Source organism: Ziziphus jujuba, chromosome 6 (genome assembly GCF_031755915.1).
Source record: "Ziziphus jujuba cultivar Dongzao chromosome 6, ASM3175591v1".
Classification (NCBI taxonomy): Eukaryota; Viridiplantae; Streptophyta; class Magnoliopsida; order Rosales; family Rhamnaceae; genus Ziziphus; species Ziziphus jujuba.
Genome location: NC_083384.1, coordinates 18,651,171 through 18,723,259, shown reverse-complemented (window position 1 = coordinate 18,723,259; position 72,089 = coordinate 18,651,171). Strand labels below are relative to the sequence as shown.

General features: G+C 32.0%; 2 protein-coding genes across 2 annotated transcripts in view; one reads left to right on the top strand and one right to left on the bottom strand.

Moving 5' to 3' along the window:
- The first annotated feature begins 30,110 nt into the window (after positions 1–30,110).
- LOC107430324 (phosphatidylglycerophosphate phosphatase PTPMT1) lies at positions 30,111–34,024 on the top strand. Its single transcript, XM_016041162.4, has 6 exons — positions 30,111–30,927; positions 31,432–31,554; positions 31,995–32,088; positions 32,721–32,803; positions 32,951–33,040; positions 33,468–34,024. The coding sequence occupies exons 1-6, from the start codon at positions 30,703–30,705 to the stop codon at positions 33,855–33,857; spliced, it is 1,005 nt and encodes a 334-aa protein (XP_015896648.3). The 5' UTR covers positions 30,111–30,702; the 3' UTR covers positions 33,858–34,024.
- Positions 34,025–67,204: 33,180 nt separating this feature from the next.
- LOC107430325 (uncharacterized) overlaps positions 67,205–72,089 on the bottom strand; it is a 6,628-nt gene continuing 1,743 nt past the window's right edge. Inside the window, exons 2-12 of the mRNA XM_048464230.2 lie at positions 71,958–72,042; positions 71,418–71,469; positions 71,314–71,334; positions 71,168–71,221; positions 70,267–70,317; positions 69,657–69,719; positions 68,977–69,042; positions 68,763–68,801; positions 68,271–68,393; positions 68,083–68,175; positions 67,205–67,738 (exon numbers count right to left, since the gene is read on the bottom strand). Of these exons, the coding sequence (XP_048320187.2) occupies positions 67,430–67,738; positions 68,083–68,175; positions 68,271–68,393; positions 68,763–68,801; positions 68,977–69,042; positions 69,657–69,719; positions 70,267–70,317; positions 71,168–71,221; positions 71,314–71,334; positions 71,418–71,469; positions 71,958–72,042 (956 nt within the window). The 3' untranslated portion in view covers positions 67,205–67,429. The remainder of the gene's footprint in view (positions 67,739–68,082; positions 68,176–68,270; positions 68,394–68,762; positions 68,802–68,976; positions 69,043–69,656; positions 69,720–70,266; positions 70,318–71,167; positions 71,222–71,313; positions 71,335–71,417; positions 71,470–71,957; positions 72,043–72,089) is intronic.

Below are 72,089 nucleotides of genomic sequence, written 5' to 3'. Positions count from 1 at the left end.
TTCAAAGAGAATAAGAGAGATCTTTATCACAATAATTTTTGAATCAGTAATTTTAGCCTTGCTTTGTTGCATTTCAAGTTCTTCTCACTCTTGGGTTTAGAAAACTTACTTGAGTGATGATATTCATCCTTGCTTTCTTGAATAATTGCTGAAGCTGTGGGTGGCATAATGGACTTCTCCCTTTGCCGTTCGGCCTCTCTCCTTTATTGCATTTGCAATTGATCCCTAAATACCTCCTTTGGTGTCAACGACTCAAGCTTAATTTTCTTACCTTTAAATCAGAATACAATGGCATTTTCTTAACAAATTGATATGGCCTTCCCAGCAAAATATGTCCAGCATGCATAGGTACAACATCACACAAAACCACATCCACATAATTATCAATACTAAACTTTACCCTGACTTGTTTATTACCTTTACCTCTCTACTATCATTAAGCCATTGAAGTCTATATGGTTATGGATGCTTAATTATTTGTTAAACCTAATTTCTCCACCACAACATTACTAATAACATTGGCACAACTTCCACTATCAATAATTATACTACAAATAGTACCTTGAATATCACATCTAGTATGGAAGATGTTTTCCCTTTGCGCTTGATTTTCATCTTTGTTCTTCATCTTTTGATTCTAACTCTTCGTGCTTAATTTCAGTTTCAGCTTCATCACTATCGGACGCCAACTCTCCATTGTCCTTCAGCACCATAGTTCTTCAGTTTGGACATTGGTTGGTAATATTTCCATGGCCTTGACATTTAAAACACACAATATTATGAGTTCTAGATGGTTTAGGATCAGATTTACCACTCGGTCTTGGTGTTTATGTGGATTCGGTTTGGTAGTCTCTCCTTGGCTGTATGGAGCTTCCTTCCTCCAACTTGGGTTTTGGCTTTGATTTGAATGCAGTATTGCTTCTCCAGCCACTTGAACTTGTCCTCCTGCTATTTGAGACTCCTCCAAACCATGAGCTACTATCCCTCCTCTTCAGTTGGTTCTCAATTTTGATGGCGACAGGCAGCATCTCTTCTAACTCCACATATTGTTGTAGTTCCATTTGGTTAGTAATCTCTCAATTTAGACCTCTAAGAAACCTAGCCATAGTTGCCTCTCGGTCTTCATTCAAGCTTAACCTCATCATAAGCATCTCCATCTCCTTGTAATAGTCCTCCATGGTCCTACTTCCCTGGGATAAAGATTGTAATCTTTGATGTAACATCCTATGATAATGGCTTGGTACAAACCTTTCACATGGCTCCTTTCATTTGTCTCCAAGTGGTTATTAACTTATCACCAACTCTCCTTCGGGTATTTTGCTCATCACTCCACCATTGTAATGCATAATGTTCAAATTCCAAAGCGACCAACTTAACCTTTTTAGCCTCCAAATAGTTATGATAATTAAAGATCATCTCCATTCATTCTTCTCATTCTAAGTAAGCCTTCGAATCACTTTTTCCTAAAAACTGTAGTATGTTGACTTTAACATTTTCAAGATCATCATCTTCATCTCGTGCGTGCCTTCCATGGTTTTGTCTTCCTTGGATTACAAATATGTCTTCGTACTACTCCTCAAGGTTATCTCCAAAGTCACCTCCTTCAAATTCTTCCATAAAGCATCCACAGCCTCCTCGACCTCAACCACGACCTCCATGTGGTTCCATCTTTGGGTTTGGTCTTCCTTGTGAATTCTCAAACTTGTCCGATATTTTATCAAATTGATCAAAGCGAGCATTCATCCATTGCAATTGTTCCAAAATTGAAAACATGTTAGCAGGTTCTCCTCCACTTCCTATTGCTCTAGATTCTCCTTTGAATCCCACGGATTCGTCTCCAAGATCTCTTAAAGAGTCACCTCCTCTTCATAATATTGAATTTGTCATGTTAGTAAAAATAATGCAAGAAACCTTACCAAATTAACTCCCTCACATGTATCACTCAAACAAGATCTCATTCACTCATGTCAGGACCCATCCAAGATCCCTCACAGGAATCCTAGACAAGCCCTGATCCTAAGGAAATACCATCGAACATTCCAATGGAAAATCCGGCAGCATCTCTCCTAAAGGTAGGATTTATTACAAAATTTCCTGCACAGAAACACACTTCTAACAGTATCTCCTTATTCCTCCCACCTTACTACAATAACTTCCATAATTTATAGCATTTCAATATCAAGTTATCGATAGGTACATGTATTAGAAATAATTTTAAAATCATGAAATACATTTAATTATGCACATCCACCCACACCACCCACTCAGTGTCGTACATTTCAATTATCGTTTTATAGACATACAAATGCATAATGTAGAAAGAAAGGTAACACAACCATCACATCAACAATAATAATAATAGCAGTCATTTTAGTGACAAAAGTAGTATTAATATCATCTGTCATATTTATCCGAAGGTAATCAAGTGATAAAAGTAGTATTAATATCATCTGTCATATTTATCCAAAGGTAATTATCTGTCTAAAGGCTATTATATAATCATAGCTGCCCAAGGACTAACTCACCTGTCCAAAGCCTACCACTTGTCCAAGGACTATTATAATTGCCCAATGGCTATCTTCCTTACCCATAGGTTATGATACTTGTCCGAAGATTCTGTATGATGATGATAATAATAATAAAAAAAATAATAGTAATAAAAGTAAAAATAAAATAAATGATGGTAACAATAAAAATAATGATAATCATAGTAATCATAATGATAATGATAATAATAATAATAATAATGGAAATAATTGTAAACGTAAATATGATAAATAATGATAATAATATTAATAACAAGAATAATATTAATAATAGTAATGACAATAAAAGCAATTAAGTATAATGATAGAAAAATCAGATTATAATAGTTAAAATAGTATAAGCAAAATAATATTTTAAAATTAAAATCATATTATAAAATATACACCCACATCGGAAGTACGAACGATACTCTTTAATATGTTGCGTGATCCATGAATCCAGTTGTCGCTGGTACATTGCTACTAATACAGTCCAGGATGGTTGCCTAGATTGGCCATCCGATTCCCTAGACTCGTAGGCAACATAGTTACAAGGATAGCTCTTCATGGACCACATCGGATCGTTGCTCCGTGCGGAGTAATACATACAAACATAACATACATATATGTATATATATATATATATATAAAGATATTTGATGCACATACTATATACCAATGGCGCCCGACGGTGTCCAGCGTCCCAAAGCATCGCCTGACGCGGAGGTTAAAGAGAGAAACTGGCATACGGTCACGTGGCATCCCATAGCATCGCTGCTATAAGTCATCCTGGTCATAGAGGGGGGCGGCTATGCCCAATATCAAACTTGCCTACCCTCAGTCCGATGGCAACCATAAGACAACCCTATAAATAAACCTATGTGCTAATCATATCCACATGCGCGCTAATATATAGAACACCATACGTGTATGGTGCATTAAGAAAAACTCTAAATTTTTATAGTACTATTAAAATAATGAGTTTTGATAAAATTAGATAAAAATTAAGTTTATGAATAATAAATGAATGAATAAATTAATTAATTAATGCATAAATATATTTTTTTTTGGAAATACTAAAATTTAAATAAATATTTTTCTTCAAATTCATGAAATCAATTTACACCAAAACAATATAAAGAAAAATATATAAAAGTCATACATAATTAAAATCATATAAATGCATTATTTATGCATAAAAATTTCAACATTTAAATCAACAATAAACTTAATAAAATTTAAATTATAATTTCATAAAATTAATCCCTTCTACAATAATCCAATTCCATAAATAAGAGAATAATCAAACACATAAACATATTTTCGTTTATCATGGTAATTTAATACAATTAATTTCTCAACCTTCAAATCAATTTATACCAAATATCATTAGAACCACATATAATTTCTCATAATTAGGTATATAAAAATACATTCTAATAGATGCCATAACCTTACAGGAAAATTAACAATAATCTAATAATAATTTAACAGCGGCTTAAAACTACAGTTTCCTAAATTTTCGAAAATACTATTTCAAGGCCATACTTATTCAATTCAACATAAATTTGACATCTCTAATATAAATAATAATTATTTAGATATTAAACCGATACATTTTCCTGATTATCACATTAAAATAATAATATTTTATTCAAAAATGACATCTTTCAAAATACTCTACCATAATTCGCAAATGAGGTACCTATAGAAAGCTAATGAGACAAGAAACACATTTCTAACCTTCATTGGCCACAACCTCGCCGACGGTGACCGGAATTTGACCGAAAAATTTTGGCCGAGCTCTCTCTCCACATATCTCACAAATGGCTTAGAATTTGAGCAATTGGAGGTCATTTTTGGAACCAGGGGGTTGAAATCTAGAGGGGAGGACCAACCATGTGACCGGTGGACATCGGAAAACTGGCCAACCCACGTTATGTCGGCCATCAGCTTTGGGCACCGATCCAGGCTTGTTTGTGGGCCAACCGGCCTGGCGATTCGGTGCCTGGGCTCACCCAGCTGTGGGCCACCACACCGTCCGATGGTAGAGCCTTATTTACTGGATCATAAGCTGGTAACCAGTGAAAGAGCAAGAACTTTCAGGTGAAAGACCCTCACTCGAACTTAGTAGGAAGCCAAGCACACAAGAAAGAAGCTTCCTGAGCTACTGCCTTTACCTTCTTCCACCAACCGGCTGATGGAAATAGATTGACTACCAGAGATATTCGTGTTACTTCATCTACACTAGTTTGTACACGAATGCATGAGTCATACCGAGTATTTAGTAAATTATAGACCACTTCATATATTCATGTGGCCATGCGACGACCAGGAAAGGTATTGTCAGGGGGAGGGCCGACGAGAGAGAGAGAGAAGAAGAAGAAGAAGCAGAAGGAAGAAGAAGGAAGAAGAGGGAGAGAGGGTCTTTTCCCACATGGGGAGAAGAAAAGAAAAAGGAAAGAAAAAAAAAGAAAAAGAAAATAAATAAATAAAATAATATAATAATATACTAATATAAAATAATAACAAAATAATGTAATATTTAATTATGGCCGACATGTGGCATTTTCTTGTCGTGACACATGACACTTTTTATAATATTACACATGGTGCAAATCAAATACTCTTTGAGTATTGCACTATCTGGTAAAATCAATCTTGGGAAAAATAGGTGTAACTTTACAAACTCGTAACTTTTTGATCGTAGGTCCGATTTAAGAGTGTCACCAGTCTATGAACTCATACCGACAAGTACTTTACAACCATATAGGAGTAAAATCCAAATTAAGCAAGAATAAAAAGTCAACTCCGACAACCTCGAACAGTTCGGACCTCAATTTGTTTTATTCATGACTTTCAAACCGTAGTTCCATTTTTGACGTGCTACTAGTCTATGGACTTGGGTCGACGCTTACTTAGCAATAGTGCCTCGATCAACCTAGAGTTATATCTGAATCAAAAAGTTAAAGTTTAGCCCCTCTTGGTCAATGGCGATCAAATCGGTCAACCTCGACCAACATGAGAAAATTATGGCGTACTTCGGGACAGGGTGTTACAACTTGTGCTTGCACATTAGTTTTGGCTTTTGATCCTCTTTTAAGCTCACACCCTCTTGTCTTTTTCCACTCAAAAGAATATCTCAAAATTCTATTAAAACACTCAAAAAAAAAATTAGATCACAAGTATGTTCTAATTAAACCTTTTAATAAAACAAAAACAAGTAGCAAATAATTTCCGAGAGCATTGATAAAACCTAGTCTCAGCTTTACTAACCAAAAACAAGGAAAATTAACAAGCCAATTTTTGGATTTAGCAATGAAATAAACCAAAATATTAAGTGACCAAAATTCAACAATCAAATTTAGAAAAGGACTCAAACAATTAATAAGAACAAAATTTGAATAAATTATGAGATAGTTGTTGGTTGTAGTTCTCGTAATTAAGCCTTTGTATCAAATCCTTAAACCAATTTTAATCCAATCAATTAGCACCAATATTCAAATGTCCAGAAACTAATATGGAATGAACAAACAGTAGCTTCATCAAACACAGTTGAATTTCCAAATCCAAATTTTCAACTTCTCCAAAACCAATCTCTTACAATTTTTTTTTAACTTCGGCTTTGCTTTTTTTTTTTTTCTTGATCTCACACAATCTCCAGCAGCACAATCACCATAAAAAAGGCAACTCCAAAGCCAAACAGATTGTCAAACCTGATTCTACCTTCCAAGCAAAAACAAATTACACAATCTTAGAGTTTATGCAATATGTTTCCAAATTCCTCCTCCTTTTTATTTTTTTTAATGTATGATTGCAACTAATTAAAATTAAAACAGCAAAGAAAAATCAATAATAAAACAAATTACTAAAAACTAATATGCAAAACCAACCAACAAATTAGAAACCAAAAATTCGGCTAACAAAAGGAAACCTAATTCGGCTATGAATTTTTTTAAAAAAAAAAATATGCAGAACATGTATGGATAGAAGCAACCTTAACTTAATGTCAACAGTGTAGAATAACATAAAAATAAAAGAAATCAAATAAGATAGATCAAACCTGAACAGAATTCAACTCTGATACCAAATGATATGAACCTAGGCCGACTTGCTCCTAAAACTGTATTAAACTAATCCGAATCAAAATTAAGTTCAAATTCTAATGGTTACCTTGACCCCTAATCAATGTGTGACTAGAAATCTTGGTATATCGAAGATGCCACAATAGGTTATGGAAGTCCTATTGATAAGTCAAACTAAAACACTTGATCTTTATTAAGTATTTTAGGTGTTCAAAGAGAACAAAAAGAAATTTTTATCACAATAATTTTTGAATCAATAATGTAAGCTCTGTTCATTGAAAAATAACCCCTTTTAATAGGTTAGAGCTACAAGAAATCAAACCCTAAAGCAATTAGATCAAATTCAGCCAACATAGCAAAAGAATAGGTAATGGCCAAATTTTCCAAATCTTTTTCTAAACAAATTTGTATTGATTAATTTCTTAATTTTGAAATAGTAATTAATTAATTTACAATCAAAATATTGAAATATCAACCTTCCTAAATTAATTTTTCTAGCAAACAATTAAATAAACACAAAAAATAAAAGACTATTTCCTAAAATAAAAGTCAAATTTCAGATTAGGAAAGTAGTTGACTAGCTTTCCAAATATGCTGTCTTTATCCAATCACCAGCTAATTTAAGCTCCAAATCAGATCCAATATTCCATGTAGGGTTCCAAATAGGATTAGAACTGGTTCCCATATATTTCCATTGATTGGAATAAACAAAGCTTGCTTGAAATGCAAGTAAAGTCCTTCTTAGTGCCAAAATAAGCAAATCCGACCATATTGAAGCTTGTGCACCTTCATATGTGGTTGAATGTCCTTGCCTCTATCTAGACATGATTTTGTGACTTCTTAGAAAGCTCAAGAACATTCATAAACTTAAACCCTCATTTGCTTCCCGGTGTCCTCAAATGTACTAAAACAGGTTCCTGGGTCCATTTTAGCCTTCACAACTTAGATGCTCAGTACGGGCTTTGAATCTTCTAATATTAATACATCTTCTTGAGATTTAATTACTTTTTGAATAAAGCTAACCAGATTGTCCTTAAACCTTTTAGCTTATGCTCCAGTAATTGGCTTTATCTTCAGCTGTACAGGATAAGCACCCCAGAAAGTTGTAGGTTATACGGGTGTAGGTTGGTTCTCATCATAAGATACACAAATTAGGTATTGAGATAACTGTGTATACCTAGATATTATTAAAACCTTAGGAGAGCAGTGTTTTGATTAAGTAAATTGCTGTTGTCACTTTGTTATTTTTTTTTTTCAAAATAAAGAATTTTATGTTGATTCAATGGCTGCGTGAACATCTTGGTAGTATAGTTTAACATACTAATTATCAATATGGAGTAAAAATTGATGAATTTTTTTAATTATTATTTGAAGATTAATAGGAGACGCTTTTAGCAATGAAAGCTTTGCCTAATTGTGTTCCTTTTTTTTTTTTTTTGCCAACGTAGATTTTTTTTTTTTTTTTTTTTGGTTTGCAATTTTAACATAATGAAATTTTGCAAATTAAGGAGCGTTAATCTTTTTTTTTTTTTTTTGGAAATATCAAGCCAATAGGTGATGATTTTATCATTAGAAGCATCGCCTTATTCCTCCTTTTTTTCTTCAATTTAATTTTTGTCAAGTTTTATTAATATGCATATAATTAAGTAAATATATATAGATAAATTAGGAAATAAGTTGTTGGCGAATTAGCGCACTACTTAAGATAAAAAAAAATTAGGTTTTAAGGTATCTGTGTATACCTTGATTGTGAAAACCTGATGAGAGCAGTTTGTTGATTAAGCAGATTGCTGTGGTCACTTTGTTATCTGTTTTTCAGAAGAAAGAATTTTATTTCGATTTAATGACTGCATGAAGATCTTGGTAGTATAGTTTAACATACTAATTAGCACTATAGAGAAAAAAATGACAAAGTCATTTTTTAAATTATTTGAAGATTAATAGGTGACACTTTTAGCAAGGAAAACATAGCATAATTGTATTCTTTTTTTTTTTTTTTTGGAAATGTTTATTTTTTGTTTTGTTTGTTAATGAATTTTTGCAATATTAACCAACTTGTTTGTTAAATTTAGGAGCTTCAATTTTTTTTTTTTTATATATATATCAAACCAATAGGTGAAGCTTTTATCATTAAAAGAGTTGCCTTTTTCCTCCTTTGTTTTTTCAATTTTATTTTTGTCAAGTTTAGTAATATGCATATAATTAAGTAAATATATATATATATATATATAGATAAATTGAGAAAAAAGTGGTTGGTGAATTAGCATGCTACATAAGATACGGAAATTGGGTCTTGAGATATTTGTGTATACCTAGATTGTGAAAACCTAAGGAGAGTAGTTTCTTGATTAGGAAGATTGGTACGGTTACTTTGTTATCTTTTTTTCAGAACAAAGAATTTTATGTTGATTCAATGGTTGCGTGAACATCTTGGTAGTATAGTTTAACATACTAATTATCAATATGGAGTAAAAATTGACAAAGTCCTTTTTTAATTATTTGAAGATGAATAGGTGACACTTTTTGCAAGGAAAGTGTCGCCTAATTGTGTTCTTTTTTTCCTTTTTTTTTGGAAACGTTGATTATTTGTTTTGTTTGCAATTTTAACTTAATGAATTTTCGCATTATTAACTACCTTGTTTGCTAAATTAAGGAGCTTTAATTTTTTTCTTTAAATATGAAACCAATAGGCAACGCTTTTATCATCAAAAATGTCGCCTTATTCCTGCTTTTTTTTTTTTCAATTTGATTTTTGGACTGTTTTATTAATATGCATATAATTAAGTAAATATATATTTATATAGATAAATTGGGGAAAAAGTGGTTGGTGAATTAGCATGCTATATAAGAAACATAAATTAGGTCTTGAGATCTGTGTATACCTAGATTGTGAAAACCTGAAAAGAGCAGTATGTTGCTTAAGCAGATTGCTGCGGTCACTTTGTTATCTTTTTTCCAGAAGAAAAAATTTTATTTTGATTCAATGACTGCGTGAAGATCTTGGTAGTATAGTTTAACATACTAATTAGCACTATGCAAAAAAAACTGACAAAGTCATTTTTTAAATTATTCAAGATTAATAAGTGACACTTTTAGCAAGGAAAACGTAGCATAATTGTGCTCTTTTTTTTTTTTGGAAATATTAACTTTTTGTTTTGTTTGAAATTTTAAGTTAATGAATTTTTGCAATATTAACCAATTTGTTTGTTAAATTCAAGAGCTTCAATTTTTATTTTTATTTTCAATATCAAACCAATAGGTGAAGCTTTTATCATCAAAAGTGGTGCCTTATTCCTCCTCTATTTTTTTAATTTTAGTTTTGTCAAATTTTTTTAATATGCATATAATTAAGTGTATATATATATATGTGTGTGTCTAGATAAATTGAGAAAAAAGTGGTTGGTGAATTAGCACACTACATAAGGAACAAAAATTAGGTCTTGAGATATCTATGTATACCTAGATTATGAAAACCAAAGGAGAGTAGTTTCTTGATTAAGAAGATTGGTAAGGTTACTTTGTTATATTTTTTCAGAACAAAGAATTTTATGTTGATTCAATGGCTGTGTGAACATCTTGGTAGTATAGTTTAACATACTAATTAGCAATATGGAGTAAAAATTGACAAAGTCCTTTATTTAATTATTTGAAGATTAATAGGTGGCACTTTTTACAAGGAAAGCGTCGCCTAATTGTGTTCTTTTTTTTTCTTTTTTTTTTGCAATGTTGATTATTTGTTTTGTTTGCAATTTTAACTTAACAAATTTTCACATTATTAACCAATTTGTTTGTTAAATTAAGGAGTTTTAATTTTTTTCTTTAAATATCAAACCAATAGGCGACGCTTTTATCATCAAAAGCGTCACCTGATTCCTCCTTTTTTTTTTCAATTTGATTTTTGGCATGTTTTATTAATATGCATATAATTAAGTAAATATATATATATATAGATAAATTGGGAAAAAAGTGGTTGGTGAATTAGCACTCTACATAAGAAGTAGAAATTAGGTCTTGAGATCTGTGTATACCTAGATTCTGAAAACCTGAAGAGAGCCGTTTGTTGATTAAGCAGATTGCTGCGATCACTTTGTTATCTATTTTTCAGAAGAAAGAATTTTATTTTGATTCGATGGCTGCATGAAGATCTTGGTAGTAAAGTTTAACAAACAAATTAGCAACATGGAGTAAAAATTGTCAAAGTCATTTATTTAATTATTTGAAGATTAATAGGCGACGCTTTTAGCAAGAAAATTGGCACCTAATTATGTTCTTTTTTTGGCAATGTTGATTATTTATTTGTTACAATTTTAACTTAATGAATTTTTGCAATATTAACCAACGTGTTTGTTAAGTTAAGGAGCTTTGTTATTATTTTTTTTAAATATCAAACCAATAGGCGACTCTTTTATCATCAAAAGCCTCACCTTATTCCTCCTTTTTATTTTTTCAATTTAATTTTTGCCAAATTTTATTCATATGCATATAATTAAGTAAATATATATCTGTGGATAAATTGGGGAATAAGTGGTTGGTTAGTTAGCACGCTACATAAGATACATAAATTAGGTCTTGAGATATCTGTGCGTACTTAGATTGTGAAAACCAAAGGAGACCAAAGTGTTGATCAGGCAGATTGTTGCTATCACTTTGTTTTCTATTTTTCAGAACAAAGAATTTTATGTTGATTCAATGGCCGCGTGAAGATCTTGGTAGTATAGTTTAACATACTAATTAGCAATATGGAGTAAAAATTGACAATGTCTTTTTTTTAATTATTTAAAGATTAACAGGAGATGCTTTTAACAACGAAAGCATCACCTAATTGTGTTCTTTTTCTTTTTTTTTTGGGCAATGTTGATAATCTGTTTTGTTTGCAATTTTAACTTAAATAATTTTTGCAATATTAACCAACTTGTTTGTTAAATTAAGGAATATATTTTCAATATCAAACCAATAGGGAACACCTTTATCATAGAAAGCGTCGCCTTATTCCTCCTCCTTTTTTTTTTTTTTTTCAATTTGATTTTTTGTCAAGTTTTATTAATATGTATATAATTAAGTAAATATATATATATATATATATATATATAAGGATAAATTGGGGAAAATGTGGTTGGTGAATTAGCATGGTACATAAGATACAAAAATTAAGTCTTGAGATATCTATTTATACCTAGATTGTGAAAACCAGGAGAGAGCAGTTTGAAGATTAAGCAGATTGCTAGAGTCACTTCGTTATCTGTTTTTCAAAACAAAGAATTTCATGTTGATTTAATGGCTGCATGAAGATCTTGGTAGCATAGTTTAACATACTAATTAACAAAATGAAGTAAAATTTGACAAAGCCTTTTTTTTTTTTAAATGATTTGAAGATTAATAGGTGACGCTTTTAGCAAGGAAAGTATTACCTAATTGTGTTCTTATTTATTTATTTATTTATTTTGTCCATGTTGATTATTTGTTTTGTTTGCAATTTTAACTTAAATAATTTTTGCAATATTAACCAACTTGTTCGTTAAATTAAGGAAATTCTATTTTTTTTTTCTTTTTAAATATCAAACCAATAGGCGACACCTTTATCATAGAAAGCGTCGCCTTATTCCTCCTTTTTTTTTTTTTCAATGTACTTTTTGGCAGGTTTTATTAATATGCATATAATATATATAGATAAATTGGGGAATAAGTGGCTGGTGAATTAGCATGCTACATAATATACAATAATTAGGTCTTGAGATATCTATGTATACCTAGATAGTGAAAACCTGCGGAGAGCAGTCTGTCCAGTAAGCAGACTATTACCGTCCAAATTGTTATCTACTTTTTAGAACAAAAAATTTTATATTGATTCAATGGCTACGTGAAGACCTTGGTAGTCTAGGTTAACATGTTAATTAGTAATATGGAGTAAAAATTGACAAAATCTTCTTTTTTTAATTATTTTAAGATCAATAGGTGATGCTTTTAGCTACGAAAGCATCGCCTAATTGTGTTCTTTTTTCTTTTTTTTTTTTAAGGAAATGTTGATTATTTGTTCTATTTGCAATTTTAACTTAATTAGTTTTTTCAATATTAACCAACTTGTTGTTAAATTAAGGAGCTTGAAAAATTTTTTTACTTAAATATCAAACCAATAGGAGAGACCCTTTTATCATCAGAAGCATCGCCTGATTCCTTCTTTTGTTTTCTATTTAATTTTTGTCAAGTTTTGTTAATATGCATATAATTAAGTAAATATATATATAGATAAATTGGAGAATAATTGGCCGTTGAATTAGCACGCTATATAAGATACATAAATTAGGTCTTGAGACATCTATGTATATGTAGATTGTGAAAACCTAAGTAATGTAAGGTGTCCATTAAGCAAAGTGTTGCTGTCACTTTGTTATCTGATTTTCAGAGCAAAGAATTTTATGTTGATTAAGCAAATTGCTGCTGTCACTTTGTCATTTTTTTTTCAAAATAAAAAATTTTATGTTGATTCCAGGGCTGCATGAACATCTTGGTGGTATAGTTTAACATAGTAATTAACAATATGCAGTAAAAATTGACATAGTCTTTTTTTTAATTATTTAAATATTAATAGCGATGATTTTAGGAACTAAAGCATCGCCTAATTGTGTTCATTTTTTTTTTGGGGACAATGTTTATTATTTGTTTTGTTTGCAATTTTAACTTAATGGATGTTTGCAATATTAACCAACTTTTTTTTTTTTTTTAAATGTCAAACCAATAGGCAACACCTTTATCATAAAAAGTGTTGCCTTATTCCTCCTTTTTTTTTTCAACTTAATTTTTGTCAGGTTTATTAATAGGCACATAATTAAGAAAATATATACATATATATATATATATATATAGATAAATTGGGGAATAAGTGGCTGGTGAACTAGCATGCTACATAAGATACAGAAATTAGGACTTGAGATATCTATGTATACCTAGATTGTGAAAACCTGAGAGGAGTAGTGTGTCCAATGAGCAGACTGCTACCATCCAAGTTGTTATCTATTTTTTAGAACAAAAATTTTTATGTTGATTCAATGATTGCATGAAGATCTTGATAGTATAGGTTAACATACTAATTAGCAATATGGAGTAAAAACTGACAAATTTTTTTTTTTTTTAATTATTATAATATCAATAGGTGAAGCTTTTAGTAAGGGAAGCATCGCCTAATTGTGTTCTTTTTTCTTAAGGCAATGTTGATTATTTGTTTTGTTAGCAATTTTAACTTAATGAATTTTTGCAATATTAACCAACTTGTTTGTTAAATTAAGGAGCTAGAATTTTTTTTTTCCTTAAATATCAAACCAATAGGTGACCATTTTATTATCAAAAGCGTTGCCTTATTCCTTTTTTTTTTTTTCAATTTAATTTTTGTCAAGTTTTGTTAATATGCATATAATTAAGTATATATATATATATATAAATTGGGGAATAAGTAGTTGGTGGATTAGCACGCTACATCAGATACATAAATTAGGTCTTGACATATCTATGTATACCTAGATTGTGAAAACCTGAGCAGTGTAGTGTGTTTATTAAGCAGAGTGCTTTTGTCACTTTTTTATCTGGTTTTCAGAACAACGAATTTTATATTGATTAAGCAAATTGCTGCTGTCTTCAGAATAAAGAATTTTATATTGATTAAGCAAATTGCTGCTGTCACTTTGTTAATTTTGTTTATAAATAAAGAATTTTATATTGGTTTAATGGCTGCGTGAACATCTTGGTAGTATGGTTTAATATACTACTTAGCAATATGGAGAAAAAAAATTGACAAAGTCTTTTTTTAATTATTTAAAGATTAACAGGCAATGCTTTTAGCAATGAAAGCATCACCTAATTATGCTCTTGTTTTTTGGCAATGTTGATTATTTGTTTTGTTTGCAATTTTAACTTAGTGACTTTTTGCAATATTAACCAACTTGTTTGTTAAATTAAGGAGCTTCAATTTATTTTTTCTTAAATATCAAACCAATAGGCGATGTTTTTATCATCAAAATCGTCACCTTATTCATCTTTTTTTTCAATTTATTTTTTGTCGAGTTTTATTAATATGCATATAATTAAGTAAAGATATATATATATATATATATAGATAAATTGGGGAATAAGTGGTTCGTAAATTAGCACGCTACACAAGATACAAAAGTTAGGTCTGAGATATCTATGTATACCTAGATTGTGAAAACCTAAGTTGAGTAGTGTATCCATTAAGCAAAGTGTTGCTATCCCTTTGTTATATGTTTTTTTTAATAAAGAATTTTATGTTGATTCAATGGCTGCATGAAGATGCCAATTAGCAATTTGGAGTAAAAATCGATAAAGTCTTTTTTTTAATTATTTAAAGATTAATAGGTGATGCTTTTAGCAACGAAAGCATCGCCTAATCGTGCTCTTTTTTCTTTTTTTGGCAATGTTGATTATTTGTTTTGTTTGCAAGTTTAACTTAATGAATTTTTCCAATATTAACGAACTAGTTTTTCAAATTAAAGAGCTTCAATTTTTATTTTTATTTAAATATCAAACCAATAGGAGACACTTTTATCATAAAAAGCATCACCTTATTCCTCTTTTCTTTTTTTTTTTTTCAATATAAGTTTTGTCAAGTTTTATTAATATGCGTATACTTAAGTAAATAAATATATATAGATAAATTAGGGAATAAGGGGTTGGTAAATTAGCACGCTACATAAGATATGCAAATTAGGTCTTGAGATAACTGTGTATAACTAAATATTATGAAAACTTGAGGAGAGCAATGTTTTGATTAAGCAAATTGCTTCTATCAATTTGTTTTTTTTTTTTTTTCAGAATAAAGATTTTTATGTTAATTCGATGGCTGCATGTACATCTTGGTAATATAGTTTAACATGCTAATTAGCAATTTGAAGTAAAAATTGAGAAAGCCTTTTTTAAAAATTATTTAAAGATTAATAGGTGATGCTTTTAGCAATGAAAGCATCGCCTAATTGTGTTCTTTTTTCTTTTTTTGGCAATGTTGATTATTTGTTTTGTTTGCAACTTTAACTTAATGAATTTTTGCAATATTAACCAACTTTTTTGTCAAATTAGGGAGCTTCAAATTTTATTTTTATTTTTTAAATATGAAACTAATAGGCAGCGCTTTTTTCATCAAAAGCGTCGTCTTATTCCTCCTTTTTTTTCAATTTGATTTTTGTCAAGTTTTATTAATATGCATATAATTAAGTAAGTATATATAGATAAACTGAGAAAAAAGTGGTTGGTGAATTAGCACACTACATAAGATACATAAATTAGGTCTTGAGATATCTATATATACCTAGATTGTGCAAACCTGAGGAGAGCAATATGTCCATTAGGCAGAGTACTACTGTCACTTTATTATCTGTTTTTAAGAAGAAAGAATTTTATGTTGATTCAATGGCTACATGAACATCTTGATAGTATAGTTTAACATACTAATTAGCAATATGGAGAAAAAATTGATAAAGTCTTTTTTTAGTTATTTGAAAATTAAGAGGTGACACTTTTAGCAAGGAAAGCATCACCTAATTTTTTTTTTTTTTTCAAAGGCAAGTGTTGATTATTTGTTTTGTTTGAAGTTTTAACTTAATGATTTTTTGCAATATTAACTACCTTGTTTGTTAAATTATGGCATTTCATTTTTTTTCTTTTTTAATATCAAACCAATAGGAGACACTTTTATCATAAAAAGCATACCCTTATTTGTGCTTTTTTTTTTCAATTTAATTTTTGTCAGGTTCTATTAATATGCTTATAATTAAGTAAATAAACATATATAGATAAATTGGGGAATAAATGGTTGGTGAATTAACACGCTACATAAGATACGTAAATTAGGTCTTGCGATAACTGTGTATATCTAGATATTATGAAAATCTGAGGAGAGCAGTGTTTTGATTAAGCAAATTGCTACTGTCACTTTGCTATTTTTATTTTTATTTTCAAAATAAGGATTTTTATGTTGATTTAATGGCTGCGTGAACATCTTGATAGTATAGTTTAACATACTAATTCGCAATATGGAGTAAAAGTTGACAAAGTCTTTTTTGAATTATGTAAAGATTAATAGGCGATGATTTTAGCAATGAAAGCGTTGCCTAATTGTGTATTTTTATTTATTATTATTATTTTTTTTTTTTGGCAATGTTGACTATTTGTTTTGTCTACAATTTTAACTTAATGAATTTTCATAATATTAACCAACTTGTTTGTTAAATTATTGAGCTTCATTTTTTTTTTTTAAAATATAAAACCAATAGGAGACACTTTTATCTAAAAAGAGTTGCCTTATTCCAGCTTTTTTTCTTTTTCAATTCAATTTTTTTCAAGTTTTATTAATATGCATATAATTAAGTAATAAATATATATAGATAAATTGGAAAATAAGTGGTCGGTGAATTAGCACGCTACATAAGATATGAAAATTAGGTGTTGAGATAACTGTGTATTGATATTATGAAAATATGAGGAGATCAGTGTTTTGATTAAGCAAATTGCAACTGTCACTTTGTAATTTTATTTTTTTCAAAATAAAGATTTTTATGTTGATTCAATGGCTGCGTGAACATCTTGGTAGTATAGTTTAACATATTAATTCACAATATGGAGCGAAAATTGACAAAGTCTTTTTTTAATTATTTAGATTAATAGGCGATGCTTTTAGCTACGAAAGCGTTACCTAATTGTGTACTTTTATTTATTTATTTTTTTTGGCAATGTTGATTGTTTGTCTTGTTTGCAATTTTAACTTAATAACTTAACAAATTTTCACAATATCAACCCACTTGTTTGTTAAATTAAGGAGCTTCAATTTTTTTTTTGAAATATCAAACCAATAGGGGACGCTTTTATCATCAAAAGCATCGTCCTATGCCTCCTTTTTTATTTTATTTTTCCAAATTGATTTTTTTAACATTTTTTTAATATGCATATAATTAATTAAGTAAACATATATATAGATAAATTAGGGAATAAGTGGTTCGTGAATTAGCACGGGGCATAAGATGTAGAAATTAGATCTTGAGAGATCTGTGTTTACCTAAGTTGTGAAAACCTTAGGAGAGCAATTTGTCCAATAAGCAGATTGCTACCATCCAAATTGTTATCTATTTTTCAGAACAAAAAAATTTATGTTGACTCAATGGCTGTGTGAAGATCTTGGTAGTATAGGTTAACATACTAGTTAGCAATATGGAGTAAAAATTGACAAAGTCTTGTTTTTTTAATTATTTAAAGATTAATAGGTGATGTTTTTGGCAATGAAAGTGTCGCCTAATTTGTTCTTTTGACTTTTTTTGACAATGTTGATTATTTATTTTATTTGCAATTTTAACTTAATGAATTTTTTCAATTTTAACCAACTTGTTTGTTAAATTAATTAGCTTCAAATTTATTTTTTTTTAATATCAAACTAATAGGGGACGCTTTTATAATCAAAAGCATCACCTTATTCCTCCTTTTTATTTTTTCAGTTTGATTTTTGTCAAGTTTTATTACTATGCATATAAATAAGTAAATATATATATATAAATAGATAAATTGACGAATAAGTGGTTGGAGAATTAGCACGCTACATAAAATACATAAATTAGGTCTTGAGATATCTGTGTATATCTAAATATTATGGAAACCTAAGGATAGCAGTGTTTTGATTAAGTAAATTGCTGCTATCACTTTGTTATTTTTTTTTTTTTCAAAATAAAGATTTTTATGTTCATTCAATGGCTTCATGAACATCTTGGTAGTACAGTGTAACATGGTAATTCACAATATGAAGTAAAAATTAACAAAGTCTATTTTTAATTATTTAAAGATTAATAGGTGATTCTTTTAGCAATGAAAGTGTCGCCTAATTGTATACTTTTTATTTTTTATTTTTTTTGCAATGTTGATTATTTGTTTTGTTTGCAATTTTAACTTAATGAATTTTTGCAATATTAACCAACTTGTTTGTTAAATTAAAAAGCTTCAATTTTTATTTTTGTTAATAATATCAAACCAATAGGCGATGCTTTTATCATCAAAAGCGTCGCCCTATGCCTTCTTTTTTTTTTTTTTTTTCAATTTGATTGTTTTCATGTTTTATTAATATATATATATATATAATTAAGTAAATATAAATATATATACATATATATATAGATAAATTGGGGAACAAATGGTTTCATGAATTGGCACGCTACATAAGATATAGAAATTAGGTCTTAAAAGATCTGTGTATACCTAAATTGTGAAAATCTTAGGAGAGCAATTTATCTAATAAGCAGATTGCTAGCGTCCAAATTGTTATCTATTTTTCATAACAAAAATTTTTATGTTGATTCAATGGCTGCGTGAAAGATCTTGGTAGTATAGGTTAACATACTAGTTAGCAATATGGAGAAAAAATTGACAAAGTCTTTTTTATAATTATTTAAAGATTAATAAGTGATGCTTTTGGGAACGAAAGCGTCACCTAATTGCATTCTTTTTTTCTTTTTCTGGCAATGTTGATTATTCATTTTGTTTGCAATTTTAACTTAATGAATGTTTGCAATTTTTGCCAACTTGTTTGTTAAATTAAGCAGCTTGAATTTTTTTTTTTTTTTTAAATATCAAACTAATAGGCGGCGCTTTTATCATCAAAAGCATCACCTTATTCCTCCTTTTTTTTTTCAATTTTATTTTTGTTAAGTTTTATTAATATGCGTATAATTAAGTAAATATATATATAGAAAAAAAGTAAAAGGTGGTTGGTGAATTAAGACGCTACATAAGATACATAATTTATACCTTGAGATATATGTGTATACCTAGATTGTGAGAACCCTAAAAGATCAGTGTGTCCAGTAGGCAGAGTGTTGTTGTCACTTTATTATCCGTTTTTTAAGAAGAAAGAATTTTATTTTGATTCAATGGCTGTATGAAAATCTTGGTCATATACTTTAACATACTAATTAGTAATATGGAGTAAAAATTGACAAAGTCTTTTTTTTTAAGTATTTGAAGATTAATTTGCAGCACTTTTAGCAAGGAAAGCATTGCCTAATTATGTTCTTTTTTTTTTTTTAAATGTTGATTATTTTTTTTGTTTGCAATTTTAACTTAACGAATTTTTGCAATATTAAGTAACTTGTTTGTTAAATTATGGAGGTTTAAATTTTTATTTTTTTCAAAAATTTCAAACCAATAGGAGACACTTTTATTCCTAAAAAGCATCGTCTTATTCCAGCCTTTTTTTTCAATTTAATTTTTGTCAAGTTTTATTAATATACATATAATTAGGTAACTAAATATATTTAGATAAATTGGGGAAAAAGTGGTTTGTGAATGAGCATGAAGCATAAGATACGTAAATTAGGTCTGGAGATAACTGTGTATACCTTGATATTATGAAAACCTGAGGAGAGTTGTGTTTCGATTAAGCAAATTTTTTTTTGTCACTTTGTTATTTTATTTTATTTTTTCAAAATAAAGTTTTTTATGTTGATTCAATGGCTGCGTGAACATCTTGGTAGTATAATTTAATATACTAATTCGCAATATGGAGTAAAAATTGAAAAAGTCTTTTATTAATTATGTAAAGATTAATAGGTGATGCTTTTAGCATCGAAAGTATCGCCTTACTGTGTTCTTTTTTTTTTGGCACTTTTGATTATTTGTTTTGTTTGCAATTTTAACTTAATGAATATTTGCAATATTAACCAACTTGTTTGTTATACTAAGCACCTTCAATTTTTCTTTTTCTTTTTTTAAATATCAAACCAATAGGCGACGCTTTTATCATCAAAAGGGTTGCCCTATGCCTAGCATTTTTTTTTTCAATTTAATTTTTTTTCAAGTTTCATTAATATGCATATAATTTAAACCATTTATGTATAGAGATAAATTGGAGAATAAGTAGTTCATGAATTAGCACGCTACATAAGATACTAAAATTAGGTCTTGAGATATTTGTGTATACCTAGATTGTGAAAACCTAAGGAATGCACTGTGTTGATTAAGCATATTGCTGCTGTCACTTTGTAATCTACTTTACAGACCAAAGATTTTTATATTGATTCAATGGTTGCGTGAAGATTTTAGTTGTATTGTTTAACATACTAAATAGCAATATGGAGTAAAAATTGACAATGTCTTTTCTTTTAATTATTTAAAGATTAGTACGTGATGCTTTTAGCATCGAAAGCATTGCCTAATTGTGTTCTTTTTTCTTTTTTTGGTACTGTTGATTTTTTGTTTTGTTTGCAATTTTAACTTAATGAATTTTTGCAATATTAACCAGCAAGTTTGTTAAATTAAGGAGCTTCAATTTTATTTTTTTTTAAATACCAAACCAATAGGTGATGCTTTTATCATCAAAAGCATCGCCTTATTCCTTCTTTTTTTTTTTTTTTCAATTTGATTTTTGTCATGTTTCATTAATATGAATATAATTCAGTAAATATATATAGATATATATATATATATATAGATAGATAAATTGGAGAATAAGTGGTTGATGAATTTGCATGCTACATAAGATACAGAAATTAGGTCTTGAGATATCTATGTATGCCTAGATTGGTAAGGATCTTTTGGTGGAAAAAGAAATGGGAGGTATTCTTTGGATGCTTTAGATGCAGATGTACCAGTGAAAAACTCTTGATGATTTAGGTTTTAGACCAATAGAAGAGTTTATTATGGCCTTACTTGTGAAACAGTGTTGGAGACTTGTCTAAAACATTTTAGTTTAGTAAGTAAAGTTCTTAAATCTAGATATTGCCCAAATTTCTTTTTGTGCTGCTAGGGTTGGTTATAAACCTTGTTATTTTAGGAAAGGCTTGCTTTGGGATAGAAATCTGCTTGAGAATGGATGTTTGGAGCGTGGAAAATGGACAAAAAATTAGAATCTATCAAGATTCTTGGCCACCATGTATGGGTTTATTGAATATTGTTTCTCCTTATTTGTTTAGTGAGCTTTTTATGCTAATGTTATATCTATTTCAGGTGGGTGGAATGTGCCCTTGATTCAATCTGCCTTTTCCCAAGTTGAAGTTAGTGATTGAACATACTCCAATTGGTGGTTCAAGATTGATAAGTTTGCATGGCACTTTACTTTTTTTGAGGTTTAGGCAATTGTCGTAAGATTTCCATTCGTAAGTATATGAATATAAAATGGTTAATTAACCAAGTATCGAACCCACAAAGAAGAGCATTGTTTTAATTAATTTAGATCCAACTATTATATTAATAGGCTGTTGTTGTACAACCAATTGATAACTTCAAATTTAAGAACACATCTACAACCAAAGAAATCAAATATCATGATAACAAAATCAAACATCATTAAATAAATACCAATTGAATGGTGTAGAAGAAAGCTATGCCTGTGAATTACTACTCATAATGTTAGGTAGAATTTATAATACAAGAATTTAAGGATAGAAAAGATTAAACAAATACTATAATGGTGTCAAAGGCTCAATTGTCACTCTGGCCATAGTCCTGCATCAACACTCTTCTTCTTCTTTTAGATCCCTTAAGCTTCAAATAAACTGCAGTGGAAAATTGCTGAGTGGTATGGAGGAGAAGAAATGGAGGTTGGTAGGCAGGATTTCCTCATATTTTTCCTATATTCTAAGTTACAAAAATAAAATGAACAATCCTATTGGCAACTGAAAATCTTCAGCTCCTATATTATAGGAGTGACACCTAATATCCCAAAAATAGGTCAACACAGAAATAGATGGAAAATATCAGATAGTGCTCATTATGAAATCAAGTTGTTGGGCTTTAATTTTCAAATCAGGGCTAAGGTTTTGACTTAGCAATTAAAATAATTTCGGCTTGGCATTTTGGGCCCTAAAACCTCAGCCGAATAAGCTCCCTGTCTGCGCTTTACATGGTCCATAACCCCTTTAGTTCAAAACTTCAATAAAATACAATTTCAAATTCTCTAAGTATATGTCGATACGCTGAATTCAAATTAATGCTAGCAAGAAGCACTGAAAAATTCCTTTTATGGCTTAAAATATGATCAAAACAATGACTGTTGTGCATAAAGTTAAAATCTCCAATATTATAAAATATAGTAGACAATAAATCTTCAAATCTTCAAAATAAATCATCAAGCTTCTGAAAATCATGACTGGAATAAATAACTAGTGAATTAACTCCAAAAAAAGCATCATAAAATGTATTTCTTCATATTTCTTCTAAAAGTAATCAAAATATATTTTACTCTTTTTTTACCTAAAACTGGCAAATAGCCAATTTAATAGATATTTATTCCTTGCTTTTCAAAAATAAAAAAAAATAAAAAGATATTTATTCCAATTAAACATAATTACCTAAGAAAATAACAAATAATAACCATAAATAAGGACCGTAAAATAATAATATTTAGCACTCATTATACCTCCCAACATATGATTCGCTAGTCCATGGCAAACAAAAAAACTAAAAGGCTCCATAAAATGTATTTTTTTATATTTCTTCTAAAAGTAATCCAAAATAGTCTAGAAATCTCATCTTTTACTCTTTTTAACTTAAAATTGGCAAATAGTCGAATCAATAGATATTTATTCCTTGCTTTCAAAAATTTAAAAAAAAAAAAAGATATTTATTCCAATTAAACATAATTCACTAAGAAAAACAAATAATAAACATAAATAAGGGCCGCAAAATAATAATATTTAGCACTCATCATACCTCCCAACATATTATTTGCTAGTCCATGGCAAATAAGAAAACTAAACACTAAAAAATAATTTTCAAAAGCTATAACCATTAAAAAAATTATGTCACACCTCAGGTCCATGACCTAACTCTACTAGTATGATATTGTTTGCTTTAAGTCTAACTTGCACGATTTAGTTTTGGTCCAAATCCTAGTCATTTGTTACAAAAGCCTTATACTAATTGGAGAAATGTCCACTTTTATGTACCATTTAACCAAGTCTACAAGGAGAAATGTGCACTTTTTTGTACCATTTAACCAAGTCCTTCCCAAGCGATGTGGTATTGTTTACTGATATTGCCCCTTCTTATCTCGTATCCTTCAAGCTTTGTAGGTTTTACAATCCATCCTCTTTAGGCTCAACATTCTCGTTGATACATTTTTAGTTGGGTTTTTGGCTCTGATATCATTCTGTCTTATCCAAAATTTATGGCCCAGCTCCACTAGTATAATATTATCCAATTTGGACCTAGCTTGCATGGTTTTTATTTTGGCCCAAATCTCATTGACTTATCCAAAAAATCCTCACACTAATAAGAGAAATGCGCACTCTTACACCTTGGCACTCAACGGGATAATTTTTGCTTTGAAAATTGAATATATCATCAATTCAAAAATAGCATCCAAGTAATTGTGCAACTCAACACATTATTTTCCATTTAACATAATCATTACTTCTAAAGTTTTTGTATGAAATTAATTATGGAGATCAATATCATGCAATTAAATAAATCTATAATGATTAGAGATTAAAAATTAAAATATAAACTTCATATGCTTGACATAATTAATTACTCTTTATTAATGTAGAATAATGCATCACCTTGAATTAATATATCTTTATCTAGCTTGTAATGTAAAGGCAGAAGGGTAAAAAGGCTAAAAAGGCTAAAAGAAAAAAAAAATGATGAGAAAATAAATAATACGAAAGAAAAACTTAAATCAAATTCCAATGAATATACTTAGAAAGAACATTGTTTTTTATCTTCAAACATATTTTTCACTTTCCTTCCTTCAAACTCTGTAACTCCTTGTAACACTTTTATCTTCAAAATCACAACTTTTCACTACCTTTAATACAACTCAATCCTTTGAATACAAAAATAGGAAAATCAAAAGCTATTATTTTTATATTGATTATCATTTATTGAATATTGAATCATCATCATTAATCTCTTTTTTCTTCCTTTTTTGTTTTCTTTTTCTTTCTAATTTGCTCTCTCTTTTTTTTTTTTTTCTCAATCAATGCTTTTATTTTCCGATATATATATATATACATATATATTCCTTTTTTTTCTTTTTTCTTTACTCAAATTCTTTTTTTTTTCTTTCTTTCATTTTCTTTTATTTTTTTTCTTTTTCATTTTTCTTATTTTTTTCAATGATTATGAATAGAACATTGTATTTTGATGATCATAGTAACTAACACCTCAAACTTATGTACATGTATGCATAATGGCGAATTAGAAATGATATAAGTGTTAGGAATTGAATCACTAGGATTAGAGAATTACGTACATATTTGGTAAATAGTTTGTTGGACAATGATATGGATTGTGTTAGTCAACTTATGATGGATAAAAGAACATTTGCTATTTTATATGAGTTATTACATCATGATGGATATATTTAAATAGATGAAAATGTTATATTAGAAGAGTAAGTGTATATGTTTCTACATATAATTGCTCGTTATACAATAAACGGTATAATTATCACTAGATTCTATAGATAGAGGAAGATAATTAGGAGGTACTTCAATTCAGTGTTGAATGGAGTGTTATGCTTACATGGGATTTTCTTAAGACATCCATAACCTATGTCAAATAATTATTTGAATGATAGATGGTAAATATTTAGGGTATATTTATGGATTAGTTTGGTTAATAATATTATACTTAGATTATTTGTAACATTATCTTACTTGGGTAATTTTGTTTATGATATAGAATTGTTTAGAAGCATTAGATGGAACTTACATTGAGGTAAATATATTATTTCCAACATTATCTTACTTGGGTACTTTTGTTTATGACACAGAATTGTTTAAAAGCATTAGATGGAACTTACATTAAGGTAAATGTACCTGAAATCGATAAACCAAGATATTAGACAAGAAAGTGTGAGATAGCCACAAATATCTTAGGTGTATATAACTAGAATAGGAAATTCATATTTGTATTACTTGATTAGGTCGAAGGTTCCACTTCAAATTCAAGAGGACTCTAAGATGCATTGAGTAGGTTAAATAGATTAATAGTATCAACCGGTAAGAATAATTCTCAAATTGTACATTGTAATGGTTGAACCTTGCATCGAGAAGAGGTATTTTTCTTTTTTAGATTGTTATTACTTAGTAAATGTTGATTACACTAATGGTGAAGGATTTCTTGCACCATATAGAGAAACAAGATATCACCTTTCCGAATGGAGAGATGGTTGTGCACCCATAAATGATGAAGAGTATTTCAATCTGAAGCATTCATATGTTAGAAATGCCATAGAAAGATGCTTTGGGGTTCCAAAATGCGGTGGAAATTTTTAGGAAGTTCATCTTTCTATCCAACAAAAACACAAATTAAGATCATTACAGCCTGTCATCTTATATATAATATCACTTGATCCTGAAGAAATTGAGTTTGATATGAGTGAAGGCGTTGAAATTGGTAGGGAGGATGACATTATATGATCAATTCCTTCCTCAGACCAATGGACTATCTGGAGAGATGAGTTAGCTAAGAAAAGTTTGATGAGTGGAGACGCTATCGTGGTCATTAGTTGATTGTTATATAGAATATTATGTTGTAGCTGCTTTATTTTTTTGTTTTTTGAAGCCTTTTGGATAATTTTTATGAAATATCATATATTTTATGTGCAATAATTTAGATTTCTGTTATATTTTATTCACTGGTTGGTGTGGTTGATATCATGACATTTCCATTTAAATAGCAATGAAAGTTGGAGGTTGTAGTAATGATAATAGGGGAAATGAATTTAGGCACACAAGGAGTAAGAGTGAGAAAGATGCTTCGCTAATTATTTTGGATGAGATTGTAGCTAGTGGGTAATGTTGTGACCCATGATTATTCAAATCTGGAACACTCAATATGATTGAGAGGCAATTGTCTGAGATGTGTCCTAACTCAAGGTTGCTAGCTAATCTACATATTGAGTCAAAGATGAAAAAGTGGAAGAAACAATATGGTATAATATATGATATGCTGCAAAAGAGTGGATTTGGATGGAATGACTTGCTTAAATGTATGGAGGTTGATAATGATGAAGCTTGGAAATCCTACATGCAGGTTTTGAATTTTTTAACATCTACTTTTATTTAGTTTTTGAATTGGTTTCTTACATTTTTTCATAATATATGAACATTTTTTTTTCCATAATTTTTTTTTCTTTATTTTAGAGTAATCCAAATATAAAAAGGTTTGAGAGGTAAACCTTTTTCAATATAGGAGACGCTTTCTAACATATTTGGGAAGGAAAGTGCAATAGGATTTGGAGCACAAACTCCAATTGATATGGTTAATGATATCATTATGGAGGGTGCAAATGAACACTTTAATAATGTATATTCTCCAATATCAATGAATCAAACCATACATAGTGAACCTTCTACACAATCCCAATCAAGAAGTAAGAAGAAGTCCAAACTAAAAGATGATGACCTTGCAAAAGGTTGGCGAGGTAGCATCTCAATTTTCAATCAATTATCTGAGAAGTTTGATAAATATGAAGCCAATTATCCAAAATATTTAGATGTGGGGCTTACAAGATTACTGAAACGGATGAGGTGAATATTGAATTTGCTACTAAATTTTTAAATAACTGAATGAGTCATGTTGTAAATTATATATTTATGTCTATGTTTGAGGGGATGACATTTATAAGCATTTTATTTTAAAACTTATGGACATATGTTATATTTTAGTGGATGTTGGTTTATTATTATGTATTTGAAGACATATTTATGATTATATGTTATGTTTTATTATATTATTATGTGTTTGAATGATTGAGGTATTATTTTTTTTTTTTAATTACACTATCATTTATCATTATATGCAGAAATATTGAATGACAAAGAAAAAAACTTGTATTGTGTTTGAAGGTAGACAACCAGAGATATATAATTATTGGCCTGAATGTCATAAGCAAGTGCACGGATTTAAAGATAATGTATATTAAGTATATCATACCATTGAAGAAGCTGAAATTGAATATGTTGAGTATGTAGAACAAATGATGAAAAACCCCAATGAGTCAAATCCAATACAAAATACCACTATAAATATACATGCTAAATAGAACAACGAATGGATTAATGGTTTTATATTAAATTGTTTATTCGGATTGTTGTCGATAGGTATATTTACTTATTGGTTGTATAAGTAGACTATTCAAACAAAATCTAACATATATTATGCATACAATACTACTTAAAACTAAACCTAAGAATATATATATATATATGCGCATGAAGTGAAGATGAATATTCCTATGTTATCAACAAGCTCTTAATTAAATATAATGTTAATTTTTTTTTAGTTAATTGTTCTTTATGATTTACCATGTTATAATTTTATTTTAATTTATTTTTAAAACAATATATTAATATAACTTGTGGGTGTAAAAAAATATTAAAATTATATGTAAATATAAATATATAAATTTACAACTTTAATTAAATATAATGTTTTTTTTGTAAATATAATATATAATTTATTTTTTTTATTTTCAATAATTCTAAACTAGTTCATTCCAATCTAATTATGCACCAAACATGTGATAACTAGTCCAATTTTGTGCGATCCACACTTATTTTGTCCGGTCCAATTCGATTCAAATCTATCCTGCATACCAAAAGTATCCTTATGGTTTATAGGTTCATAATTTATATAATTATGTTATTTTATTATCTAATTTATTGTATTTCTTTTCCTGGTTTTGTCATTGATAAAATATTTTCCATCTATCTTTATTTTTCCAATATTTATTTTATTATTTTCCACCAAACTCCATAGCAGCAGCTATAACCACCACAAAAAGAGGCAGAGGCAAATTAAAGGGCCTCAAATCCGTAATGAGATCTCTCAATGTTGGTCTCCAATTGCCCAATTGGCTGTGTGCTTGGTTCCTCAAGAACAACCAGTATGCCAGTGTGCATGTTCTTGAATCCCTTATCGTTTTACCCGAAAAACTTGATTGCTATTTTATTTTGTCTACCTCTTTGTCATTCTATGCCGTTCTTGAATACCTTGCTGCAGAGTTCTTTTTTTTCCCCCTCTCAAAACCCTTTTTCCTCCTTTTAATTTTGTTCCTTTGATCAATTTTTATGGGTTATATCACATACACTCCGATCGTTTTTATGGATGCCAACTGAGCTTTTTTCGATCGTTTTGAAATGGGTGTATTAATGTAGTTATTTGCCAATTGTATTCACTTGCTCTGCCTTTTTCTTGCATTTTGGAGTTGTTTTGCATTATATAATGCCAACAAATTATAGTATATTACTAATACACCATAGATCATATTAAAAAAATGTGGAGGGTATTAATTATCCAATCTATTTACATTCCCAAACAAAGTATTGGATAAAAATAATACAATTCCAAATTCTTATAAATGGTACCATACAAGTCATTAGAGCTTTAGAAATTACCCACTATTTTCCCACATTACTTCCCATAATCTCTGGTTGTGAAGAAATGGATGGTTTTGAAGTTGACCAAAATGAATGGCCTTATTTGCTTTGATTTATGAGAAAAAAGTGCATCGATGATGTTATGGCTGACTGAAGTTGTTGAACATTAAAAATATGCAATATTTCTTGATGCTCACCCTAATTGAGTTAAAATGGGATTTTAGGTATTTGGATTATGCATGAGATAGGAGTTTCTCAATGCTTTTTTCATGTTTTCATGGTTGTTTAGAATGCCGTTGATTAATTTCAAGTTGCCCTATTTTTTTGTTTTTACTGAAATATTAAAATTAGAATTTGCTAGCTCAAAATCTTCTTCTTCTTCTTTTTACCTTTTTTTTTTCTTTTATTTATTTTCTTTAATAACAAGCCAAGCAATCAATCTCAACCAACTTAAATTGTCAATCAAAGTAGTTTTCAGTTTGCTTAAAAATTAAAAATAATCTCTTTCTAATTTGAAATTTTGATAAGCGTGGAACTTATATTCTTCACCTAATTCTAGCAATGCCATTTAATTTTTATAAAATCAAATAAAGTTAAATTTTCATTTTATATTTATTGTCTTGGTTACAAAATAGATAATGGATTATTATTTTATTAATTAAAAAATTAATATAATTTAAATATAAATATATATAACTAAATATAAGACAATGAAATAAAAATAATTTCATTTTATCATATTATTTGATAAATAAATTGTTTATTACGTGGAAGATAAGTGGTAAACAACTGTAAAGCAATTACTTAATTCCAAGAGAAAAATAAAAAAAATTATCCAATTTTATTTTTTACTTTTGCTAGGAAATTTTGTCTAATTTTAGTAATTGAATAATTAACCTCAATTAATCTATTAATTATCGGCCAATCTCTAATGGCCGAAACCCTACCTTGACGCCCGTATATCTTCCACGCACCCACAATCCAGACACGTGTCAACCATCTAACCAACGTTTCATGGTCCCCGTCTGTCTGCCCGTGAATTTATCTCTCTCTCTCTCTCTCTCTTCTCTCTCTCTCTGTCTCTCTCCCCACTCCATAACCTCACAAACTTTTTATTTCTTTTAATTTCATTTGCATATTCAATTCCACCTGTCTTTTCTCTTTTCTCTTTCTCTCTCAACGAAGCTTCTTCTTTTTTTGTTTTTTTGTTTTTTTTTTACTTTTATTTTATTTAATTTCGGTTTCAGAGTTTGTTGAGCAAAAGGTGGAGTAGAACCTCAGGCTGTCCTCTAATCGAAGCGATTCTAGGTTTTTGGTGTTTCCTGTATTCCAATCATCTGCGATTCCAATCCCTCACCCCTTCCCATCGATTGTCAAGCTTTAGGCGTCTCCGATCGTATCCACATCGTCGCCGCCTCGTTTTCTCCGTCCGATCGACGCCTTTTTTGTCAAATATGTTTGTGATTTCTTGGAGGAATTTTAATTTATACGTTTTAAGATCGAATTCGCTACCGATCCTTGATTCTTCTGTCTGTTGTTGTAGAAACTCTAGGTTTAATCTGCTAATTGTTTAATTGGGTTTTTGTGAATTAGGTAACAAGTTAGGGGTTTTTGTGGTATGAATCGTTGATTGGTTGAATTTTGTGTAGATATTTTAGATTTTGTGTTTGGATTTGGTGCTGTAGGGATTTTCTATTTTCTTGTTTTGGGGTTTGAATAAAGGCTATGTATATTGAGGAATTGAAGGGAGGAGGGGAAGTTGAAAGTGGGGAAGTAGGGAATTTGTGTGCTGGAGACAGCGAATTTGGTAGTGGGAGTATTGCCGCTTTGGATGCCAAAAGGGTTTTGATTGGGGCAGGGGCTCGTGCGCTTTTTTACCCTACGCTGCTCTACAACGTTGTCAGAAATAAGATTCAGGCTGAATTCCGGTGGTGGGATAAGGTTGATGAGGTATATTTTCTCGCCTTGGTTGCTTGTGTTTTTTCTGATATGTGTATGCGTATGGGCGTTGTTTGTAATGTGGAATAGATGGTTGTGCTTATTGTTTTGTGAAATGGTTAATTTTCTGCTTCTGCTTATGTTTATCTTTAGTCATTCTTTTTAGTGTGAATATTAAGACGATGAATTTATAGGAAGAGATGAGAAGGAAAAGCTTTAATGCCTGTCCTCTCATTTTTCTAAGAGCAAGTCTTTAGAAGTATAATGTACTTGCGTGTGCATTTTATTGAACTTGCACTTTTGAAACATTTATGTGAAGTGGACACACAAATTGTGTTAATCCTTTAAGGTTTTCTAGTGTTGATTAATTGGGCAGGCAGACAGTAACTTGAGAATTAGGATAGAGATTAAGATTTCACTTTTTATCCCCTTAATTATATGTTCTATTAGTTATACGTGAGAATAATCTTTATTTGACACATACCAAGGTTTTAATTATAATTATTTTATCTTCAGTTTATACTTTTAGGTGCTGTCCCATTCCCTGTTGATGTTCCCTGCCTAAAGGAGCTTGGAGTTCGTGGAGTCATCACTCTTAATGAGTCGTATGAGACCTTGGTTCCAACGTCTCTGTACCATGTGAGTGTTTCATCCTAGTTACTTTGCTGCTCACAACAACTGGGTTTCTTATTGTCAATGTCTTCTTTTTTATTTTTTATTTATTTTTAACTCCTTAATTATTTCTTAATGGGGTTCGGGGACAAGGGCTCAATGTATCAGTGTGAAGTTGTTTTTGCAGCTTTGAGCATTAGATAAATTGAATTTCTTACAGTGTAGATTGCATAGCATTTTATGAAAACTTTATGTAATCCTTTCTTCATTGACTATATTGTAGATATGACATATTTTCATTCTGTGCCATTGAAATGATGAACGAGTCTGTGAATTTTGAGTTTAATATGTAAAAGCTGTATGAAAATAAAGATACTGTTTCTTACTACTCCTAGTAGGTGTACGTGTTTGACTGGTATTCGACATTATGTTTTGTCTTAACATCTTACTGTTAATTAATTTGGCAGGCTCATGGCATTGACCATCTGGTGCTCCCAACAAGAGATTACTGCTTTGCACCATCATTAACTGATATATGTCATGCTGTAGAGTTTATACATGGTCTGTATCCCTTTTTAGTTTTCTTTTGTTGCTTTCTTTTTTTTTTTTTTTTTTTTTTGTTATACATAAAATGACGTTCATAATTTTACTAGTTTTGCCTAAACAGGTTCGTTCTGTTTTTGGACATAATGTCCCATTTCATTTGCTAGTATAAAATTTGGATGAATTTTTTTCGCTAAATATGTAGCAACATCTCTAAAGCTTGGGATTATTTGGATCTGAATGCACTGTCGTTATTGATATCCCATTATGTAGACATGTGAAACTAACTGACATTGCCATTTAGATTTTTATTTATGGGTGGAGATAATTTGTTAGGGAATTATTGTCCATGTTGAAGGCACAAATTTATCAGATTGTGTTATTTCTTTTTCTTTCCAGGGTTCTTACTCTAGCATGCATGTTATAAATTTTGAATGTGCTTTGAATTTTGATGCTTTCTATCGAGTTTTGAGGTTTTTCTCAACATAGAGATGATATATCTACTTTTATGTGTTGAGAAGCAAACTTAATTTTAGCTCTTGAAGATTATGTTTTCTCAACAAGCTTAATTTTAGCTTTTTAAGATTAGATTTTTAATTTTTACTCTACAATAATTGATTGATTATCTTAATTCTTGTTTGATCAAAAAGAAAATGCATCATTTGGACGAACGACATATGTCCATTGTAAAGCTGGACGGGGACGTAGCACAACCATTGTTATCTGTTACCTGGTTAGCTTCCATGCCAAAACTTTACATCTGGAATACTCTCATAATAAGCTGACTGGTGAATGTTGTTACAAAGAAATTTTTAGCCAATGCTATTGACTATGAGTAATTGAAGATTTTTCAGCTTTTCTAAATTTCTCATTTTTATAGGTGCAACACAAGAAGATGACACCTGATTCTGCTTATGATTATGTTAAGTCAATTCGCCCAAGGGTACTTTTAGCATCATCCCAGTGGCAGGTAATCTTAAATCTTATAACTTTTTTGGCTACCCATTCTCTGTATTGCTCTCTGAGCGATTGGCTGATGAAATTCTTTAATTTGTGTCTTATGTTGTTTTTTGTAGTTGATTTATTATTTCTTTTTTCCTGTTTGATTTGTACACATTTGTAGTTATGTCGGCCTTTAACTAAGATATATGTGGGTTATTTATGATGCTGATGGTAGAATCATCTGTTATCCCTATTGGATATGTTCAATATGTGGAGGGGATTAAGTTGCTTGAAATGTTAGACCTGCTTAATTTCCTGTATTTCTCTTCGCTGCCATAAATCATTGTTTAATCAATTATCTGCCATAAATCCATTGTCGGAGGCTTGGAGCCTTTTTGTGTAAACAATTGTTAGTGTTGCCTTACTGATTTTCCCTTTGTTGATTGTAAATGCAGGCAGTTCAGGAATTCTACCATCTGAAGGTGAAGAATGCAGTTGCTTACTGCCCAGAAATCAATCTTGTAAAGAGGGCCCCAGGATTAGCAGCTTCTCGAGATTTAGTTCCATTTGATGATGGCTCGGTAGTTGTGGTAACAAAATCTGATCTTGAAGGTTATGACCCGAGTCTGGAATCGACTGATGAGGGAACTGAGATATGGGCAGATCTAAGTGTGGTCTACCGTGTTCGAGTTGCTGGACAGGCAGCTTTGGCAAGAGTATCATGCTTTTGGCTTCGGTGCCGTGCACATCAGAATTATTCAGGGAAGAAGTTGGGCAGGGAGAGAAGTTGCTCTATTAGGGCTGATCATCTGGGAGGCATCAGTGTGGACATCCATGTCTACTGATGAGAAAAATCACTGGAATTGTATACGATATGTTTTATATTATGTGCCTTTCAAATCTTTTTCAAACAGAAATCGAGAATAATGTTACCCCAGGCACAACTGTAAACTGTTTTCCCCATGTAAATTGAGTTGTTATGGTGTTCGAGTCACAACTGAAAAATTGTGCATTAATGTTTCCTACTTTCAGCATCAGAGCTTAGCATCTCTATCGATCAAAGCTGTAACATTATATGTGACAACGAAAAATGGAGCAGGTGATCAATTTTCATCGCAAGGAGAGTTCCTTTTAATTGCAAACGAAAGGGTATATTTTAAGAAGACAATTAGTATTTGGCTCAGTAATTTCATGACATCTGTCCACAAATTTGTCGACTGTAAAATGGCACATTCAGGGACGAAATTCAGTTGTTAAGAGAAGGAAGGCGTTTGAGTATGATGATTATAATTTTGTTTGTTCATAAAAGAAGAACGCATTTATTAAATGTTTTGGTCGGCTAATAATATGGTTTACACCGGAGGCCTACCTTCTTGTTCGATCAAGTGGCCATTGGTTCCCCTTTTCATTATATCAACCGTAAGAAGAAGATTATTATATATTAATCGATGAATTCTAACAAAGAAGAATTGAAAAACAACTTTCACAGAATAAGCAACCCATACGGAGAAAGTGATCCAACCAAAAGCTGGAATGAGAATCCACAAGAGCAGAATCAAGGAGCATTGCTGACAAAAGCCTAATTTTGTTCACAATTTCAGCATAATCTGAATTGCAAGGCTCCATATCCACTGCTAAAGCTACGACGTAGACAGAAAGAGCAACAAAAAAGGCTAACATAGTTATATAGTGTGTGTCAAAGGGTGACACATTTTTGGATTGGTACATAAGTTGAAGGAAGACGTGCAAGGTGCTCATGAGAAACATAAATATCTGGTGCAATCTCATTTTATTGCTTACTGGTTGCTCAAAGGAACTGCCACCACATTATAAAAAAAAAAACATTAAATTACATCATCGTAGCTAAAGTGGAAATTAGTGAGGAGAAAATAAACTACCTAGAAAATGGATATAAGTTCTAACCTTGCAGAAATCAAAACGTTATTGTTGTCCATCTCCATGGGAGAGAGTGGGATGGGAGACAGAGAGGGCATGGAAGAGAGTGTGCATGTGTAAGCTGAGGGGTGGCCTTTTTATTCACTCCCGTATGTACTGTTCCCTTGACTTGTGGGGTAAAAAAAGTCGGCGATTTTGCATTTTAGTCCCTAATTTTATTTTATTTTATTTTTTGTGTATTCATTGTTTGGGGGTCAAGAAGACCGAGGCAAAGTCGGTCGACTTTAGTCCCCAATTTTATTTTTATTTTTATTATCATTATTATTTTTTATTTCTCTTCTGTATTTGCCAACCCCTTTGAATACAAACCCTTCAGCTAAATGAAATTTAACTAGGGCCCTAAGTTTGTGGTATGAAAATATAGTTCTTTCTAGTCTATAAAATTTCAATAATACCCTTCACAGTTAACTTCCACCTAAAAATAACAATTTACCTCGCCATTCCTCATTCTCGTGGAAACCATCCTAATTAATGTGGTGGTCAAACTAAAAATGGGACTGGACACAGTACAAATACCTATGCCTCGAGATAGCGATGGGGATTATTCATCCCACCTTGTACCAATATTCTATTTGTGTGTGTGTGTGTATGTATGTATATATATATATATATATATATCTATATATATACTTTATGGAAAACGAGTTCCTAACTCCGATGGTTCCATTTCAAGAAAAGCAACCAGTAGGAATGGGAACAAAATAGGGGTGGAGTGGTTCAGGGCCAAGTCAAAATAAATAGAAGATTGTGCATTATAGTCCCAAATTAATGTCGAACATAATTTTTAGTATCAAAACTTAACCCAAAAATGCATTTATCAAATTATATTTACTATAAATGTGATGAATGTGAAGTGTATAAAATAGTGCTAAAAGTATTTTAGGTGCAAACATAAATTCTTTTCAAAATTGTGAGTTTAGAAAATTAGATTTTTAAATTTCAAAAAAATAAATAATAAAGTTGTTTCCACTCGTACATTAATTGATTAATTCTAACCTAAAAGAATTGGAAAACAACCTTAGCAAAATAGGCAACCCACATGGCTAAAGTGATCCAACCAAAAGCTGGAATGAGAATCAACAAAAGCAAAACCAAGGTAAGTATTGCTGACAAAACCCTAATTTTGAATTGCAACATAATTTGAATTGCAAGGCTCCATATCCGCGGCTAAAGCTACGACATAGGCCGAAAGAGCGACAAAAAAGGCTAATATACTTATATAATGTGTGCCAAAGGGTGACACATTTTTGGATTGGTACATAAGTTGAAGAAGGAAGACAAGCAAGGTGCCCAAGAGAAACATAAATATCTGGTGCAATGTCATTTTCTTTTTGCTCATTTTTACTGTCACCTAAAACCAAACACCAAAGAGCATCAAAATAAATAATTTTAAAAGAGAAATTAATGAATTAAGAAAATAAAGTAGCTAGAAAAAAAAAAAGGATATAAATTCTAACCCTGAGGAAATCAAAATGTTACCCATAGAGAGGAGAGTAGAGAAAACGAGCGCATGGAAGAATATGTGCATGTGGAACTTGAGGGGTGGCCTTCTTATTGACGACTCCTTATGTTCACTGTTCACTTGACTTTGGGGTGAAATGGAGATGTTCGGTCCTTAATTGGTGTGTGTGTGTGTTTTTTTTTTTGTTTTTTTGTTTTTTTTAATTTTTTTTTAGGTCCTAGTTTGTAAGTTTCGGTGAATGTTTTGTCCTTATAAGTTTTGTGATGTTTTATCAAAGAAAAAGAAAAAGTTTCGGTGAATGAAGAAGTGGAAGAAGTGAGATCGGAGAGTGAACTGTTTGCTGCTGTTTGGTCCCTAAACTTTCTTTTATTTTTTCGTTGTCCTTGAGCCTTCGTTAAATCTTTAATTGTTCCTCTTAATAAGCTAAAAATAGACAGCGGCTCACAAAAAAGATAGAAACACTCATGTGATCCACTTAGGATGCAGCGTGGCATAATTACATTAAAGTAAAGGGAATAAAAACTTGAAAGAAATTATATCAAGACCAATCAAATAATATGATATGTATTATTATTATCATTATGTGTATTATTAAATTGAGATGAAAATTTCCAATAATAAAATTTCTCATTACTATCCATCTTTACAACCTTCATAATTTAATGTTTCATATGGTTATTTTGTGATTGGCTATTTGTACCATATCAGACAACTTTTTGTTTTTTAGATACAAAAATAATAACCCTTTGTACATAAGACGTATTGAATACTTTTGCCCAAAAAAACAAACGGCTATTAAATATTTTACTATCAAAAGGAGCAATTTAAGAATTTAATGATGGTCAAGGATGTCGTTGCATTAAAAAAAAAAAAAAAATTTGAGGGACTAAACTCGAAAATAGTGAAAGCTGGAGGAGGTTTATAACGAATTATAATTAACATAGGATGATGCGTCAAAAATTGCGGGCATGGAACGAGCAAGGATCCTTCTTTTTATTCATTATTTTTTCTTCATCATTACTATCATTTGCAATGAGCAAAAGATACTTCTAAAACAAAAATAGTCCGAGATTAATTTTTAGATTTTCTTTTTTTAAGAAATTTATGCAAATGGAAATTTGTTTGTCAAATTTTTATCAATTGATGCGGTAGTGCTAACAAATCTTATTATATTATTTTATTATTTTTTTTAAATTTTAAATTTTTTTTTATTTTGGAATTAAGAGATTTGAATTTTGAACTTCCAAAAATAATGTCTTTACTATTAGAAAATAATACTCTTGAGACGCCTTATTCTTTATGTTGCTGTTGATCAGCAATGGAATCCATCACAATAATGAATTGCTTTCATTTTTCTTCTGACTTTTTAAAACTAAAAACTTACATAGGAAATTGCAAAAAAAATTTATCTCTGAGCTTGTATAGGAAATTGCAAAAAAATTCTCTCTGACTTTTTGAAACTAAGAGCTTATATAGGATAGCCGCCTCCAACAAATTAAAGATACAATTTTTTTTTTTTTCCCCTCTCTTGTATTTGACCTAATTCATGGTCCATTCCATTTTCCTACAAAAGCTATTTCAAATTTTGCATGCATATATATTTTTTGCTAAAATTTTTACATGCATATTTATGCCATCATGATCATGCATATAATATTCTTGCTCATGAGGAATCCTATTGCCACAAGTACTATAATCATATAATTATATACATACTTTTTTTGGTTGTTTACAAATTGGACGACAAATGGTTGTTTACAAATTGGATGACAAATTAATTTGAATGAGCGGTTTAAAAATTGTGCAGTGAAGCTGCTTGAAGAATTGTCATGTAGAATTAAACAAAGGGATTTGACTTGCTTAAACTAGGTTTAAGTTCTGGTTACTATAATAAACAGTACTATATCATTATCTAATCAGGAGTGCTTTTGCAAATTTTGAATTATATATTTGCGAAATTTATAGTAAGCACATTTTCCAAGATTTGGAGAATTTTATTTTATTTTATTTTTTTCTTGAAAAATTTATTTTATTTTTTTTAGACCATAAAAGCAGATGCAATAAAAAATTAAATGGAACCCTCTTTTATTTTCAGCTCACCATCATCATCATCTTTGAGAGAGAAAGAGCTAGACACTATATACACTTTTGGCCTAGCTATTCATTTGCAATATTAATCTTTTATGTTGAGGGATTTTTATGCAAGTATATATATTTTTGCAACTGTTCTGCAATAATTTTGTAGAGGAATCTTTTCGACCCATTAGGATTTCAACCCTAGAAAGTATTGTAAATAGATGCTCAATTTTAGTTTTGTATCATAACACACATGAAAGACAACACAGGTCTTTTGAGACTCCAGAGGAGAGAGTTTTACAGACGTTTTTTTGTGTATAAATTTCATAGTAAATAATATATCTTTTTCTTCGCAATTTTCATGCTTTTTGTCTTTCTTTGTTTTTGTGTTGGTTTTGTGTATTTTTTGTGATCAAAGGATCACAACAAGTGGTATCAGAGCCAAGATCCAGAACTAGGATTCATCATCCGAAAGTTCAAATAAAGAATTTAAGCATACCAGGAGGTAGATCTCGCTAAGACGAAGAGAACGAGCCCAACCAGACCTCCATCAGCCATCGTACACGCCTCCATGTGCCAGTCAAAGTTTTGTGCAAGTTTTCATGCACCGGTCAATATCCCATGTCCCATCCACGCGCAGAAGCTGAGTCACACCAAGCTGAGAGATGAGCCTTTGAGCCGATCTGATCCATGACACGTCATCCACCAGCTCGCTGCCACATGGTGCCATGTCACCCGGTCTACCATGTCATCAGCCACGTCAGCATCGGTCCCAGACTTTTCTAAAATTGCATAAATACCCCTATATGTTTTGGTATTTACAAGTTTTTCGAGAAGTTTTGATATTTGTAGTTTCATTCAGAACTTTTGAAAATTGCACTTTGACTCCAACTTTTTAAGATTCAGATTTTGACCTAAGAGGAGTCAAACCCAATGTTTTTTTACTGTTCTGGACGCATTGGTGGACTCTATTTTTCCAAATTCAGCTCCGATATTTGAAGGAAAAGATGTCAATGGATGAATCATATTCGAGAGCTGTGATCAAGCTTACCGCCACCAACTATGCACTTTGGAGACCTCGGATGGAAGATCTTCTAAATTGCAAGGACTTGTTTGATCCTTTGGATACAAAAGGAAGGAATCCTGATCCCACCAAAGAAGTAAAATGGAAGAAGATGAACAGGAAAATGATCGGTCAAATCTGACAATGGATCAACCATAGTGTCTTCCATCACTTTATGCAAGAAACATATGCATACACCCTCTAGAAGAAGTTGGAGGACATGTACCAAGCCAAGACTGATCGGAGTAAAGCCTTATTAATGAGGCATTTGGTAATTTGAAATTGAAGAATGGAACTTCTATAGTCGAGTATACCAGTATGTTTCAGAACTTGGTAAACCAATTGTCTACGGTGAAGTTACAACTAGGAGATGAACAGGCACTTTTACTTCTTAACTCTCTTTCAGACAATTAGAAGACACTAGTCGTCTCTCTTAATAATTTGGCTTTGAATGGCAAACGTACCATGGCTATGGTAATGAATGCCTTATTTAATGAGGAGGCCAGGAGAAAAGACATTGGGAAAACATGTTAATAATTTGGCTTTGAATGGGTAGTAGATACTACAGCATCCGACCATGTTACTCCGCATATAGAGTTTTTCAAAGCATATAAAGTAGAAGACTTTGGTACAGTGAACATAGGCAATAACAGTTTCACTAAGATCGTTGGAATCGGTGATATTTAGATAAAGACCAACGTTGGACATATAATTACTTTGAAGGATGTCCGACATGTTCTAGACCTTCGGCTCAATCTACTCTTAGGAATAGCCTTTGACAAGGAAGGCTTCAGTAACCACTTTTACAATGGCACATGGAAAATGAAAAAAGGTTCTATTGTTATCGCTGGACATATTTATGGAACACGTTACAAGACTCATATGAAAATTTGTGCAGATAGCCTTAATATTACAGAAGAAGAGGCATCTAAAAATCTATGATACCAGAGACTCGGTCACATGAGTGAGAAAGGATTGTCTACCTTGACAAAAATGAAGTTTATCATTATTTCCATGAATGCTGTGTCAGATCCTTGTAATCATTGTTTGTATGGTAAGCAACACAAAGTCTCATTTAATCATTGTTTGTATGCTTCTCGGAAAGTGTGGATTTATTTTCTAAAGACGAAGGACCAGGTTTTAGATCACTTCAAGGGGTTCCATGCCATGGTAAAGCGTGAGACAGGAAAGAAGCTGAAGTATCTTTGCTCGGACAATGGAGATGAGTATACTTCCTATGTGTTTGATGCCTACTATAGAGGACAGGGCATTTGGCATGAGAAGACGGTCCCTTGCACCCCACAACATAATGGTGTAGCTAAGAGAATGAATCGGATGATTATGGAGAAGGTCAAAAGTATGATCAGTATGGCTAAGCTAACAAAGTCATTCAGGGGAGAGGCTATTCGTGCCACCTGCTATTTGATTAACAGATCACCATCAGTACCATTAAATTTTGAAATTTTAGAGAAAGTGTTGTCTGGTAAAAATCCCTCATACTCTCATTTAAGAGTATTTGGATATTTAAACTTTGCACATGTATCCAAGGAGCTTAAATAGAAGCTTGATGCAATAACTACTCCATGCATCTTTGTCGGATATAGAGATGAAGAATTCGGATACAAATTATGGGATCCAAAAACAAAGAAGGTTATCAAAAGCAGGGATGTAGTATTCCAAGAAAATTAGACTATAGAAGATATTGAGAAACAAATGAAGTCTTCTAGTACCAGTGCCCATGATTTTGTTCTTGATCCAGTACCAGCATAACCCACCACAGATGGTGACGAGATGCATAAATAATTACCAAGAGCAGAACAGGAGAGAGAAAAGGATATTTAGCAAGGAGATGCTCAAACACAAACAGCTGCAGGACCATCACAACAGTCAAATGATGGTACATCTCTGCAAAGATCTGAACGAAGTCGTATTCCATCAAAGAGATATCAAAATCTCAATTTATTCTTCTTACTGAAGAGGGGGAGCCAGAGAATTTTCAGTAAGCTAATTCTCATCAAGACAAAGAAAATTGGCTGCATGCAATGCAAGATGAGATGAAGTCTTTGCAGAAGAACCATACCTATGAGTTGGTTGAGCTTTCAAAAGAAAAGAAGGCACTGAAGAATAAATGGGTGTTTAAGCTCAAGAAAGATGGCAGCAGACAGGTGGTGAAGCACAAAGCCCGATTGGTAGTCAAAGGTTTCCTTCAGAAGAAAGGAATTGATTTTGATGAGATTTTCTCACCAATGGTGAAGATGACTTTGATATGAGTTACTCTTGGTTTACTAGTTTGCTTAGACCTAGAGCTTGACCAAATGGATGTGAAAACAGCAATCCTTCATGGTAATTTATATGAGGAGATTTATATGGAACAGCCAGAAGGTTTGGAGCTTTTAGGGAAGGAGAACCTTATTTGCAAGCTAAATAAGAGCTTATATGGTTTCAAGCAAGCACCTAGGCAGAGGTATAAGAAGTTTGACTCTTTTATAGTGAGTCAAGGATACAAGAAGACCAACGCAGACCAGTGTGTTTATATTCAAAGATTTCTAGATGGAAAATTCATTGCACTTTTACTGTATGTTGATGACATGTTAATCGTTGAATAAGATGCAATGAAAATTATCCAGCTGAATAAGGAACTTTCCAAGTCGTTTGATATGAAGAACTTGGGACCACCCCAACAGATTTTAGGAATGCAAATAGCTCGAGATAAGAAGAATCACAAGTTATGGCTATCTCAAGAGAAGTATGTCAAACAAGTGGTAAAGAGATTTGGCATGGAGAAAGCCAAACTAGTCAGCATTCCATTCGTAAACCATTTCAAGTTGAGTAGGAGATCGTGCCCTTTATCCAAAGTTGAGATAAAGAAGATGGCTTCAAAGCCTTATTTTTCAGTGGTGGCAACTCTAATATATACAATGATGGGTACTAGACCAGACATTGCCCATGTAGTGGGTAACCTGAGCAAATTTTTTTAAAATCCTAGAAAGGAACACTGGGAAGCAATCAAGTGGATTCTCAGGTATCTTAAGGGTACATCCAAAGTATGCCTATGTTACGGCGGAGGTGATCCAGTTCTACAAGACTATACAGATGCATATATGGTCGAAGACCTTGATATTAGGAAATCTACTTCATGTTATATTTACATTTTGCTGGAGGAGCTGTGACATTGCAGTCAAGATTGCAAAAGTATGTAGCCTTTTCTACGACAGAAGCATAGTACATTGCCGTAGGGGAAGCCAGTAAAGAGATGATGTAGTTAAAACATTTACTCCATGAACTGGGCATCAAGTAGAAGGACTACAAGATACATTGTAACAGCTAGAGTGCTATGTATTTAAGTAAGAATTCAATGTATCATTCCCAAACAAAGCATATTGATATCCGCTATCATTGGATATGCGACGTGATAGTGCATAAATTGTTTAGATTGGTGAAGATTCACACAAAGGAGAATCCAGCAAATACGTTTACAAAGGTTATTACTCTAGAGAAGTTGAAGCTGTGTAAAGACATAGCTGGTTTAGATGGTGGGTGACCATCAAGTTTTTGAAATGCGGCTGGAGGGGGAGAATTGTGCGGGTCTAGCCTTTCCTCCTAAAGCCCAGCCCATTAGGGTTTGAACCGTAGAGAGCATTATAAATAGATGCTCAATTTCAGTCTTGTAAGACAACATAGGTCTTTTGAGACTCCAAAGGAGAGAATTTTAGAGTAAATAATATATCTTTTTCTTTTCAATTTTTGTGCTTTTTTTCTCTCTTTGTTTTTATGTGTTTTTTGTGATCAAAAGATCACAACAAAAGAAACATATCATTGTCAATGAAAAGCAATTTGTCACTACCATATATAATTGGCGATGATCGAAAAGATATGTTACAAATCTTTGGTGATAAAAAGAATTTATTTATTTATTTATTTTTATCATTACTATTATTATCATTTTTATGTTATATTAGTTGGAAAATTAATATAAATTTAATGAATAAGTGAACCATTATTCAAGCATACGGAATTCAGTACAAGTTAATAGAATAGTATCTCATGTCAATTCCTAAATGGATCAATTGATATTTATTTATTTATTTATTTATTCTTCTAATGAGGTTGAGGGAAATTGATAAAGGATCACACTTGAAGGAAATACTGAATCTCACTTGAGCTTTAACATTATTGTTTACTGTAGAAACTAAGAGAAATTTCAAATAATATTTTTTCAATATATTATTCGTCTCCATCCAAGAGATATATAAAAAATATAAAGTTATACAATATAAGAAAATAACATTAATTACAATCATTTTTAACATCAATCTATAGTAAATGATGTGATTCCGCCTGAGCCCGCTCAACCGATATCCTGCTGGGGTGCTGACTCGACACAGATGAAGACTAGGCCAATCACAAAAGCTCAAATTAAGAGATTTAAGGACAACCTGGGAGTATTTATACAGGGGGTAATCAATCTCAACAGAGCTTGTCCATACTTGAAGATACAAATCCTATTCTAAGCATCCAAGTGGTGGAAGCCGATACAGACCCGGGTGATGGTTTTGGTACATTTTTGGAGTCCGGGAATCATGAAATGGTTCCGATGCTTTATGTTTTCAATACATATGCCTAATAGGTCATGGAATCAAGTTAAAGCAGCCTCAAATGCAATCAAAAAGGGCTTGTACGGACAGCATCAACAATTTGGCCGAATTTGCTGTATTGCTTGCTGGCTTTACTGTATTAGCCTTTTCTTATTTTTCCAAGCATGGGTAACGTGTGGGATTTCATATTCAGCTTATTTGGCATCCTAAAATGAATCTAGAAGCTGATTTGAAGCTCAAAGAGGTCAAATATTGATCAAAGTCAACTTGATTAAAAGGCTAGCATTTTTAGTTTCCCAATTTGTTTTTACTTTTTGCTTTAGGAAACCACCATTACTTTTTGGCTTTTATTTATTTATTTCTGGACAACTAACTTTAGTATTCTTTCCATTGTAAATTAATTAATTCCTAATTTAATATAAAGGAATTAATTAATCAAACTTAAATTAGGAAAGGAAGTATAGTTTCGGCCATTCTTTATGTGTGGTGGCTGGTTTTCTTTATGTTCTAGGGTTTTATTTTGCAGCTTTGTTGCCTATTTAAAGGCTTATTTTTCAATAAGAATACAACTTTGATTTGATTAAGAAAATACTTCTGAGATTAATTATCTCTTTGTTCTTTGAGAACACCTAAAACACCATTAGAGAATTGGTTGTTTTAGCTTGACTTATCGATAGGTTTTCCATCTCCTATTGTGGCGTCTCCATTATACCAAGGTTTCTAACCACAGGTTGGTTAAGGGTTGAGGTCAATTACATTAGAACTTGAACATAATCAGATCCGGGCTAATATAATACGGGTTTAGGAGCAGGTCGTCCTAGGTTCGTATCATTTCCTAAACCAGTATTATATTAGCCCGGATCTGATTATGTTCAAGTTCTAATGTAATTGACCTCAACCCTTAACCAACCTGTGGTTAGAAACCTTGGTATAATGGAGATGCCACAATAGGAGATGGAAAACCTATTGATAAGTCAAGCTAAAACAACCAATTCTCTAATGGTGTTTTAGGTGTTCTCAAAGAACAAAGAGATAATTAATCTCACAAGTATTTTCTTAATCAAATTAAAGTTGTATTCTTATTGAAAAATAAGCCTTTAAATAGGCAACAAAGCCGCCAAATAAAACCCTAGAACATAAAGAAAACCGGCCACCACACATAAAGAAACCTAGTTGGCCGAAACTATACTTCCTTTCCTAATCCAAGTTTGATTAATTAATTCCTTTATATTAAATTAGAAATTAATTAATTTACAATGGAAAGAATAAAATAAAAACCTTCCTAAAGTTATTTGTCCAGAAAATAAATAAATAAAAGCCAAAAAGTAATGGTAGTTTCCTAAAACAAAAAGTAAAAACAAATTGGGAAACTAAAAATGCTAGCCTTTTGATCAAGTTGACTTTGATCAATCTTTGACCTCTTTGAGCTTCAAATCAACTTCTAGATTCTTTTTAGGATGCCAAATAAGCTGAATATGAAGTCCCACACGTTGCCCATGCTTGGAAAAATAAGAAAAGGCTAATACAGTAAAATACAATAAAGCCAGCAAGCAATACAGCAAATTCGGTCAAATTGTTAATGCTGTCCGTACAAGCCCTTTTTGATTGCATTTGAGGCTGCTTTAACTTGATTCCATGACCTATTAGGCATATGTATTGAACCCATAAAGCATCGGAACCATTTCATGCTTCCCGGACTCCAAAAATGTACCAAAACCGTCACCTGGGTCTGTATCGGCTTCCACTACTTGGATGCTTAGAATAGGATTTGTATCTTCAAGTATGGACAAGCTCTATTGAGATTGATTACCCCCTGTATAAATACTCCCAGGTTGTCCTTAAATCTCTTAATTTGAGCTTTTGTGATTGGCCTAGTCTTCATCTGTGTCGAGTCAGCACCCCAGTAGGATATCGGTTGAGCGGGCTCGGGCGAAATCACATCATTCCCCTCTTCTTGAAAAGGATTTGTCCTCAAATCAAGATCATCACCTGCAGAAAAAGGAGTTAAATCAGCAACATTAAATGCAGCACTCATGTTATACTCACCCGGTAAATCAAGCTTGTAGGCATTCTTGTTATTCGGCTCCAAAACTTGAAAAAGTCCATCCATAGGCGGCATGAGCATTGACTTTCTTTATTTAGGAAACCTTTCCTATCATAAGTGCAACCAAACCAATTCTCCTGGGTCAAACATTATTACAACAAAATCTAGAAATACATGCTCATTATGGTAAAAATTACACTTTTTAAAGTTAGCAAACAATATTTCCCAAATTTTCAAATCACCACTAAGTAAAGCTCTCAACAATGCAGATAAAGTTCTATGCAATAAAGACATCTTTAAATAAGTATCTTTAAAATTCATGGTCAGCAATGATTTCTTATTCATAATTACCTTATAAACATCACCAAACCTAAGATAAAAATTTATATTTTTCCTTTCTTGTCTTCCTTTTCCTTTCTCACTCAAGGCCATCTCACCTTCCTCACTCTCGGCTTTTGCACCAAATTTCTCACTCTTGGTTTTATTAAAATTTTTCCACACAACCTGAGTATTAGAACACTTACCTTGGACAGCAAGCTCACCTTTTCCCTCTTGATTGGATGGTAGTCCATTTGGAATTTCATTTGGGAAGACATCTCCAAATTCCTTCAAAAGAGAAAACATTGAAATTGGCAATTCAAGTTCTTCAATGTTAGTTTGATCATTAAAATAATTTTCTTTATAAATCATGACCAGCAAAGGTTTCTTACTCTCAATAACCTTATTAATATTCCCTAAACTCAAATAAAAGTTGCTACTTAACCTTTCTTTTCTTTCTTTTTCTTTTTCCCCCTTGGATTGGCGCAAACCTTGGATTTCCCTTCTTCTCCAAGCTCTCGGGTTTGCCACTTTCTTTCCCCTCTCTTTCGGTTTTTCTTTGATCTTTCCACTCAATATGAGCCTTAGAAACCTTACCTTGGTCAGCAACCTCAATCCTATCTCCTTCAAAGGATGGTGAAGCCGTTGGGACCATACTTGCTTTTTCCTTTGAGCTTTTCGGCTTCTCTCCTTTGTTGCATTTGTAATTGGTCTTTGTAAACCTCTTTAGGAGATAGTGGTTCCAGCTTGACCTTCTTCCCTTTAAACCTGAAAACAATACTATTTTCTCAACCAAAATGAGTAGCATCTTTATTAAATTGCTATGGTCTACCTAATAGTATATGTCCAGCAATCATGGGTACAATATCACATAAAACTACATCCTCATATCTACCTATATTAAATTTTACTTTAGCTTGTTTGTTTACTTTCATCTCACCACTATCATTAAGGCATTGTAATCTATAAGGTTCTGGATGTTTAATAGTTGTTAAGCCTAATTTATCAACTACAATGTTACTAATTATATTTGTACAACTTCCACTATCAATAATCATACTACAAACCTTACCTTGAATTTCACATCGGGTGTGGAAGATGTTCTCTCTTTGAATTTCATCTTCATCTTTGTATGCAGCAAGTACTCTCCTAGAAAGCAAGTTTAATTCGGCATTGGATGCTTGCAAGGTTTCGGGTTCATCTTCCAAGTCCTCCTTCTCTTGCTTGGCTTTATTCTTACTTTCTTCACTTTCCGATTCGAGCTCGTCATTGCCCTTTAACACCCTGATTCTTCTATTCGGGCATTGGCTAGTGATGTGTCCTCCTCCTTGGCACTTAAAACACACAACATCATGAGTTCTAGAAGGTTTAGGATCTAATTTTACCTCATTCTTTGGTGCTTGGACAGATTCAGTTCTAGTCTCCTTCCTTGGCCAGTTTGAACTTTCTTTTTTGACTTTCGGCTTTGGCTTGCTTTCATAGATGGGATTGTTCCTCCAGCCACTTGAATTGGACCTTCCATTGTTGGAAACACCTCCAAACCATGAGCTTACACCCCTCCTCTTGAATTGATGCTCTAATTTAATAGCCACATGCAACATCTCCTCCAATTCCACATATTGTTGCAATTCTAGTTGATTGGCTATTTCACGATTCAAACCACCAAGAAACCTTGCCATGGTTGCTTCCCTATCTTCATTCAAGTTCAATCTCATCATAAGCATCTCCATCTCCTTGTAATAATCCTCCACGGATCCATGTCCTTGAGATAAAGATTGAAGTCTTTGATGTAGCAACCTATGATAGCGTGATGGTACGAATCGTTTCCGCATGGCTCCTTTCATTTGTCGCCATGTAGTAATCAAGTCATCACCAACTCTCCTTCGGGTGTTTTGCTCATTGGTCCACCATTGGAATGCATAATGGCCAAACTCCATTGCTGCCAATTTCACCTTCTTAGCCTTCGAATAATTATGGCGGTTAAATATCATCTCCATCTTTTCTTCCCACTCCAAATATGCTTCAGGATCACTTTTACCCATAAAAGGTGGGATGTTAACCTTGATATTTCCCAAATCATCATCTATATCTTCCCTCCTATATCTTGCACGGCCAGCTCTATATTGGACAGCAAAAGTTTCGTCCATACCTTCCTCAAAGTCTCCACCGAATGGCTCCTCATCAAATTCCTCTCTCGGTCTCTTGCGACCTCCTCGTCCTCGGCCTCGCCCTCCATGGAATTCTTGCCTATTTCTTGTATTCGGCATTTCTTGTGAGGCTTCTAGTCTTCCCACTCTTTGATTTACATGCTCAACTTGAGCACTAACCCGCTGTATTGACTCCAAAACAGCTCTCATGTCCACTTGGTCTCCACTCCCGGTGGCTCGGGCATCGCCATGGAATACTACGGACTCCTCCTCATTGATCCTCAAGGGTGGATCTCCTTTCCTCATTCTTGATTCTGTCATGTTAGTATAATAATGCAACAGAAATAAAATAGGACCTTACAATTTCACTCCCTTACGCGTTTCACTCAAATAAGGACTTGACACTCGTGTTTGCACACTTGTTTCGGTTTTACCCTCTTTTAAGCTTACACACTCTTGCCTTTTTCCACTCAATGAATTATCTCAAAGTTCTAATTAAAACACCCACAAAACAGCAATTAGATCACTAGTATGCTTTAATTAAACTTATCAACAAAACAGTAAGCAAAAATAAACAAATACCGAACGGAATGAAAATACCTATTTTCGGTTTTTCTAGACAAAATAAAGCAAATTAATTGAGAAAACTTTGAAATTTTGAAGAACTGGACCAGATGGTAATAGATTATGAGTTCAAGAATAAAATTCTAGAAAAAGAAATTCAAATACGAACAAGAATCAAAGAGAACAAAAATATAGAAAAGTTGTTGGTTGTTGTTCTTTGTAATTCAAGTTTTGTATCAATTCCTTTAACTAATTTTAATCCAAATAATTTAAGCACCCAAAATCCAAATATCCAGCAGCAAAAATAATTTCCCAGCAACTTAAATGAAAAGAAAAAAAACCAGCAGCTCCAACAAATTTCCAGCAAACAAATCAAACTCCAACAAACCGAAATATATATATATTTTTTTTATATTCGGCTTTACCTCTTCTTTTTTTTTTTTTTTTTCACTCACAGAACATAAAAATATTGCAGTAGCAAAGATCAACACTAAGAATTGCAACTCCAACTCCAAAACAAACACCAAACCCGTGAACTCCAAATGAACACAAATGTGCAGTTTTTTTTTTTTTTTTAAATGTTGCCGCAAAGTCTCTTTTTTTTTTTTGTTGAATATATGAATGCAAATACTTAAGACTAAAACAGCAAAGAAAAATCAACAAAAACCAAAATCAACAAGAACAACGATGAAAAACAACCAACAAAGTAGGAAACAAAAATACAATAAAACTAGGAAATCCTAATTCAACTAGGAATGAATTTTTTTTTTTTTTTTTAAGATGCAGAACGTGTATGATGATAGAAGCAACCTTAACCTAATGCTAAAATTGCAGAATAACACAAAAAAAAATAAAGCAAATAAAGATAGCTCAAACCTGAACAAAATGTAGCTCTGATTACAAATGATACGAACCTAGGACGACCTGCTCCTAAACCCGTATTATATTAGCCCGGATCTGATTATGTTCAAGTTGTAATGGAATTGACCTCAACCCCTAACCAACATGTGGTTAGAAACCTTGGTATAATGGAGACGCCACAATAGGGGATGGAAAACCTATTGATAAGTCAAGCTAAAACAACCAATTCTCTAATGGTGTTTTAGGTGTTCTCAAAGAACAAAGAGATAATTAATCTCACAAGTATTTTGTTAATCAAATCAAAGTTGTATTCTTATTGAAAAATAAGACTTTAAATAGGCTACAAAGCCGCAAAATAAAACCCTAGAACATAAAGAAAACCGGCCACCACACATAAAGAAACCTAGTTAGTTGAAACTATACTTTCTTTCCTAATCTAAGTTTGATTAATTAATTCCTTTATATTAAATTAGGAATTAATTAATTTACAATGGAAAGAATACTAAAGTTATTTGTCCAGAAAATAAATAAATAAAAGCCAAAATGTAATGGTAGTTTCCTAAAACAAAAAGTAAAAACAAATTGGGAAACTAAAAATGCTAGCCTTTTGATCAAGTTGACTTTGATCAATCTTTGACCTCTTTGAGCTTTAAATCAGCTTCTAGATTCCTTCTAGGATGCCAAATAAGCTGAATATGAAGTCCCACACGTTGCCCATGCTTGGAAAAATAAAAAAAGGCTAATACAGTAAAATACAGTAAAGCCAGCAAGCAATACAGCAAATTCGGCCAAATTGTTGATGCTGTCCGTACAAGCCCTTTTTGATTGCATTTAAGGCTGATTTAACTTGATTCCATGACCTATTAGGCATATGTATTAAACCCATAAAGCATCAAAACCATTTCATGCTTCCCGAACTCCAAAAATGTACCAAAACCATCACCCGGGTCTGTATCGGCTTCCACCACTTGCATGCTTAGAATAGGATTTGTATCTTCAAGTATGGACAAGCTCTGTTGAGATTGATTACCCCCTGTATAAATACTCCCAGGTTGTCCTTAAATCTCTTAATTTGAGCTCTTGTGATTGGCCTAGTCTTCATCCGTGTCGAGTCAGCACCTTAGCGGATATCGGTTGAGCGGGCTCGAGCGGAATCACATCAGTAAACTTACTACTCATTAATTAATCTTAAAAAGAGTAATCGATTATTTACGATAATTAGGTATTAACTCTTCATGCTGATACTCCATTTCAAATTGGAATATAGATTTTTATCAAGCCTACCTTGTCAATTGAAACATTAAAATTTTTCTAGGTACAACCTTTGTAAGTGCTTCTGCTAATTGATCTTCTAACTTAACAAATGGAAATTGAATAATTTTTCTATCCATATTTTCCTTGATGAAGCTATGTTCAACTTCCACATATTTAGTACAATCATGTTGTACCGGATTCTGCTACAACCTTTTACTTTTTCCTTCTCTAAGTGACTAAATATTATTCGATGAACATGAAGCACTTAGATGTGGACCTTCTATTTATTTGATCTTCTGCCCTGTCCTGCAATATCCAAGCTATCACTTTTGGAAAATAGCAAACCTTTTCTTAAAATTCGATATGCAACATCCATATGTTCATCACTTGGCGCATATATAAACTGACTTACTATGCTTATGGCATAAGCTATATCCGGTCTTATGTGTGATAAGTAGATTAGTCTTCCAACTAAATCACTAATAATAATCCTTATCAATAAGAAACTAATTTAGATATTCTCTAAGTCTGTGATTCATCTTTATGGGCATCTCTACTAACTTGCAATCTAGCATCCCAGTTTTAGTTAGAAGATCAAACATGTATTTTCTTTATGATTAGGAAATTCCATGTTTTGATTTTGAAACTTGGATTTTTAAGAAGTACTTTAATTGACCAAGATCTTTCATTAGAGTTTATGGCCAAACACTCTTGCAATACCTTTATTTCATCCGGATTATTACATGTTAAAACTGTATCATCCACATACAGAATTAAAGCTATTACCTTTTTGACTTTATATTTTATAAACAAACTATGATATGAATTACTTCGATTATAACCAAATGCCTTCATTGCCTTTGAGAATCTACCAAACTAGGCTCTTTCTAACAATTATAACCCATATAAAGACTTTTTTAACTTACAGACTTTACCATTACTTGAGGGTCCACATTTACTTCCAGGTGGCAAATCCATATATACTTTATCTTCTAAATTCCCATTAAGAAAAGCATTTCAACTTTGTACTGTTTCATGGCCGATCTCGATAAGCTGCTAAGGATATTAAAATCTAAATTGTATTGATCTTGGCTACTATAGCAAACATTTATATTTCTACATATATCTTTTTTCAACTAATCTTGCTTTTTGTATATATTGATGCTACCATTCGCTTTAAGCTTTATGGTGAACACTTATCTACAACAAATTGTCTTTTTTCCTTAGGATAATTGCACATTCCCAAGTTGCATTGCCTTAAAGAGCCTTAATTTCTTCATTTATTGCCTTTTCTGTTCTGGATTTGCCTATCCTTAATCTTGAATTTGAGATCAATTTCTTATATATATGTTTTGGATAGTCCTTTTTTTGCTCTTTGTGGATACTTGGGTTCTATGTCTCCTGCAAGTATAGATAAATTATCATATTAATTAGAATTGGGATTTGAGATTATATTGGGGAGAACATTCTGGGAAAAGTCTTTAGTTTCTAGTATAGACAAAGGCAACTTTATCATTTGGTTAGATAAATGAGAAAAGAATTCAAAAATGTTAGGAATGCCAGATTCATCAGGATAGTCAAAGCTAAGGTCTTAGCTAATACCAAATTCATTTACTTGCTCATCGTCTGATTCATTATCAACACCAAATCCATTCAACTCTATATTGCTAGATTCAATACATTTATATTTTATGGCAACTGATTCATCTAGCGAAACATTGTCGGATTCAAATATTCTAGATTTACTGTTAATTCTTTGCAACCTTTTGCTTAGTTCTTCTAACTCCATGAGCCCATCTTCACCTTTTAGCATGTTCTTTTCACTAGAACTTCCTCCTTGAAGAGAATATTCATAAACTCTCTTAGAATCGTAAGACTCTGATTCGTGAAAAGAAACATCCATCTTACACGTATCTTTCGAGTTTGAGGGTCATAACATCTGTATCCCTTTGAAAATCAGAATATCCAACAAAAACACACTCTTTGGCACATAGATCCAATTTGCTTTGTTGACTTTTGGGAATGTAAAAATATGCAGTACAACAAAAGATTTGAAGGTACAAGATTTGGTAGATGAGGGATAGAGAGTAAGGATTGCATCTTTTGCTGTGGTGTTTGGAAATCAATGACTTTGGATGGTGTTCAGATATACGTTAAATTTTACCTACTCTCTCCAATAATATCGAAGCATCTTCATGCCAAGTAGAAAACCATGGAAAAACTCTAATAGTTGTTGACTCTTCCTTTTGGCTAATCCATTATATTTCAAAGTGTAGTTATAAGAGGTGTAATGAAGAATCCTATGATTGCTTAAGAACTTGTCTAAGGATGTATCCACAAACTTTTTTTTTTTTTTGGGGTTCAAAAAAGATTAAAATATGTATTTTTTGAAAGTTTATAATCTTTTTAGAAATTATAATTAATTTTTATTTTTACCAAAAAAATTAATCTCTCCTGTTAAAGGTAATTTTTTTTTTTTTATAAGATGAGATGACAATAATTTGAAAGGGAATTTGGCAATTTAGCAAGGAAGAACACATGAACAATATTGAAGAGAAAATAATTTGAATTTAGCAAATAAGAACTCATACGTAGCAAACTAGAACTCGTGAACAATATTGAAGTTCCACGGTTTATAAGTAGAACTTGTGAACTGTCAATTTGTAGTTAAACAGCACCACTGACCGACCATTTTTTTGCCTACACAATTCTTTGACTTCTAATTTAGCTTCTCATCCAACTTTAATTGGTTGTACGTCATGTTTCCTTTGGAACCTAAATAGTTATATATTTATTTATTTTTGTTGGTCAATTATGATATCTCTTAGTGAATATGGTAGACCAACATGCATAGTTTTGATACATTATTTCATTCGTTTTATAATGTTCATGTAATATTCACGTATGTGATAAAGAAGTTGGAATAATTTGGATGAATATACATAAATAAATGTGTTTGATCATTTTTTTATGCTATTTAATTCATTCATATGTAGCTATATATATATTTGTATACATATATCTATGAACTTAAAATGTGGATGAAAACTTATTAGTGTTCGCAATTTAAATTTATAGGTTTATTTCTTATTGGTTTGATTTATATATATATATATATATATTATTTGTAATTTAGGGTGGTGGTTCTTTATTATATGTATACATGTTTGATTATGCGCTTAAATGTGGATAAAAAGTTGATTGGTGTTGTCAATTTATATTTATAGGCTGTATTTTAGAATGGCACCAAAGAAGAACCTGCAATCTCAATTGTAGAAAGGAAGTAAGAAGCTGCAACATAAAAGATGTGGTGGAAGCACATCACCACCTTTCTTGAAGCGCAACGAATGGCAATCGTTATTACCGATGGAAGAGGTCAGTAGTTCTTCCAAAAATGGGCAAGATTGCTAGAAAATTTACCAATGGCTCCTATCGGTAATACCAATTGCCAATCGGTAATTATGAATTGTAACTTTTTTCAACTCAAATCATCACAATTCAATACAACAACTTCTATTATGTGCATTTCCACCCTATAACATATTAATTGCAACCTTATTTAGTGATAAGTACCATGATAAAGAGAAGAAAGAACAAAAAAGAGGTGGTTTTCAATTCAAATCATAACAATTGAATACAACAACTTCTATAATTTGCATTTCCATCCTATAACATATTAATTGAAACCTTATTTAATGATAAACAAAATGCTAAAGAGAAGTCACAAAAAGAAGAGAAAAAGGGGCAAAATTTTGATTTATTGTTGATTACCGATGGAAGCCATCTGTAATCCTTTCAAAAATTGGCAAGGTTGCTAGAAAAATTACTGATGGCACCATCACTAATACCGATGGGCCATCGATAATCATGAAATCTAAAATTCTTCAACTTAAATTATCACAATTCAATATAACAAATTCTATTATGTTTATTTCCACTCTATAAATGTTAATTACAACCTTATTTAATGATAAGTAACATGATAAAGAAAGGAAAAAAACAAAAAAGGTGGAAAAAGTGCAAAAATTTCATTTAATTTTGATTACCAACAAGCCTTCGGTATTACCGATGACTGTTTTCAATTTAAATCATCACATTTGAATACAACTACTTTCATAATGTTTATTTGCACCATATTACATGTTAATTGAAACCTTATGTCATGATAAATAAAATGATAAAGAGAAGAAAAAACAAAAAGATGAGAAAAAATGGCAAATTTTCGATTTATGATTGATTACCGATGGAAGCCATTGGTAATTGTTTGAATAATTGGCAAGGTTTCTGGAAAAATTACTGATGGCACCCATCGGTAATACCAATGGCCCATCGATAATTATGAATTCTAAAATTTTTCCACTAAAATCATCATAATTTGATATAACAACCTTTACTATGTGTGCATTTCCACCATATAACATGTTCATTGCAACCTTATTTAATGAAAAAATAAAATGATAAAGAGAAGAAAATACAAAAAAGAAGTGGAAAAAGTGCACAAATTTCATTTAATTTTTTATTACCAACAAGCCTTCGGTATTACTGATAGATGTTTTCAATTCAACTCATAACAATTGAATAAAACAACTTCTATAATTTTCATTTCCACCACATAACATGTTAATTAAAACCTTATTTCATGATAAATAAAATGCTAAAGTGAAGAAAATGCAAAAAGAAGAGATAAGGGGTAAAAATTTGATTTATGGTTGATTACCAATGGGCCATTGGTATTATCGATAGAAACCATTGGTAATCCTTCCAATAATTGGCAAGGTTGCTGGCAAAATTACTGATGATACCCATCGATAATACCGATGGCCCATTGATAATTGTGAATTCAAAAAAAAATTCACTAAAATCTTCACAATTCAATTCAACAACTTCCAAGTCTTTCAGTCTCTTCCTCACTTCCATCTTCTCACTCCATTTCCAAGTACAGCATGTATTTTAGATAAAATTACATATGCAGATATTGGTTTAGGATTTAAACTAAATATTTTCTCTGTTAGACAACATTATATAAGGTTAAGCACAATCAAACACAAGACCAGTTAATATTAATTAATTATAAACCTCAAAAAAATTTAAACTTTAAGAAAACATATATATTTTAACAAGAATGAAATAGTAAGTAGGATGCTTATTGTTTATTTTTATCATTTCTCTTTTCACTACCATTTATGGTTCTTTTAGTCTTTGCACATAAAAAATAAAAATAAAAAAGAAATGACCTAAAATGGGGTCTACAACCAAAAATTGAAATAGCAATAAAAAATTGAAACAAAAATTGTAAAGCCTTGAGAAAATGTTCCACCAATAAGTGATAGATTTTGAATTTTTGATTAAAAAAAAAAAAAAGTAAGTATACCATAAACATTTATAGTGTCCTTGGGTGGATCCTTATTGGATTTCTTCATTATGGGATCAGCACAAACGACAGCATGAATTTTCTTGTACAGTTCTTCAAGGTTATCTGCCTTAATTCCTCTTTCTATGTACTCACTAAAGGATTTCACTAAGAAAAAAAATAATAGAAAACCGAGTAGAACTTCAAATATGATTTTGATAGACGCATACAAATAAACAATAGGTGGGTTTGAAAACAGAAATAGAGAAAGGATTACCAAGAGAAGAATAAAAAATAGAGGATTACTAGGAGAAGAATCAAAGTTTGTGTTAATTGAAAAATGAAGAACACGAACAAACCCAACAAATAAACTCAAATAAACCTAACCCTTGAACTAAAACTAAAAAATTATTTGTAAAACACAAAAATTTCAACAAGATAAACTTACCAATGATTGAAAGGGAAAGACGAGATCGCACCCAGAGAGGGAGAAGAGATCTCAGAGCTGTTTTGTCTTCCTTTTTCCTTCATACTTTGTTCAGGTTCAACGGAAAAATTGATCATTTTAATTTAATTTTTCTTTTAATATTTGAAAAGGGTACTTTAGGAATATTAAAAAATAAGAGGGTAAAACAAAAAAATTTAGAGTCGAGTGGGTTAATAACCCTAAAGGCCTTCCAATAGGGGTATTGGACCAAATTCTCCAAAATAATATCAGTCCAATTCGATTTAGCCTGAAACTTTCTATCAAACCTTAAAAAACCAAGCCCATGTCCATTAAAATTCAAATTTTAGGACTTGAGTTGGATAGCGGCCTTAATTTACGCATCTAGTTATTTCACTACAAATTTGTCAAAAGAAAAATTACAAATTCAATGATGAAATTCGGTTGTATATATATATATATATATATTTAATGAAAAGAACAAAGTTGTTCGAGTATATATAATAATATAACTTTATTTGTTCAAATAAACATAAGCCATTTGTTTACAAGTTTTTGTTGGTTAATATGGTTATGCTACATGCCAATCTCGTTTATCGATCATGTTCATTTCCTTTTTGAATTGATCAATTATAAGGAGAACATAATTATATATTAATTAGGCGTTTCGCTCATGGTGATTTCTATTTGAAATCTTGTGTAGTATTGCAAGTTTATGCAAGCATTTAAGGAAGAATCTCTCATCATCACAGTTGGTGTACAAAGTTAAATGATACATGGATAATGTTCAGATTTCCAATAGAATTTTGAGAAACATACCACAACTAGAGCTAAAGGCAAATGTGGTGGAGGCAGAAAGGAAGGCAAGTCTGACTCTAGTAGGAATGACTATCTCTGAGAATGTGGTGAAAAAATTTATAGGGCATTTGATCACCAAACGAATTTGGTTGACGTAGGAGTCAGTGACAGTGGATCAATTGAATCCCAACACTTTCTTATTTTCCTTCAAAAACACTACAGATAGAAACAGAGTCTAGAACCGAAGGCCATGGATGATCAACGGTGCCCATCTAGCCTTTAAAGAATGGAATCCTAAAATGTTGGTAAGAGATTTTGATTTTACCTCATCTTCTTTCTAGATCCAAATCCATGGACTACTTTGCAATATATGAATAAAGAAAATGCGGTTAGAATTGGGAGTTTATTTAAAGAAGTTCTTAAATGTGAAGACAATGCAAGACAAAACTTAACGGGTATGAAATATATGCGTTTACAAGTGGAAATCAATATTTCCAAGCCATTACCCATAGGATTCTTTTAGAAAATAGGTAACGAAAAACTGTGGATTCAAATTTGCTATGAAATGTTAGGAGATTTTGGCTACAATTGTGGAGTTATTGGTCATCTAAAGAACAAATTTACTGAAAACCCAAGTACCACGACTAAGGAAGAAGGCAATAATTACACTAAGAAGGAGGGCGATAATTACAGTCCTTGGCTAAGAGCTGAGGATGGTGTTTATTCAATGGTGAACGAAAGCAACTTCCTGTGGTGAATTGAAAATCCAAGAAGGGACTATTTCGACTCTTATTCGAACAAGGAGTTGGGTATGGAGGATATCGGGATTTTGGTTAACAAGAGGGTGAAATGGATGGTAACCCCAATCAAATGGAAGCCTCAAACAATCCAGGAGAACGAGAAGAGGCGCCAACATCGAATTCCGGTGATACATTAGGTGATACCCATCTTCAACGGACAGAAGATGATCGTACAAGGAGTGGGTGTGAAACTGTGCAAAACCTTAACCCTAGGGAATAGGACAATATGCTTATAGAAAAATTTGACAAGGATTGTAGGCCCTTTTCAACCCACTCTGCTAGGTTTCAGGGTGAGATCTTTTCAAATTCTGAGAGAGAAGAATTCAAATTTGGTAGACAGGAGGATTGGGTGGCTGAGGATAATAAGCATAACCCTACGAAAAATCCACATTATCTGACAAGCAGAGGACAATAGCTGAAAGGCATTGAGTTCCCCAAGTTCATGGCTCAGAGTTTGCAAATTAAATAGGATCTCGAGACACAAGTGGTGGGCCTCAAGAGAAAGGCCAAAACTTTTTCACATAGGCCAAAAGGTAAATGGCCAAAACTGAGCCCAAATGAAGGAATCCCCAAAGAGGCCCATCGGGCCAACTCATAACTTTTTGAAAATTTCCTGTGAGAAATGGGCTCCACAACAGGCAAGAGGTTTTTTCCCTTCAATTAGTGTCTCAAGCCCAGGAAGTAACCAAGGAGGGTCCAAAAGAGGGGAAAAGCCTTTTGGGAGCATGGTGAGCTAGTGGGACACAGTGAAAAGGGTCAAAGACTAAAGGTTTCCAGGCAAATACCATTTTAAACCCCATAACATCCTCGAGAGTAAGGATGAAAGCGTGCACAAGGAGTTTGAGCTTGCAGAATAAAGAGGAAGGTAAGACCACTGAGGAAGGGTCAAAGCAATACCAGATTATCGATACTGTGGCCCCAGGAGGTGGGCCTTATCATGCCCCCACCTCGCCAATGAATTTCATATCTTGGAACTGCCGAGGTTTAGGGAGAGCCTCGGCAGTTAGAGGCCTGAGAGGCCTAATAAAGAATCACTCCCTGATGGGCCTTTTCTTCTGTGAAACCAAATCCAATAGGGATAAAATGGAAAGAATAAATCAAAAGTTGGGTTTTGATAATCTTGTTGTCACCGAAGCGGAAGATAATAAGGGAGGATTGGCCCTGATTTGGAATAATTACTGGAAGTGGACAGTCATCTCTATGTCTCAATGGATTATCAGAGTTTTAGTGGACTCAGAAGGTGAAGGTAGCTGGATGCTTTGGTGTTGCTATTGCCCAGTAGAACGACCTTTGAGAACTATTTTTTGGGAGGAACTAGGGAGGAAAGTGAGAGCAGGGTTAAAGGCCTGGGTCTATGTAGGTGATTTTAATGATGTTATTGACCAAAATGAGAAGTTTGGAAAAAAAGACCAGTGTCTGTTAAATTCAACCACTTTCTTAGAAATTTCATGTTTGAGGTAGGAGCTTTGGATATTGGTTTCTTTGGGAACATCTTTACGTGGTGTAATAAAAAAGGTGGGAGTGGAAACATTAGAGAATGCCTTGATAAGGTTCTGGTTAACCCGGATTGGTGAACTATGTTTGATCAAGTAGCCATGATTCACCTCTCCAGTGTTGTTTCCGATCATGTGCCAATTAAACTATGTCTTTCCTTGGATCATCAATCAAAAGCTACACATTTCCAATTCACGGAAATATGGACGAAGGATCCTAGGTGCAAGGAAGTGGTGAGTACAACATGGCAAGAGGCAGAGTCAAGAAATGGAAAAGCTTCAGTTAGATACAAAATTCATTATACTGTTGTAGCTCTCAAGGGTTGGAATACGAATGTGATTGGTTTCTGCCACGCGAAGGTGGCTAAGCTACAAGGCAGAATTCAATGGCTGCAAGGTCAATACCCAACTGAGGAAATGCTTCTGGAAGAAAAGAATACCCAATGGGAGCTAGACGGATGGAGGAAACGATCGAAAATGCTGTGGAGATAGAAGTCCAGAGAGTTGTGGCTCACTGCAAAGGATTGAAATTCTAAGTTCTTTCACATTTCGACTATTGCCAATAGAAGAAAGCTTTTTATTCCAGCTCTAAAAAACAGTGATGGTGTTTGGAAATTTCTAGAGAAGAAGTCGGGTCGTCACTTATTGATGAATTCATTAAATTGTTTAAAGAGGAGAATATGAGGAGAAGTGAGAGGTAGGGGGCTTCATCCCTTGCTGTATCTCTAGAGAAGATAATGTTAGATTGGAAGCCATCCTGTTAGACTTTGAAATTGGGAACATGGTGAAAAGTTTGCATCCCACAAAAGCACTCAGACCAGATGGAATGCCGACCTTGTTCTTTCAGAAATATTGGAGCATTATAGGAGGAGTTGTTAATATTATGATTCAAAATGTCTTTCATTCAGGTATTATACCACGAGATATCAATAGGTCCTTCCTGGTGCTAATCCCCAAAGTAATTAGAGCATTATAATTTAAACACCTGCGATCAGTTACCCTTTGTAACACGATCTATAAAATCATCTCCAAAATTATTGTAGATAGAATAAAACTACTTCTAAAGAAGATTGTTTGGTTGAAACGGAAAAGTAAGGCTAGCCAAAAAAAGACTTGTTGAAAAACAAGCCCCGAATTCATCTTCCCTTGGAACTACTCCAAGGCCTTCTATTCCTCTCAGTCAACTCTTGTCCCCGGGAGGTGGATTGGAGAGAATACCATCTTAGTAAATGAAATAGTCCACTTCATGAGGCGTAAGAAAGGTGTTAAAGGTATTGTGAGAATCAAAGTGGATATGCAAAAGGCGTATGATAGGGTGGATTGGGTTAATTCTCTTTGGATTTTCGGACAAATTTGCTAAACTAGTCCTAAAGTGCATTTCTTCGGTATCAATGGAGCTCTTACTGAGTGGAAGCATTTTTAGAAAGATACCTATGGAGAGAGGACTGTGACAGGGAGACCCAATGTCTCCTTTCTTATTTATCCTCATGACGGAGCTCCTAACTCGTATGATTCACAAGTGGGAGAGTGACAAAAAGTACAATGGCATGAAGATTGGTCATCTAGGTGCTCCTATTACCCACCTCCTATTTGCTGATGACATTCTCATTTTCGGTAAAGCTAACGTGGAAGACGTTCGAAACATTCAAGGATGCCTTCAATGGTATTGCAAATGGACAGGGCAAGCATTGAACCGTGACAAATCAGGGTGTTTTTTCTCCTAAAACGTCTCAAAGAAAGATAAATTTGATATTAAAAGGTGTCTGGGTATGAAGGAGATAGACAAGAAGTAAGCACCTTGGTTTACCTCTTTTTATGGAGAAAAACAAATCTATTGCCTTCGAAGATCTTTAGAAAAAAGTAAAAGCAAGATTTCAAGGTTGGCAAGCAAAGTTCCTCTCTCAAGCAGGAAGAGCTATCCTTGTCAAACACGTGGCCTCCTATATCCCAATTTATGCCATGTCTTCTTTCCTTATTCCCAAAGTGTGGTGTAATAATTTGGAAAAATTGGCTAGAGCCTTTTTGTGGAAAAATGACTTGAAGGATTCTAGAGGCTTCACCCAGGTGGCATAGAAAAGAGTGTGCAAACCAAAGTATAGAGGTGGTCTGGGCATTAAAAATTTTTGGAATTTTAACAGAGCACTAATTGCAAAACTGGGAAGGAGTTTAGCTAGGAAGGAGAATGAGTTCTGGCAATTAAGGCTAAGTATTTCCCTCATGTTTCTTTTATGAAGTGCTCAAAGAAAAAGGAATGCTCTTGGCTCTGGAAGGATGTCTTAAAAATGAGGCCTCTTCTAGCAAAAGGAATCTGTTTCACAGTTGGTGAGGAGACTCGATAAACTACTAGGAAGATCCTTGAGTTCCATTCTTACCTAGGTTCATACCGAAACTAAATAGTCCAACTGACCAGCAATTGGGAAGAGTCAGCTCCTTAAAATTGCATAATGGTTTGTGGGATGAAAGCCGGCTAGAGGAGCTCTTTGAGCAAGATTCGGTCAAGTGTATAAAGAAAATGATTTTGGCCATGAAGGATTCCAAAGATAAACGGATATGAACAAGATCCAAATCCAGCTCTTTCGGTGTTAAATCGGCTTACTTAATGGAAGAGGAAGATGAAGATGTGGAAGATAATTGGTGGAAATTGTGTGGAAAGTAAGATCCACGAAAGAACCAAATTCTTTATTTGGAAACTGGCCAATGAAGGTCTTCCCTGCTTTCAAACCTAGCTGATAGAGGAATGATGGTGGATAATACTGTTTGTATCCATGGATGCAACAATGTCGAGAATGTAGTCCATGTTTTCTTCAATTGCAAAATGGCAAACCAATTATGGTTTGCTAGTCCTTAGGTAATTAGATGGGAGGACATGGGAACCAATGATATACTCTTTTACTTAAAATGCTTAATCAATCCTTTGGGCACTATTCCAGTGCACCCTGAAAACAAAAAAGACTTCTTTCTCTTTAGCGCAATTCTGTTAGAGCAGCCATGGTGGGTGAGGAACAAATTAATTCATGATGGAATTCTAAGAGTGCTTTTGCACCAGAACTCATGATGGAGAGATTCAAAGAGATGAAAGAAGCTCTAAGGAAAGATAGAGCTGATGATCCCCTAGCATAGAGTAACACTGGCTTCGAAAATATTCGATGGTGTCATCCACCACCAGGCACCATCAAGATAAATTCTAATGCAGTGGTGAAGAGCAATGATAGTCACTTGGCCATGATTGCTAGAGATGATAGAGGGAAAATTCTTCACATTCAAGCCTTCAAGTTGGATGTGTCTATTCCAGAAGCTGCTGAATTGGAAGCTATTTTAAAGTCTTTGCAGCTAGCAAGGAGTTTCGAATGGCTTCATGTGCAGATCAAGTCCGACGCTCTATCTGTTATCCAAGTTTTAAAGAAGCAGGATTTAAGCTCCCTTCACTAGGCTACCGAGCTTATCTTCACTGATACTCTTGGATATGTTTCTTTTTTTGTTAATTATTCCTTCAGTTGGGCCCCACGAAATGTTAACAATTTGGCCCACTGTATCTATAAATGGGCAGAGAGCCACAATGTTTCTAGGCCTATAGACCCAAATTGGCTCCCTACATCTTTTGATGCTTATATGACTAGGGAGGATGTACCTATGGAAATCCCCCAAGATAGGCTATTTTATTTATGCCTTCCTTTTTTGGTTTCAATGAATCCCCCTTTTCAAGCAAAAAAAACAAAGAAAAAAAAAGATTTGAAAAACAACCTTCGCAAAATAATCAACCCACATCGCTAAAGTGACAACCAAAAGCAGGCATGATAATCAACAAAAGCAAAACCAAGGCAAGAATTGCTGACAAAAATCTAATTTTGTTCATTATTTCAGCATAATTTGGATTGTAAAGCTCCAAATCCGCCGCTAACCTTATGACGTAGGTGGAAAGAGCAACATAAAAGGTTAAAATAGTGATGTAGTGTGTTTCAAAGGGATTTTTAAGGAGAACAGAATTATACATTAATTGATTAATTCTAACATAAAAGAACTAGAAACAACCTTCGCAAAATAACCAGCCCACATGGCTAAAGTGATCCAACCAAAAGCAGGCATGAGAATCAACAAAAACAAAACCAAGGCAAGAATTGCTGACAAAATCTAATTTTATTCACGATTTCAGCATAATTTGGATTGAAAAGCTCAAATCCGCCGCTAAACTTATGACGTAGGTGGAAAGAGCGACATAAAAAGTTTAAATAGTGATATAGTGTGTTTCAAAGGGATTTTTTGATTGGTACATAAGTTGAAAGAAGAAGAGCAAAATTCCCATGAGAAACACAAATATCTGGTGCAATGTCATTTTGTTACCTATTGGTTGCCCACTTGCATTGCTACTAAAAACCAAACACAGAGAGCGTTAAAATAAATCATTTTAAAAATGGAAACTTGTAGACAAAAGAAAGTAGCTAGAAAAGAAAAATCGACGTAAATTCTAACCCTGAGGAAATCAAAATGTTATCTATCCCCATGGAAGAGAGAAAGAAGGAGAGTAGAGAAAAAAAGCCCATGAAAGAAATGTGCACGTGGAAGTTGAGGGGTGGCCCCTTTATTTATGATTCGTTATGTGTACTGTTCCCTTAACTTGACTATGGTATTGCTTGTCTCTCTGGTCGGTTTTATATTTTTTCACTCTTTATGTGCTGAGAACAACATGGAAAAAAGAAGAAAAAAAAAAAAAAAGGATTAACTATTGGTACTTTTTTAGTTTTGAAATTTTACAATTTGGGTTTTTGGTTTTAAAATTCATCATATTGAGCTTTTTATATTTGATTTTATGCATATTAATAAAATTGATATGACGCCAAAAATGGAATTGATTTGATGCTGAACTATGTTTTATTATGAATACGAAAGAATTGAAAGTAACAATTAATATGGTAGATGAAGATTAAATTTAATTGGATCAATGTGAACCAAATAAAAAAATAGAGAGAGCTCAATGTGGTAGATTTTGAAATGGAAGTTCAAATTGCAAAATTCGCCAATTAAAAGATAAAAAGAAATAGACGTGATGAGTTGGGCCGAGAATACCATGCTAAAAAAGAAACTCTCACATTTTGTCATTTGCAGGAGGCGCCAAAGGTTCGGCGTGACATAGAGCAAATAAGATTACGTGCCGGCCGGTTTTGTAATACAATAGAATATGTATAATTTACTATTAGAATATATTTTCATTTTCAGAACAAAAAGATAGTAATTCTTATTATTATTATTATTATTATTATTATTATTATTAATGTTATATACAGGACGAAAATCATTTTTATATTGTAAAAATATATATAACTACTTTTGATGTTACGATGAATAAAAGAGACGGAACTCCTTTTTCCAAATAATAATAATATAGTAAAATCACAATAAACTCATAGTTTTGGCACTCAAAAAATTATTATTTTAAATGACATATATTTATCGATAAATAATTTTATTAATCTATCAACAAATAAATATTTATTAATTTTAAAAGAACTTTATGTTTGTACTAGATGAACATGTATTACTTGTTTTACCTATTTATGTTGAATTTAAATATGTTATTAAAAATGGATGCTGCGAGGAAACTACAATATCAGCAAGCTCCAGAATTGAGGTATTTCAAGGTTAACGTTCTATATTTTATTTATTCATTTATTTATTTTATTTTTGGGTCAACATTACAATTAGAGAAAAGGGGAAACCCAGTATCTATTGTCAAGGTTAACGTTGACAAGGCATTTTCCATGGCAAATCCATATTGAGACAGTTATACAGAACATTAGGGAAGCTTAACAGGGGTTCCCAAAACAGGTATTCCCTTTGGTTGTAGAACTTTTGGCACTTAAGAAATGGATTTCTTTTGCAACAGTTTGTGGTTGTTTTGGGGTATCATTATATCTGACTCTTTGATTGCAGTTAATATGAGTTTTTGGAAGCTTGGTGACTGACTGCTATATTTTCCTTCACTTTTATTGAAAAAAAAAAAAAAAAAAAAAAAGACTGCTATATGTTTCTTTACAAAATGCAATAATATGTTGCTATATTATGGCTGATTAAAAATACTACCACTCTTGAGGCTCTTGCATAGCTTTGTTTTCACCATATGAAAACACATGCAAAAGCAATATAAATCTACACAGAGAAACCATATAAAATATTATACTATACGATAATACGATTTGAATCAACATAATAATTTATGAATTTGGATTGACAAAATGATATCGGATCCATATTGATATCATTTAACAAGACTAAATAAATTGATTTAACGAATAAATCATAATAAATTAATTTAATAGGTAAATTACGATAAATCCATTAAAAGAAATTTTTGCAATTATATAAATTTTTATAATGTTAAAAAAATAATTTATTATTTTAAACATGTATTAATATGTTTGATTTTAATTTAATTTTTTTAATTTGTAAAATTTAAAATATATATATTATTTCAAATTTAAGTTAAATTTGCATTTTCAAATTTGTAAAGAATCTTAAATTTGAAAATAATCTTAATTAGTTAATAAATCCGATAATGGAAATAATTTAATAAATAAATTCAGATTTATTTATTTTCATATAAAAGTTTAATAAATCATATTTAAATTGATTAAATTTTACACAATTATAATACGAACCAACCCGAACATAATTCAACATCGAGTCTACATGCAGGCAAAACTAAGTAAATAATAATAAATAATTAAATAACTTTTAATTCATAGAGAGATTGCAAGAAAGTTTAATAGTGCACGCCAGCATAGTTACATATACAATAATATTAATAACAATAAGAATAATAAAAACCTCTTGTAATTTGCAACATATAAAACGGGTGACGAATTGGGTGCAGCTCATTTAAAATAAAATCCAAATAATAACATTGCTATCATTTTTACTCACAATCATCAAAAATTTTATTTACCCAAAAAAAAAAAAAACAATATTCAAAAATTCTATTTTAGCTAAAAAATTTCATCTAAAATTCTAAAAATAATATTTTTCTAATCCCTTTATATTTTCTATTACATCATTATTGTACAAGAGGCTTGTCCTTCCATACTTAATTGAGTTTTGCTTTCCTCAAGCAATGGTGAAATAGTACATTTCAATTACTGAATTTTCAGATTTTTTGTACTAACTAATATTGACTTGGTGATTCATCATCTTTGAATCCTACTAGTTCATTGAAGAAACTTTTAATGGATGAGGGCCATTTGTAAGATGTTGATGAACCTTTATCATTTTGGTTGATAGTTTTTCTTCAAGTTGAGGAACAACAACTTGCTTCCTCTCGTTCAAGAACTTATTCATGTTTCTTTTCTCTGTGGAATTATTATTATTGTTGTCTATCAAGTAAGGAACCATATATTTCTTCATTTCATTCTTGGAGATGCTAAGATGACCTCCTGCAACCGTAATGAACTTCACTTTTCCGGCTTCATCTAAGGTTTTCAAACCAATCCAGTCCTCTGTGTAAAGCTTTGTCTGCAGAAGATAAGTGGAAATTAAAAAAAGTTCTCAATTGGAAAACATTTATAAAATGAGTCTCATTTCGATGATTGTATTTCTTTTCATGCATGCTTGATCTTTCGAACAAAAAGAAAAACAAAAAATCAAAAAAAATAAAACTTCATCAAATGAAGGGTAAGAGATGCTCATGCTGAAGGCTCAACAGAGATATTATACTAGAAAAAAGGAGAGAAAAGAGACCTATGTTATAATAAAAGTCACATTATTGGCTGCAAAAGAAAATGGATATATCAAAGAAGCTTAAATTCATCATCAAAAGAATGTGGAATTTACTTTCTTTTCTTGAATCAAACTGATACCTGATTTGGAGGTAAAACCGGATCGAACGATCCATCTGGATAATATCCAAACCAAGAAGTCTCCCTTGGTATCAAAACAGAGTCATGGGCAGACTGTAAACAGAAGAACATCAAATTCCTGAACTTACAAAGCTTGAGAAAAAAACGAAATGGAATTTCTAGGAAAGAGGATGGGTGTTTTTACATACCATTATAAGAACCAAGTTTTCTAGGCTAGAGAACCTTTCCTTGTATGTGGAATTTCTTTGATCAGGGAGTTCATTGTTAAGCTTTGGAAGAAACTTACAATTCTTCAAATAGTCTGGTATAGCCTGTATGTTTATAGTTGATTTAAAACATTAGGTTTTTCAGAGAAATGTAAGCAGTATAGATGTAAAAGTAAATGCAAAATTATGAATTTACATATGACTCGTGGATTTAAAAATTAAAAATAACATCAAAGCCACTTTATGGAGTAACATCATTGTTAAATTTGATTTTATCACCACAAGCATTATAATAAAATTGATTTATGATTCAAACAACACTGAAAGAGAACCGGTGTTTTTAATTTCTGAATAAATTAGCGATGACTCACCCATCTTCACACGAAGTTACAAAGTTAATTTTCAGGTTTTAAGCTCACTTGCATATACAATACAGAATTTGTGTCAAACGCTCAATTAGGTAAAACTACTTACATTTGGTAACTTAAGATAACCACTGGGAGCCAAATGATCCTGCACTCCACAAATCAAAGTTCAAAATGTTAGCCATGTGAGAAACATCCAGATCTCACGGGAAAAAAAATAAATAAATAACAAAACAAAAAAAAAATCCCATATACAACAACGTGGGAGATAAAAACACACTGACTCATAAGGCCGAAACAAATCGAAAGGAACAGAAATATACCTGAACAAAGTTTGAATAGACCTCTGATTTGATCAGTTTGTCTGCAAGTACGCATAGTATACCAGACTGCAAGAACAAAAATATCCTTTAGAAATAAAAAACAAAGTTCAAAATAGGCCACAGGAAACCAAATCAACATAATAGTCCTCACTATGCTGTGCCTGTCTAACATGTTCTGTCACAGATTTGATGATAACCGTTTATGCAAGACAACTTGAGATCAAAACTAAAGTTTTCTAATATCTCATTACAAATACATATTACCAATGATCTTCATACTTAAGAGTGATTAGATATAGAATTAAAATGACAATATCTGATGTCAAAATTACAATTCTAAAATGGGATTTTTCATGCAAGTTTTACACTCAACCAGATCCTTAACCAGCTTGTTTTCAAAAGATTATGACTCAGAGAGATTCAATCATATCGTCTCACCCAATTACTCAAGATAGAGCAGAGGGGAAAGTGCTAATCAGTCAAACCATTTAGGTGCATACATTTTCTCCTAGTGTCTTTTAATTCAATAGTTTTACAAACTAGCTGCAAGCCTTTGAATCTCATTCCAAATTATATTTCATGTACTTTGAATTAGTAGATTTTTATTTTTTATTTTTTATTTTTTATTTTTTTGGGTTTTTGATTAGGGTGGGGTGTTGGGGGAGGGAGGAGATACTTACACCACAAAGAGGAACGGAAGCAGTACCAGCATGAGGTCCCCCTAAAGAGATAAAATTCTTCACCTGTATGAGAACGAAATTACCAAAACGGTAAATGCTAATCATGGAAGAAACATGAATATCTGTACATGTAACACGTAATGCAGTGACTAGAAGATAAGAGGATAAACTTAATGGAACAATACTCAGCATCCAGGTACTGCCTTTGTTTATGCTAGAAATTGAACATCGAGTTCTCGCATAGCATCACTGGGTGGGAAAAAAAAAAAAATATATATATATATATACATACACCATTCCATTGTAGAAAAAAGAGAATAGGCAAAAAGCAACCCTTCAATTCAATAATTTCAAACTGAACAGCCAATGATATTCAAAGCTGAACTGCTTCCAAAGGGAAATTACATCCAGAATTCAGCAGTCCATCCTCTATCCCCTCACAAGAAAAAAAATCCAAATCTAGAAGTGAAAAGAAGGAAAGATAAGCTGCATGTAGTTTATTTATCTAAAAGCTTTTCCAGTGCCTGTTCAACTTTCGTTATAATAATTAACAGTGTAATAGGTTGAACACTGAAAACAGTAGGAAACAGTAATAAAAGTTGGAACTTACAGGAGGTCCACCCTCGCAAAATTCTACAACGCCTCGACCAATTAGATTACCCTGTCAAATCCAACAAAAACTTTAAGAATGGTAACCAGCCTGCAAAGTTGCTTGAAGAGATTCACTGAAAGTAAAGAAAAATTCGATTGAATGGAAAAAACCAAATCCTGTAATAAGCACGAGGAAGATGATAAAATCAATCACACATTATCAGTAGAATCCTAAAACATCATTATGAAGATCTTAAGCATTGTTTTTGAAAGTACATTTAAATGAATAAAGTGGAGGTTCAGACAGTGAGCTGAGGTGTGACAAGTATCGCAACAAAGTTATAGCTAGTAGGCAAACAGGAAGCCATTCACAAAGACCAAAGTGTGAGGTACTGGGGCACTAAGGATGTTAGATATCACTCATTTGTTGACTATCAAATAGGTTGAAAAAATTTGGGCCTAACACAACAATTTCATAAGATTAAGGCATCGAGAAAGAAAAACATATAAACACCGAGAAAGGAAACAGATATAACTAACATACTATGGAAATAATATATGTAAAAAAATGCCTTGATCGACAAACACAAACACCTATACACAAAGAAAGCAACTGCACAGATGAATTTACACATGGTATGCTCACTTCAATTTATTTGATAAAAGACATAGTTATTTGATAGGGGTATCTATAGGAAGTTAATTTTATGTATTGCTATCAAAAGCTGATTCAGTTATTCCAATTGCCAGGCCCAAGTGATAGGATAATGCAGGAATAGGGTGAAACTAGAGATTTACCAATGTACCAATGTGTAAAAATAAATCCACAAGTACATTCGCAAGTTACACATATGCCATTAGTTGAAGCATGTAAATTACAAATCTATGTGAAATAGAAAGAAGCAAGAATCAAAATTCACCTGGGAGAGACCAACAATATTATAACCCTCACTCAGTTCTTTCATTTCCTTAACCTGTACTATCAAGTTTCAACTAGTCAAAGGCAAGAATAACTTAGAAATCCAACCAAGAAATATTACCACCGTGATCCAGAGAGCTTTATCACCTTCTTGCAAACAATATCCGTCTGCAAATGCCATTAGATTCAAATTATAATTGGACAAGGTAACAATTATTTACAAGATTGACGGTCCTAGTTCTTTTCTATACCTGTTCCTCAAGAGGTATAAACCAGGAATCCCATGATCCATTTCCCACTTCTCTGCAGTAAGGAAAATAAATAATGAACATCAACGCATAGAAGATGTATTATTGATGTCAAAAAAGTAACTCTGTAAACTGAGAAAACACAAAACAATCATAAAACAACTTATTTTAATAAATTTCTGTTCCATTCCATAAAACAGACAGATCGTATATGATCTTGTCCATTCAGATACATCTTTGATAAGCTGGGGCAACTCCTCAAGAATTGGACAAAAAGGTGAAAAGCTGCAAGCTTGATAGGTCATGAAGAACTTGTGATGCAATTTTGAGGTATAAAATTTAGTACGCAACTTTTGTGAGTTTAGATATAATGGATAAATGTAACCAAGAGTGCATAAAATAACATTCAAAAAAAGAATGCATAAAATAAACTAAGTTTTACATAAAAAAGAATTGCGACACAGGATCAAAGAGAAACACTCTCTATTAAAAATAGAATAAACTGCCTTAACAAGCTGAATTTGAGACATAACGTAAGCATACACGCAAAATCCTTCAGAACCGGAAAAGTCTCTTAGTTGCTTGGTGAATTGTTTAACTCCTCGATGGGAGCACTCATCCCCAATGCCTGCCATGATGAAGACAGATATGATACAGTCCAAACATATTTGCATG

Bases quoted from the DNA above. Each gene is read 5' to 3' on its own strand.
- LOC107430324 (XM_016041162.4), top strand. From the start codon at position 30,703: ATGTATATTGAGGAATTGAAGGGAGGAGGGGAAGTTGAAAGTGGGGAA. The intron at 30,928-31,431 runs GTATATTTTCTC...TTTTATCTTCAG, and splicing joins GGTGGGATAAGGTTGATGAG to TTTATACTTTTAGGTGCTGT. The intron at 32,089-32,720 runs GTCTGTATCCCT...TTGATCAAAAAG, and splicing joins TGCTGTAGAGTTTATACATG to AAAATGCATCATTTGGACGA.